This window comes from Phyllobates terribilis, unplaced genomic scaffold, assembly GCF_046119375.1.
Source record: "Phyllobates terribilis strain yellow unplaced genomic scaffold, ASM4611937v1 Scaffold_5__5_contigs__length_657084704, whole genome shotgun sequence".
NCBI lineage: Eukaryota > Metazoa > Chordata > Amphibia > Anura > Dendrobatidae > Phyllobates > Phyllobates terribilis.
This window is the reverse complement of record NW_027362765.1, coordinates 116,038,769-116,110,857: the sequence shown is the minus strand read 5'-3', so window position 1 is coordinate 116,110,857 and position 72,089 is coordinate 116,038,769. Positions and strand designations below refer to the sequence as shown.

Here is a 72,089-nt window from a genome sequence, read left to right as displayed (position 1 = left end):
TGGGCACACAGGGACTCTCCAAATGCAACATGATATCCGCTAACAAATTGTCGGCTCAAATTGTTAGCGGACACCATGTTGCGTTTGGAAAGCCCCTGTGTGCCCAAACATTGGAGCTCCCCCACAAGTGACCCCATTTTGGAAACTAGACCCCCCAAGGCACCTATCTAGATGCATAGAGAGCACTTGGAACCCCTAGGTGCTTCACAAATTGATTCGTAAAAATGAAAAAGTGTTTTTTTTTTCACTTTTTCATTTTTACGAATCAATTTGTGAAGCACCTGGGGGTTCCAAGTGCTCACTATGCATCTATAAAGGTGCCTTGGGGGGTCTAGTTTCCAAAATGGGGTCACTTGTGGGGGAGCTCCAAAGTTTGGGCACACAGGGGCTCTCCAAACACAACATGGCGTCCGCTAATTATTCAAGCAAATTTTACAATCAAAAAGTCAAATGGCGCTCCTTCCCTTCCGAGCCCTGCCGTGCGCCCAAACAGTGTTTTTTCCCCAAATATTGGGTATCTGCGTGCCAAGGGAAAATTGCACAACAAATTTTGGGGTCCATTTTTTCTTGTTACCCCTGTGAAAATAAAAAAAATTGGGTCTAAAGTAACATTTTTGTGAAAAAAGTTAAATGTTCATTTTTTTCATCCACATTCAAAAAATTCCTGTGAAGCACCTGAAGGGTTAATAAAGTTCTTGAATGTGGTTTTGAGCACCTTGAGGGGTGCAGTTTTTAGAATGGTATCACTTTTGGGTATTTTCTGTCAAAAAGACCTCTCCAAGTGACTTCAAATGTGATGTGGTCCCTAAAAAAATGGTTTTGTAAATTTTGTTGGAAAAATGAGAAATCGCTGGTCAACTTTTAACCCTTATAGCTCCCTAACAAAAAAAAATTTTGGTTCCAAAATTGTGCTGATGTAAAGTAGACATGTGGGAAATGTTATTTATTAACTCTTTTGTGTGATATATCGCTCTGATTTCAGGGCTTAAAAATTAAAATTTTGAAAATTGCAAAATTTTCAAAATTTTTGCCAAATTTCCGTTTTTTTCACAAATAAACGCAAGTGATATCGAAGAAATTTTTCCACAATCATGAAGTACAATATGTCACGAAAAAACAATCTCAGAATCAGGGGGATCCGTTGAAGCGTTCCAGAGTAATTACCTCATAAAGTGACAGTGGTCAGAATTGTAAAAATTGGCCCGGTCATTAACGTGCAAACCACCCGCGGGGCTTAAGGGGTTAAGTTTGACATCTCTGCATTAGATAGTCAGAACTGCATGACTCTGGGTAATATTTGATTTATTATAATTCTTAAATATAAAGGGGATTCTCCAACTTTTTTAAAAAAAGAAGAAATCAGGTTAATATAGAATTAAACAAAAGGAAAGACTCAAACCAGCCCCCACAATTGTGTCTGTTCCGATGACCTCAGGAGTGTGAGAAAGACTGGTTGCTATGGATTCGCTCATTGACAACCTAATAGAAAAGATTTCTGCTGATAGCCTGTATACCTGGCAACCAAACTGTCAGCTCAAAGTTGGGTCAGTTCATTACTGTCAGCTGGGAAAGGGGCATAACTAGGGTCTGATGGGCACCGGGGCAAGATTTGGACCGCCCCCCCTCCCCTATCCTGAATAAATGATATATATATATTGTGGTAGATAACTCACTCAGCTGCACACGGAGGTAGACACAGGTACGCTGTCTCTTTAAATCTCTTTTTGGTTGATTAGAATGTGGCATAAACCATCATTGAGTCCATGAAAATAAACACAGCCCACTGGGCAAAAACGGGAAACAAGCAAAAACAAAGTGGTCTCACACAACACAGTCCTTGTGTTAGCAGGGGTCCGCCTGCTCAGAGTTTAGCAACTTCACATGGTTCAGGTCAGCACAACACAAACATGTCTGGAGTTTGCCTCCCCAGACTCACTAAACAGCTAATACCTCAGGAGGCCTTGTATTTAAACCCCAGACCACACCCTGAGGCGGAGATAAGGGTAAATGACCTCCCACCCGGTCTATGCTTGTTCTCATAAAAACACGCCCTTTTACAAATGGTGAATTAACCCCTCTCTGCAAATAACATGCTGGAGGAAACTTAACGGTTTTAATTCACTGAAGCTAATAGCCTCAGGGAAACATATCTCCCCTCCAGCAGTTTACCAATGACTTTGTCACAGAACGGGGTCCCTCAACCTGGCCCTGTTCTGGTATATATAGCACTCATTCTGCTATATGTCCCTTACCCTGAGCCTCATTCTGGTATATAGATCCTCCCTTCGGGTATATATGTCCCCTGTTCTGACGCTGTTCTTTAATGCATAGGAGAAAATTAACCATTATACTCACCAGGAGCGTACATAGAAGTCATGGGGCTTCATAGACGTATAATGCATCCCCCATAGTCCTCCATATAGTATAATGCATCCCATAGTCCTCCATATAATATACTGCACAGCTCATAGTCATCCATGTAGTATAATGCACAGCCCATAGTCATCCATAAAGTATAATGCACAGCCCATAGTCATCCATGTAGTATAATGCACAGCCCATAGTCATCCATGTAGTATAATGCACAGCCCATAGTCATCCATAAAGTATAATGTACAGCCCATAGTCATCCATAAAGTATCATGCACAGCCCATAGTCATCCATAAAGTATCATGCACAGTCCATGGTCATCAATAAAGTATAATGCACCCCCATAGTCATCCTATAAAGTATAATGCACCCCCATAGTCATCCTATAAAGTATAATGCACAGCCCATAGTCATCCATAAAGTATAATGCACAGCCCATAGTCATCCTATAAAGTATAATGCACCACCAAAGTCATCCTATGAAGTATAACGCACGCCCATAGTCATCCTATAAAGTATAACGCACGCCCATAATCATCCATAGTAGCATGGCCACTGATTTAAAAAAATAAATAAATACTCACTGTTCCTTCGCTCCTGCACTGCACGCCCTCTTGTGAAGCCTGCAGCTGATTTTGGCGTGTGACATCACTGCCATGCGCCCCGTCACGTGCATGCCGACGTCAGTTGCTGGCCTCTGATTGGCCGGCAGAGTGTATTGTGGAGCGCGGACCTGCGTGCTGCAATACTCTTAAACTGTATGGGCATCCAAGGACGCACATCCAGTTGAAGCTTTTGCTGGGGTCAGCAGCCCTCTCACACACCATGAAGCTTACCCGATGGGTCCGGTCGCAGTGGCGACTGCTGCGACCGCGGTCATTATGCCGCTGGACATCAGTTTTGCAGCAGTCGAATTATAGAACTTCCCCTCCTTAATGTGCCATATTAAAGGCGTCTTCAGGCTTAAGATACTAATGACTTATGCAGTCTTGGATTGGCCCACAGGAGAATCCTCCAGTAGGCCCCTATGCAGGAGTGGGCCACCTACCCCCAACATGTGCAGTAGTTGGCCCAATATATTTGATTCTCTATGTACAAACAAAAGCAGAATCTCATCATTCATCCAGCAAACTAACAAGTATATTATTATATTATTTGTGAATAAGGGTAATGTAATATTTGCATGTAGCTGAACAGTGGGCCCCCATAGTAAATGTTCCTGATGTGCCCTTGCCACCCCAGTCTGACTCCGGACCTATCCATGGGATGGGTCATCAATATGAGATTGGTGGGGGTCTGACACCCGACACCCCCACAATCAGCTGCTACCAGCTCTAGTTAATTAATATTATATTCCTCAGAAACAGACCAGATCTCCATTATTCTGACATTTTTTTAATGCTCGGTCATCCCAAAACTGAAATCCTGGACGAAATTCCAACTCGTCCAACATCCAATTCTCCAGATCGGCAGGTTTTAGGTTTGTGCTCCAGACCACCTGCAGTTATGGACTATTGGGAAGGACAAAATACATAAAATTATAACAACATAGTAAATTGAATGCAAGGGCCATCCATGGCTGCTGTCCACCCGGCATGACTTCATCCGCAGCAGAACGTATTGGGATGAATGTTTGGACGTGATTACAGAAGGCTCTGGGATAGGATCATGTAAGCAGGAGGTGATAACTAGTCAGGCATGAAACTCCAGTTCTTCAGCCAAGCTTCCATCACATGTCTCTCTGCCCATCCACGGTCGGCTATGAAGTTTAGGTTGGGCTTCCTAGCAACGGCCATGACCACAATGAGTGTCTCGGTGCCCATAGCAAACAATCACTAATATAATGCTCCCTCAGTGCAGCCATTCAGACCTTATGAGTGCAAATATTCACAATCAGAACTGCTCAGAGAAGTGCAATGTGCTGTATGAGCTGGGGTCTGTCCCCTACTTCTAAAGGGTATGTCCACACTTTCCAAATACCTGGCATTACTTATGACACTCAGAATTTAACTACTATAATACTACCTCCCTATTTACCAAACTATAACTACTATAATACTGCTACATACAAGAGTAAAAATACTGTAATACTTATCCTAAGTACAAGATTATAACGACTATAATATTGCTCCCTATGTACAGGAATATATCTACTATAATACTGCTCCCTATGTACAGGAATATAACTACTATAATACTGCTCCTAAGTACAAGATTATAACTATTATAATACTGCCCCTATGTACAAGAATATTACTATTATAATACTGCTTCCTATGTACAGGAATATGACTACTATAATACTGCTTCCTATGTACAGGAATATAACTACTATAATACTGCTCCCTATGTACAGGAATATAACTACTATAATACTGCTCCTAAGTACAAGAATAAAACTACTATAATACTGCTCCTATGTAATAGAATCTAAGTACAATAATACTGCCCCTGTGTATAAGAATATAACAAATATAATACTGCCTCTATATACTAGAATAAGACTGCTGTAATACTGTCCTTTGCATAAGTATATAACTACTACAATACCACCCCCTTTGGAGAAGATTATAGTTACTGTAATACTATACCTTATGGACAAAAATATAGCTATTATAAGACAGTTCCCTATGTACAAGAATATAACCACTATAATACTGCCCCTTCTGCCTCCTAAGTGTATGAATATAACTACTATAATACTGCCCCCTATGTACAAGAATATAACTACTATAATACTGCTCCTTATGTACAAGAATATAACTACTATAATATTGCCCCCCATGTAAAAGAATATAACTACTATAATACCGTCCTGTATGTACAGGAATATAACTACTATAATACTGCCCCTATGTACAAAAATATAACTACTATAATACTGCCCCCTATGTACAAGAATATAACTACTATAATACTGCACCCTATGTACAAGAATATAACTACTATAATACTGCCACTATGTACAAGAATATAACTACTATAATACTGCCCCCTATGTACAAGAATATAACTACTATAATACTGCCCCTATGTACAAGAATATAGCTACTATAATACTGCCCCCTATGTACAAGAATATAACTACTATAATACTGCCCCCTATGTACAGGAATATAACTACTATAGTACTGCCCCCTATGTACAAGAATCTAAGTCCTCCATACAGCATTATGAGCCCCATAAAATTCTCCATACAGAATAATGAACCCCATATAATGCTCCATACAGAATAATGGACTCTATATAATGCTCCATACAGAATAATGGACCCCATATAATGCTCCATACAGGATACTGGCCCCCATATAATGCTCCATAAAGAATACTGGCCCCCATATAATGCTCCATACAGAATACTGGCCCCCATATAATGCTCCATACAGAATACTGGCCCCCATATAATGCTCCATGCAGGCTGGGCCCCATATATTGCCCCATGCAGGCTGGGCCCCATGGCCCCTATGTATAATACTGCCCCCTATGTACAAGAATATAACTACTATAATACCGTCCTGTATGTACAAGAATATAACTACTATAATACTGTCCTGTATGTTAAAGAATATAACTACTATAATACTGTCCCTATGTACAAGAATATAACTACAATAATACTGACCCTATGTACAAGAATATAACTACTATAATACTGCTCCTATGTACAAGAATATAACTACTATAATACTGACCCTATGTACAAGAATATAACTACTATAATACTGCCCTATGTACAAGAATATAACTACTATAATACTGCTCCTAAGTACAAGAATATAACTACTATAATACTGCTCCCTATGTACAAGAATATATCTACTATAATACTGCCCCCTATGTACAAGAATATAACTACTATAATACTGCTCCCTATGTACAAGAATATAACTACTATAATACTGCTCCTGTGTACAAGAATATAACTACTATAATACTGTCTAATATGTACAAGAATATACCTACTATAATACTGCCCCCTATGTACAAGAATATAGCTACTATAATACTGCCGCCTATGTACAAGAATATAACTACTATAATAATGTCTAATATGTACAAGAATATATCTACTATAATACTGCCGCCTATGTACAAGAATATAACTACTATAATACTGTCTAATATGTACAAGAATATATCTACTATAATAATGCCCCCTATGTACAAGAATATAACTACTATAATACTGCTGCCTGTGTACAAGAATATAACTACTATAATACTGTCTAATATGTACAAGAATATACCTACTATAATACTGCCCCCTATGTACAAGAATATAGCTACTATAATACTGCCGCCTATGTACAAGAATATAACTACTATAATAATGTCTAATATGTACAAGAATATAACTACTATAATACTGCTCCTGTGTACAAGAATAAAACTACTATAATACTGCTCCCTATGTACAAGAATATAACTACTATAATACTGCCCCTATGTACAAGAATATAACTACTATAATACTGTCTAATATGTACAAGAATATATCTACTATAATAATGCCCCCTATGTACAAGAATATAACTACTATAATACTGCTGCCTGTGTACAAGAATATAACTACTATAATACTGTCTAATATGTACAAGAATATACCTACTATAATACTGCCCCCTATGTACAAGAATATAGCTACTATAATACTGCCGCCTTTGTACAAGAATATAACTACTATAATAATGTCTAATATGTACAAGAATATAACTACTATAATACTGCTCCTGTGTACAAGAATAAAACTACTATAATACTGCTCCCTATGTACAAGAATATAACTACTATAATACTGCCCCTATGTACAAGAATATAACTACTATAATACTGTCTAATATGTACAAGAATATACCTACTATAATACTGCCCCCTATGTACAAGAATATAGCTACTATAATACTGCCGCCTATGTACAAGAATATAACTACTATAATAATGTCTAATATGTACAAGAATATATCTACTATAATACTGCCGCCTATGTACAAGAATATAACTACTATAATACTGTCTAATATGTACAAGAATATATCTACTATAATAATGCCCCCTATGTACAAGAATATAACTACTATAATACTGCTGCCTGTGTACAAGAATATAACTACTATAATACTGCTCCTATGTACAAGAATATAACTACTATAATACTGCTCCTATGTACAAGAATATAACTACTATAATACTGCCCTATGTACAAGAATATGACTACTATAATACTGCTCTTATGTACAAGAATATAACTACTATAATACTGCTCCCTATGTACAAGAATATAACTACTATAATACTGCCCCTATGTACAAGAATATAAGTACTATAATACTGCCCCAATGTACAAGAATATAACTACTATAATACTGTTCCTGTGTACAAGAATATAACTACTATAATACTGCTCCCTATGTACAAGAATATATCTACTATAATACTGCCCCTATGTACAAGAATATAACTACTATAATACTGTCTAATATGTACAAGAATATACCTACTATAATACTGCCCCCTATGTACAAGAATATAACTACTATAATACTGCCGCCTATGTACAAGAATATAACTACTATAATACTGTCTAATATGTACAAGAATATATCTACTATAATACTGCCGCCTATGTACAAGAATATAACTACTATAATACTGTCTAATATGTACAAGAATATATCTACTATAATACTGCCCTCTATGTACAAGAATATAACTACTATAATACTGCTGCCTGTGTACAAGAATATAACTACTATAATACTGCCCTCTATGTACAAGAATATAACTACTATAATACTGCCCCCTATGTACAAGAATATAACTACTATAATACTGCCCCCTATGTACAAGAATATAACTACTATAATACTGCCCCTATGTACAAGAATATAACTACTATAATACTGCCCCCTATATACAAGAATATATCTACTATAATACTGCCCCCTATGTACAAAAATATAACTACTATAATACTGCTGCCTGTGTACAAGAATATAACTACTATAATACTGCTCTTATGTACAAGAATATAACTACTATAATACTGCCCTCTATGTACAAGAATATAACTACTATAATACTGCCCCCTATGTACAAGAATATAACTACTATAATACTGTCCCCTATGTGCAAGAATATAACTACTATAATACTGCCTCCTATGTACAAGAATATAACTACTATAATACTGACCCCTATGTACAAGACTATAACCACTATAATACTGACCCCTATGTAAAAGAATATAACTACTATAATACTGACCCCTATGTACAAGAATATAACTACTATAATACTGCTATGTACAAGAATATAACTACTATAATACTGCCCCCTATATACAAGAATATAACTACTATAATACTGCTCCTATGTACAAGAATATAACTACTATAATACTGCTCCTATGTACAAGAATATAACTACTATAACACTGCCCCCTATATACAAGAACATAACTACTATAATACTGCCCCCTATAAATAAGATTTCAACTATAAAACATTGAATGTAATTTTAGTAACAGTAGCCTGAACTCAGTTTGTAGTACGTCAGCTCCTCAGACTAGTCTCCTCCTTCACAGTTTTACAGAGTTGTGTTAATCTCATACAAAACCCCATATGCAAACGTTCCTCTATGTAAATGAGAGTTACAATGGTGCATCTGTTTCTCTTTTGCAGCCTCTGTCTCCTGTGTGGTCTTTACAGCAGGTGAGGGACAGCTGCTTGTTTCTGCAGCACGTCTCGCCATCCCACTGATCTCTGGGATCTGCTCATGCAGCCGGTATTTTGCATATCTATGCAAATAGGTAAGAGCTCTTCAGATTAGGTGGGGTCACATACCAGGAGGGAAATATAGAGTAGAATGTATAGAATATGTTGCACTCTGATTTTAGGAAGTCATTTCAGCATCAAAAGATCATTGTAATGTCATAGTTTTAGTTTCTGTCAGCTACAGTTCCCCCATAGCATTGCCAATCCAGCGCGTCCATAACAGAGCCAACCACAGGGCATACTAACAGACCTAGCAGCAGTGCCTCAGATAAGTGCCAGTCACAGGACCTCCAAAATAGTGACAACTGTGGTTTCCCCATAAAACCAACTTGTTCACAGATCAGACCCCCTTTTTAAAGCCCCTTGTCTTCCTGCGTCTATGCATCTGTGGGATGGGTCTTGCCGTCACCATCAGGGAAGGATATTTGTGTGGTACCTGGGAGATTTTCCAGTGTCCTCGAGGTCTCCCCCTTTTCTGAGAGCCTCATGGGCATTCTGGGAGAGTTGGAAAATCTGCCATAGTCACCCCATAACAGTGTCACCCTAGTGTTTACATGACAGGGCCAACCACAGTTCATATCTAACAGACCTAGTGCCTCCATGTAGTGGCAGCCACAGGAGCCCCATAACAGTTCCAGTCCAATGTCTCCATAACATGTCTAAGAAACCCAGGCGCAAACCACCAGAACATGGTACCTTTATAGACGGCTCAGCCACAGTGTCTTCATAACAATGACAGACGCAGATCCCCATAGTTGTGCCTTCCATAGTACCCCTATATTATTCTTAGCCATATTGTCTTTATACCTTACCACCATAACAGTGCCAGAAGACAAAAATTGATAAAGGCTTTAATTTTCTTATAAGAGGGATGAGATATACTGTGCCATGGAAAGTTACAGCTTTTCCATCTATGACCTGACATAATGCTGCTTTCATAGTTCACGGTCCGGGAAACCCCTTAAACACGTGGGACAGGGAAGCAGAATTTTTAGTAACTACCATAATCTGAACCTTCCACTTCTGTCTCAAAGACTTCTCTCATGCTGCGACAGTTTTCTGGAATGCACTACCTTGGACAATACGACTAATACCTTGACCCACATTTTTAAGTGTGCTTTAAAAACACTTCTCTTTAGACAGCATATCATCTCACTTCACTAATCTAACTCTTCCCTTTCTAATTTTTCCTCAGAATCTGGTCTCTCCTAATCATCTGCCTCCACATCCTCCATCATCTCCTTATAGACTGTAGTTTGTGAGCAGGACCCTCACTCCTCCAGTAACTGGTGATCTATTTGTGATGTATTTATTCTCTGTACATGTCCCCACTTAATTATAAAGTGCTGTAGAGTATGTTGGCGCTATAGAATTAAAATTATTATTACCATTACCTACCATTTTACCTCTCACCTTTGCATGCATGCATCTGAAAAAGATGACTCCGTTCATCCTAAGCCTCCTGGTTCATGGACAGAATAGCGGATCCATGGTGCATTAGTAGAAGGGGTAGTAACGCTTTATAATAATGCATATTTATATACCATTTAGGGTGGGTGAAAAGCTGGGTGATGAGCCCTACAAGCCATTGATGGCTGCTATCAGTAGTCGCCGCTGCGGTTCTGACTTTTTGCAGCTTCCTCCTGCTTTTGGCTGAGGTGCTGCTGGGGGCTGATTATAACTTGTGACAACATGACCTCAGGGCTGCACCTATAATGGGCCTGCACCCCAGAGATAAGAGCGCCGGACGGGGGCAGATAAATGCCTCATCACCCTGCATGGCGCTCAGCTTCTCACTCAGCAACTTTCACTTCGACTCCTCACTTCTACTCCAATTGTGTCACCCACAGATGAACCCTTCAATATGGCGCCTGAAAGACCATCATGACGTGAAACAGAGGGGCTCCTGTGTTATTCCTCACTCACCCGGTTGGGTTGGGAACATGTGAAGGGTTAAATTAAACTTATGGGTGGCAGACGATCACATGATCAATCATGGGTGACAGTATTGGAAGACTCTGTTATCTGTGACTGACAGCTCTCCTGCCAAATATGTGTGATCTGCTAAGGAGTGCAGACCAGGGGGGACTACAATTACCAGCGAGTACTATCCGCTGGAGTCATGATGTGTAGAGGAGAATGGAGAGATGCAGAGTAACCCCCGGCAGCACAGAGTATTTCAGGAAAGGACCATGTTGATCTTGGCGGAGGTCACATAATGCGAATTGACAACATTTTGAAACCTAACTTACTGGTATATTTTATATTTTATGTCCGCACTACTGAATGATCCTATTTCAGAAAAGTGCCAAACAGAAGAATAAAAAATGAGAAAGATCTTCTCATATCAATAATTGCGTTCCATAATAAATAGATGCACAGAACGCAGTGTAACATTTCTCGGCCTTCCTGCAGAACATTCTGTTATAGACCTCCCCGGATTATTCCCGGCCAGTCCGCACCGTTCCTCTCCAGATTTACAGTATCTCTCAGGCTTAAACCTAGAAATGAATTGATTACCTATTAAGAAGAGTATGTGTTCCATGGCCGGGTGCTTGTGTTATATTATCAATAAGTGACAACGGAGAGGTGCCCTTAACCCCGGAGCTGCTGGACAACTGGGGATATTGGCCTCCACAACTACGTCCCTTGCCTCCACTACTTCCTCTTGACATTATGTGCTCCCTGTATGCCTTGGGTCCAAATAATGAGTGTAACAAGCAACCTTGGGCCTGAATTGCAAAACTTGGAGCAAAGGAATAACAGTATACCTCCCAACCGTCCCGGATCCTTTGGCATATTCCCATTCCCAGATTTATGCCGTGGCCCCACTATCAGTATTTGGTCAGTATTTTTTCTCAGGAGTGGGAGCCAAAAGCAGGTGAGGCACAATCAGAGAAAAGGTATAATAGAAACAAGTCACCAATTCTGCATTTATCACCCACTACTGGTTTTGGCTCCCACTCCTGAGAAAAAATACTGACCGAATACTGACCAAATACTGATAGTGGGGCCGTGGCCTTAGGGGGTATATCCCAGTTTCAACTATATCAGCAACCTTTGGAAACAGATAGAGCTGAACACAGCAGTGGAGCAGGGAGCTGTCAGCTCTCTGCTCCACCATCCAGCCAGTGCAGCCTTACATAGCATAAATGAGAGTAGGTTTGCTCCGCTGACCATGGGAACTGGGCTCAGAATTTGCCTTTTTAAGCCCATTCTGAGTGGGGTGGCACTTTGGAAGCATCCTACTGTGTGAATGGCACTTTTGGAGCATCATAATGAGGGTATAATGAAGCGCACCCTCGGCCGTGGGGTACTCGGTAGCCGGGCCGGTCGATGCTGGGGGATGTCACAGTGGCGGTGACCCGGTCCGTGACCCAGGGCGGACAATAAAAGGGGTAATTTGAAAGGGAAATATAGTTTTTCTATAAATGTTCGTGATGCCTCCTGTGGTATGCGGCTATATGGAGCCGTCGCTGCGGTGCAGATTCTCTGGAGCTGTTGGTAATGCAGCAGAGTTGGTTCAGCTCTCCACAGGTAGAGCTTAGCTCCAGGGCGGTGCTGTAATGATTAATTCTAGGACACAGTGGAGCGCAGTTTTCAAGGTTTACTCACAGTTGTTGCACTCCAGGCTACCAGGATCAGGTAACCTCCCACGCCATCCTGTGTTTACCGAGGCAGGAGTTCAGCAAACTCCCAGGTGTTTCAGGAGTACATAACGGGACCCCATTCTGTGTGCCTTCCTCGGTCGTTTTTGTTAGAACCTTGCTCTTAGGTTTTTTTTTCCTTTGCTGGTCACATGACCTTGTTGGCCTATTTAATCCTGCTCCGCCCTTCTGGCTTTGCTGGACTTCATTGTATAACTACTTTCTAGCTAGCCTGTGCTCTGTATCTTACTCTGTTAGTTTGCTTGGTCTACGGACCTCTATGTTCTATATGTTTTGTTTGTTCGTCTGTCTGCTACTATTTCTGTTAGGGGGTGTCCCATATTCCTCCCAGTCCTTAGTACTTGTAGGGATTCCTCCCCCACATCTATAGGTCTCCGTACAGACTAGCTTAGGACTTTAGCAGGTCTGATCGCAGGATCAGGTTCCCTGTTACATCGTAGGGATTCAGCTGAGTTCTATCGTAGGGACAGATCTCCTCTCTTTCCTTAGCTCTGGTAGCAGAACATAACAGTTTTCCTGCTCTGGCTCTCACCCTCCTGCCCTGCGCCTCGCAACCAGTGTCCCAAGCCAGTAACCTCAGATCTTGGCGGGCAACGTGCAGTTCCCTGAATCCTATATGGCTACCTTTTCGGCGATATAGTTGCGTCTGTGAGCAACTGCACCCTGAAAGTACAGAAGCCTCCAGTTTCTAGCTCCTGCTCCCACTACTTCTCCTCTCAGACTGATCTGTCCTTTCAAGATGGGTCCCCTTTTTATACACCTACTGAAGTGCTCCCCTAAACTACTTCCTCCACCCACACCCACTACATGGTTCCACCCTCCAGCTAGGGACCTGGGACTGTGCAATCTCGCCCTTCCCTCTGAAGGGGAGTGTAATGGATGCAAATGGGTGGGTCCCGGGCAGTACTCCATCCTTACCTGAGAGTGGTAAAAGACAATGCGAATTAGGACATGTAAAAAAAAAAAAAAAAAAAAATTTCTTTGCAACTGCCTACTGCATATCACTTCCCTTTATGGGAAACACTTTCTCTTTTCACCAATATAAGTACACTTTTAATATCACTGGAACTCTTTTATCAAATATCATATAAAGCATCATACAAAGCATCTCGGCATATAAAACTTTTCACATAAAACATTTTCAAGTGGACTCTCTTGTACTAGCCGCGGTGCAACTTGCGACCAGGTGTCCATTTTTCAATAAGGTGCAAACTTGCAAACAAGTAACAGATGAACATGAGGGACCTGTTCGTAAACCCTCAACGAAGGCCCTGGGGTGGCTGCAGGGCGTAGCTGATCCAGCTGCTGGACCTCGTCTTCGGCCACCTCTAATGGGTTTTTGTTCTGAGGTCAGTTGTTGTAGTTTCTTATAAAACCAGTAGGGGGCACTTTAAGAAGTGCAATTATTTACAAAGTTGACCGCTCCCAGTCCTCGGCCGGATAGTTCACAAAAGTTGGCTGCTCCCAGTCCTCAGCCGGATTCTTTTCACAGAAAAAAGAGAGGGGTCGCTCACTGGTCTATTCGGGTGCTCTGAAGAAAAGAGTAATCTCAATTGCAAAAAGAACTTCGGCACTCCATACATGAAAATATAAGAAATATTGTATCTAGACTAATGTCACTTTGAAAAATGAAGGTTTTTTGCGCATAATTTGGCCAATTTATGTGTGCCCATCAACCACGACAAGGTCACCTTCGTATGATGAGAAACTACGCTACGCTACCACTGGATATGCCACTCTTGGGCTGTAAGCCTGTATGGACAATATGTCTATGCTTGGGCTTTTAACCTACAATGTATGGGCTGGTAGAGCTAGTTAAAACCACCTGTGACTGAATGGGAGGGACACATGGTCAGAAAAAAGGCTGTCAAACTTCTAATAGTGTGAACACGTACCTGCTGCAATGCTCCAGGAGCGGGATCCCAAAAATGATTAATAGAAAAAAGAGAGGGGTCGCTCACTGGTCTATTCGGGTGCTCTGAAGAAAAGAGTAATCTCAATTGCAATAGACATTAGTCTAGATACAATATTTCTTATATTTTCATGTATGGAGCGCCGAAGTTCTTTTTGCAATTGAGATTACTCTTTTCTTCAGAGCACCCGAATAGACCAGTGAGCGACCCCTCTCTTTTTTTCTATTAATCATTTTTGGGATCCCGCTCCTGGAGCATTGCAGCAGGTACGTGTTCACACTATTAGAAGTTTGACAGCCTTTTTTCTGACCATGTGTCCCTCCCATTCAGTCACAGGTGGTTTTAACTAGCTCTACCAGCCCATACATTGTAGGTTAAAAGCCCAAGCATAGACATATTGTCCATACAGGCTTACAGCCCAAGAGTGGCATATCCAGTGGTAGCGTAGCGTAGTTTCCCATCATACGAAGGTGACCTTGTCGTGGTTGATGGGCACACATAAATTGGCCAAATTATGCGCAAAAAACCTTCATTTTTCAAAGTGACATTAGTCTAGATACAATATTTCTTATATTTTCACGTATGGAGTGCCGAAGTTCTTTTTGCAATTGGGATTCTTTTCACAGACCCTTTTCGGGTAACTTTCAGCACAAACAAACACGCAACAGTCAGGCAACAGTCCCCGTCCGGGGTGAACTTTTTCTTCCTGTACCCTAACGGGCAACTATATACAGTGCACTCACATTTTCCTTTAGTAGCGGCCTCCTCCCTGTGCACGCTCTTCCTCCTCGTCATACTCTTCAGACCCGTCCGGGTCCTCTGGGTAGTAGTGCTCATGGTAATATTCTTCCTCCACCCTCTGGACATTGAAGGCATACCACCCTTTTAGGCCTCGATGCCGGGTATATGTTACCCGATCTCCCGGGAACAACTCCCGCTTCGGACGTCCCTTTGGCAGATGACCCTCCACGTCCCTCCTGTCAACATAGAGGTCTGTGGCTGTGGTAGAGTCCCAGATAAACCCCCACCCTTTCTCTTGGTGGAACTTTACCACGGTCCCAGCAGTTTTAGGACTGCATGCAGCTTGGGGGTTTCGGCAGGTTCGTGTCTTCTCCTCCGTGCTCCGGGCCTGCAGCTGCTCCCTCTTCTGGCGCCGCGCCCGTTCTTCTTAAGCTGCCTAATTTCCCGCTCACAGAACTCCTGCCTGCGGCCGCCCGCGTCTCCTGCGCAAATCCCATCAGATCCTCCCCGGTCTGGTCCCACTCGATCTGGACCTCTTCCTCCGGGAGCTGGGGGATGGCGACTGGCTGTGGCACGGGCAGGAGCGGAGCAAGCGGAGCCTCGGCCTCTGCGGACAGGTTCTTCCACTGACTGGGGTGAACCCATCCCTCTAGCACAGGGACGGGCTCTCCATCGGGTCCGGCGAGCTGGCTGTACAGGTCGGTCCCAAGGGGTGGTGGCTTCGGGACCTGGGGCGCACGCGGTTCGGAGGCTCCTGGGGAGGTCAGGCCTTGCGACCGGGCCTGGAGCGGGCCGCTTCCGACCACACCGGGGTCAGGGGGCACGGCCCGGCGACGGGGCTCACAGCTTGGGGCCTGCGTGCCGGCGGCGGGAGCGGGGGAGGCGCAGCGACGCCCGGAACGTCTGGCTCCGCGACAGGGTCCAGAGGTTGGTTGGTGGCATCAGGGCTTGTGGCAGGGGTGTCCCCCTTACCTACTTCCAGGGCTGCGCTGCTCTCAGCTTCCGGCCTCCGCTCCTCGTCCTCAGGGGCAGGCTCGCTGGCCGGTGCTGGCGGCGTCCTGTGCTGCTGGGCCGCGACCCACCGGGCCATCTCCTCTCTCCACTCTGTTATAGCTTCTCGCTGCGCCTGGACCATCCTCCGGTCCAAATCCTCCAACGCCGTTCGGAGGAACTCTGGGTCTTCTCCAGGGAGCTGTGCCATCAGCTCCCTGAGGCTGTAAGGGGCCGCGATGGCTTGCAGCAAGCCACCCGTCAGGGTGCTGGAGTCGGTGCTGCTCGCCATCTCCGGGTGTGGTCTGCCGAGACTGATCCAAACCACACCCTGCCCCCGGTTTTCTTCTCTTTCCGCCCCTGTTGGGGGTGGTTCCGGAGCAATCTGCTGACAGTCACTCTCAGGGGCAGCCCCCCCACGTTGATGGACATCTCTACAGCCGCACTCATGGCTGTTGGGGGTGGGCTCCGTCTTTGGCGCCATTCTGGGACCTGGCCCACGATGGGAGGTGACTTCTTGTTGTCTTTTGGCGCGCACATTATGGCGTCCGTTCTGCTGGGGCGGGCGCCATATTCAATACAGTGAAACAGTCTCTTTTCAGGCACGCAGTACCCGTTGATGGCGGGCACGAAATCCTGCCGACTACGCCAAAAGTTGACGCGCCCCCTGGGCCGCGCGTGTGAGGGAATACCCGGAACCGGACCCGTTGCGGATGCTGGGGGTTGTAGTCCTCGTGTGGCGGGGACCCGGTCCCGTGGCTCAGGGTGGTCAACTCAAATGGCAGTCTATTTATGTGGTTTTGATGATATTAAATGTCCGACTACGCCACCCGTGGATTGCGGTCAGGATGAACCGCCGCTGCAGGGCAGACCGCTGAGGCTGGTGTTGTGGGTGCAGCAGAGTGTAGTACAACTCCCCAAGGGAGGAGTGTAGCCTCAGGGCAGTGTATGCGGAGGATGGGGGTGATGGTGCAGGGGAGCGACAGTAAGGACACAGAGTCAGTGATGCAGTCCAGGGCCTTTACTCACAGTTCTTATTATCCAGACCATTTCTGCAGGTAACGGCTGCCCACGTCGTACTGTGATCACCAGGTGAGGGGCTCGGCCGACTCCCAGGTATCTCCAGAGTGTTTCACAGGGCCCCCTTTGTGTGTCCTTTCTCTGGCCTGTCATACCCCGCCAGTGACCTCGCTTCTGTCCGGCTGCCTCGGGCCTTCTCTTGGTAAACTTGGCGTCAGTTTCCCTGACCCTATATGGTGCCTTCCTAGCGCGTGTAGCGAGGGGCTGCGCCACGTGAAATGTCACAGCCTCCGGTTTCTAGCTGAGGGTTGTTCCCCGCCTCCACTAGTTTCGGGGACCGGTCTCCCCCTTTGGCCTGACCCTTCTACGCAGGTAGATTCGGGCGTGCGGTGGCTACTCGCCGGTCCACACCCCTGGGGTCCCTTCGTTCCTTGTTCCTGGAGCCTCCTCCGCTCCTCTTCCTTCCTTCTCCTTCCTTCTGCTTCCTTCAGGCTCCGGCCTCTCTCTTAGGCCTGCCTGTGGAGCAGAGCTCATGCAGAGCCTCTGCTCCCACCTCCTGCTCCCTCTTCTTCTCTCACTGAACTGACTTCTCTCTGATCTAAGATGGTGCCCACCTTTTATACCTCCCTCTAGGTGCACCCAGGAACTGCTCTCTCCCTCCTATGCACTACAGGGTTCCCCCTTCCTCGGTGTTCCCTCCCCCCACTCCAGCCAGGGACAGGGACTGTCGCGCTCTGCTTGGAGCATATCGGTCGCCCTGTCCCCCGGAAATGTGGTGTAATGCATGCAGGTGTCGGGGTCCCGATCCACACTCCATACTTACCTGGAAGTGAGATATCGCACATCTGGTTGAGATGCAATACCTCTGTAGTGACCGAGCCCTCGGGGTGCTACAGAGGCATCATACTATGTGAGGGGCACTGTGGCGGCATCATACCGACCGTATGAGGGCCATTGTGAGGGTATCATACAGTGTAAGTGGTACTGTGGTGGCATTATAATATATGAGGGGCACTTTTCGAGCATCTTACTGTGATGGTATAATTACATATTACATAGTTTATAAGGCCGAAAAAAGACAAGCGTCCATCCAGTTCAGCCTATTTCTTGTGCACTGCAGCTATTCGCAGCATTGATCCAGGGGAAGGCAAAAAAAACAAAAAGCATGCGGTATAGGCCAATTTACATCATTGAGGAAAAATTCACTTCCCGACACCAATCTGGCAGTCAGATTAAATCCCTGGATTAATTAACTAAGCATAAGATGTAATTTTATTGTTCTCAAGAAAGGCGTCCAGGCCTCTCTTGAACTCATTAAGTGAGTTGGACATCACCACTTCCTCTCCCAGAGAGTTCCAGAGTCTCACGGCTCTGACCGTAAAGAATCCCCTTCTATGCTGGTGCAGGAACCTCCTTTCCTCCAGACGCATAGTGTGCCCCCTCGTCTTTGTCACCATCCTTGGTATAAACAGGTCATGGGAGAGATCTCTGTACTGCCCCCTGATGTATTTATACATGTTTATGAGGTCTCCCCTAAGCCTTCTCTTTTCCAACGTAAATAGGCCTAATTTTGACAACCTCTCTGGGTATTCTAGTCCCTCCATTCCCTTTATTACCTTAGTCGCCCTCCTTTGTACCCTCTCTAGCTCCAATATGTCTTTCCTGAGCACCGGAGCCCAGAACTGTGCACAATATTCTAAGTGCGGCCTTACCAGCGCTTTATACAGAGGAAGAACAATGTTCTCATCATATGCCCCTATTCCTCTTCTGATGCATGCCATGACTCTATTTGCCTTCGCAGCTGCTGCCTGACACTGGGCACTCCAATTTAATTTGCTATTAACCAAGACGCCCAGGTCCTTCTCCATGTCAGATTTCCCCAACGGTTTCCCATTTAATATGTATGGGTGACTGCTGTTTTTCTTTCCCATGTGCATGACCTTACATTTATCGGCATTGAACCCCATTTGCCATTTTTTGGCCCAACTCCCCAATTTATCTAAATCCTCCTATAGCTGTGCCCTATCCTCATCTGTATTAACTACTTTACAAAGTTTAGTATCATCTGCAAATATTGCTATTTTACTATGCAACCCTTCCACTAGATCATTAATAAATATATTAAATAATATAGGGCCCAAGACAGACCCTTGAGGCCCCCCGCTAGTAACCCTGACACACCCTGAGCTTACTCCATTGATAACCACCCTCTGCTTTCTATCACTCAGCCAGCTATTTACCCACTTGCACACATTATCCCCCAGACCAAGCATTCTCATTTTATATACCAACCTTTTGTGTGGCACGGTATCAAACGCTTTGGAGAAGTCAAGGTATACAACATCCACTGACTCTCCCCGGTCCAGCTGTGAGCTCACCTCCTCGTAGAAGGCGATCAGGTTTGTTTGGCAGGAGCGATCCCTCATGAATCCATGTTGATATGGAGTTAGACAGTTATGATCATTAAGATATTCTACAATAGCATCTCTAAGAAATCCTTCAAACAATTTACCCACAAAAGACGTTAAGCTGACTGGTCTATAGTTCCCAGGGTCACTTTTAGACCCCTTTTTGAATATTGGTACCACATTTGCTTGGCGCCAGTCTAGTGGGGCAGTCCCTGTCCATAAAGAGTGCTTGAATATAAGATACAGCGGTCTGTCTATCACATTACTTAAGTCTTTTAGTACCCGGGGGTGTATGCCATCTGGGCCTGGTGACTTGTCTATTTTAATATTATTTAGGCGTTTCTGAACTTCCTCCTGGGTCAGGTGGGTGATATTTAGCGGAGGGTTTACTTTATCACTCTGCATTTCCTCCGATAAATTGTTTTCTTTTGTGAAAACAGTGGAGAAGAAGCTATTGAGTAGGTTTGCTTTACCCTCATCGCCCTCTATGATTTAATAATGAATGAGGGTCACTGAGGGGGCATGATCATGTGTGGGGGCACTATGTGGGCATCATACTGTGTGAGTGTGCATCTGTGGGGCATTATACTGCATGGAGGAGCATTGTGGGGGTGTTCTACTTCACTGGGTGGCATTGCACTATAAAGGAGCCATGAAAGGGGTATCGTTGTGGGTGCGAACACTAAAAGGCTTCACTAGGGGTACTATTTCTATGTGAGCACACAAAAAGGAGAGAAAATTATTTTTTATTATTATTATAGAAGGAGAGGGCAAGATTGGAGGTATGACTTACAGAATGAAAAATTTGCTGTGTGTGCCAAAGTGCATGTCCCTGTGACCTGTCTTTCAAAGTGGGGAGATGTGGGGCTCCTCTGCTATTGGCCCCCTGGCCAGGGCCCTTTCTTCTGTACACATTCAACCCTCCATATCAAAATCCAGCTGAATCATCCCCACAATTAACCATTACAAAATCTGAATGGGGTAGGGTCATTGTCCTTGATAGGACCCACCCCCACTTCCATATCCCCTAAAACACTGGTAGATTAATATTTAAAGAACAATTCCACTTAGATTTGGTTTTCACATTGCACAATGAGCACAACTGTCAGTTTTTGTTTTACCCTGAGGGGTTGTCACTCCTTCGGTCGCTCGCCAAACCCCCTTTCACACTGATTTATGGGCCAAAGTAAAAATTAATTAACAGGAACCAATGAAAGGGGTGCACTTATTTTTGTTTATTTAATCCCTAATCACCTCATTGCCATATCTACAGATAGATAGTGATTGCAGCAACGTATATTCACGTGGACATTCCCTTAATCTTGTGGAGTCCTAATTGTGACTGTCTTCCCATACATTCCACCGAGCTGACAGCGTCACCCATGTGATTTATGTGCTGTGTAGGAGTCATTATCTCCGCTCCATTGATTCATGTTACTTTGATAAACTATGATGTTGACTGTCCACAGTATTAGAAGATATCACTTCTGTCCCACAAGGGGAAAATCCATGAGTGACTACATATAGTACTCTATTCAGTATATTTTAAAGTATGATGGTATATGGAACACATAAACCAACATTGGAACAGTTCCAGGCTGAACCGGTATGGACACTAATTTTCTACTTTCTACTAGGAATGTGTATGTGTGAAAGTACTTAACCAGTATGGATCCAGAGTTACATCCTGTGTTACACTCCAGAGCTGCACTCACTATTCTACTGTTATAGTCACTGCGTACATACATTACATTACTTATCCTGTACTGATCCTGAGTTACATCCTGTATTATACACCAGAGCTGCACTCACTATTCTGCTGGTGGAGTCACTATGTACATACATTACTTATCCTGTACTGATCCTGAGTTACATCCTGTACTATACTCCAGAGCTGCACTCACTATTCTGCTGGTGCAGTCACTGTGTACATACATTACATTACTTATCCTGTACTGATCCTGAGTTACATCCTGTATTATACTCCAGAGCCGCACTCACTATTCTGCTGGTGGAGTAACTGTGTACATACATTACATTACTTATCCTGTACTGATCCTGAGTTACATCCTGTATTATACCCCAGAGCTGCACTCACTATTCTGCTGGTGGAGTCACTGTGTACATACATTACATTACTTATCCTGTACTGATCCTGAGTTACATCCTGTATTATACTCCAGAGCTGCACTCTCTATTCTGCTGGTGGAGTCACTGTGTACATACATTACATTACTTATCCTGTACTCATCCTGAGTTACATCCTGTATTATACTCCAGAGCTGCACTCACTATTCTGCCGGTGGGGTCACTATGTACATACATTACATTACTTATCCTGTACTGATCCTGATAATGTGGTCCGCTTGGTTTCTGTGCGCTGCAATGATTATAATGTGGTCTGCCTGGTTTCTGCACGCTGCACTGATTATAGCGTGGTCTGCCTGGTTTCTGTGCGCTGCACTGATTATAACGTGGTCCGCCTGGTTTCTGCACGCTGCATTGATTATAACGTGGTCCGCCTGGTTTCTGCATGCTGCACTGATTATAGTGTGGTCCATCTGGTTTCTGCACGCTGCACTGATTATAGCGTGGTCTGCCTGGTTTCTGCGCGCTGCACTGATTATAGCGTGGTCTGCCTGGTTTCTGCGCGCTGCACTCATTATAATGTGGTCCGCCTGGTTTCTGTGCGCTGCACTGATTATAGCATGGTCCGCCTGATTTCTGTACGCTGCATTCATTATAATGTGGTCCGCCTGGTTTCTGTGCGCTGCACTGATTATAATGTGGTCCGCCTGGTTTCTGTGCGCTGCACTGATTATAACGTGGTCCACCTGGTTTCTGTGCGCTGCACTGATTATAACGTGGTCCACCTGGTTTCTGTGCGCTGCACAGATTATAGCGTGGTCCGCCTGGTTTCTGCACGCTGCACTGATTATAGCGTGGTTCGCCTGGCTTCTGCACGCTGCACTGATTATAACGTGGTCCGCCTGGTTTCTGTGCGCTGCACTGATTATAACGTGGTCCGCCTGGTTTCTGCACGCTGCACTGATTATAGCGTGGTCCGTCTACTTTCTGTGTGCTGCACTGATTATAGCGTGATCAGCCTGGTTTCTATGCGCTGCACTGATTATAACGTGGTCTGCCTGGTTTCTGCACGCTGCACTGATTATAGCGTGGTCCGTCTACTTTCTGCACGCTGCACTGATTATAGCGTGGTCCGTCTACTTTCTGCACGCTGCACTGATTATAGCGTGGTCCGTCTACTTTCTGCACGCTGCACTGATTATAGCGTGGTCCGTCTACTTTCTGCACGCTGCACTGATTATAGCGTGGTCCGTCTACTTTCTGTGCGCTGCACTGATTATAGCGTGGTCCGACTGGTTTCTGCACGCTGCACTGATTATAGCGTGGTCCGTCTACTTTCTGTGCGCTGCACTGATTATAGCGTGGTCCGACTGGTTTCTGCACGCTGCACTGATTATAGCGTGGTCCGCCTGGTTTCTGCATGCTGCACTCATTATAGCGTGGTCTGCCTGGTTTCTGCGCGCTGCACTGATTATAATGTGGACCGCCTGGCTTCTGTGTGCTGCACTGATTATAGTGTGGTCCGCCTGGTTTCTGTGTGCTGCACTGATTATAGTGTGGTCCGCCTGGCTTCTGTGTGCTGCACTGATTATAGCGTGGTCCGCCTGGTTTCTGTGTGCTGCACTGATTATAGTGTGGTCCGCCAGGCTTCTGTGTGCTGCACTGATTATAGCGTGGTCCGCCTGGTTTCTGCACGCTGCACTGATTATAGCGTGATCAGCTAGATTGTGTTTTTTTAAATAAGGAAAAAGTGCAGCAGACGGAAAACGGAAACAGGAGCTACAATGTACGTACAGGTACAGTACACCTGATGCACCATGCTACATTTAGTATCTTTTTTTCTTTCCATCTCTTCTGATCATCTATTAAAAATAGAATTACGTGGCCCGGACTCCCTAAGAATAACAGCCATCAGTCAGGTAGCGCTCACATAACCATATATATACATAGACCTGCGTGTTCCCATCCGTTCCCAATCCCACTCTACAGTGAATATTTGGGATCATGGCCCGTACATGAAATATCTATAAGCCCGGCTAATATGTGAGGCGGCTTACGCGGCTGACAGCTCCCTGACGACATAAGCTCCTGTTATTAGATTCTTATTGCAGATGTTTCTCTTTCTGGAAACTTAACGTATTAGTTGGTTTTACGGAGCAGCGCTCCTCATACATCACTGTTTATAAGCGCTTTGTTCCAGGCTCAGATTCCAGCAGCACATCTCCCTGTAACCCCCTAGCTCCGCAGCCTAATTGTGCGCCCATTCCAAAAATGGCCTGAAGTATAACACCCTGGAAAGCAGACGCATCTCAGGGAAGTATTAAGTTATGTGGATGTAAAGGTGGAGTAAACACTGCAAAAATAATTCCTCATTGCATTTGCGCCCATTTTTTTTTCTAGTTTTTCATAGTTTTAGGCTATTTTTTTGCTTTGCGCCAAATTCTTGCATTTAGTTGAGCCTATTTTCAAGTCTGTTTTCCTCTAGTTCATTTTTTTCTCTATTCACCATCGAGAGCGCGTTTTTTGTAATCCCGATGATTGCGACCAAATCATTATTTGCCAATTAAAAAAAAAAAAAAAGCTACATTTTTGCTCAAACATATTCCAAGCTTCCATGGAGTGAGGTCTCTTTAACCTCAGAATTTTTTGCTCCAATGTTGCGTACGACATTTTAATGGATCATGCGACTTTTTGCTCTAAATAAGATGAAAGAGAAAAATAAAGTGCATTTTTGATTTTACACAAAATGAATAAACACACATGTGCCTTTATGAAGAATTTGGCTGAAAAAAAAAACTGGCAACAAATAATATAACACATAAAAAGGACAATGGCTTTAAAAAACCCTCAAACGATGAATTGGACCTGGTGTGTATTATGTCCAAACTACACTACTCAACATTGAAACTGCAACACGGAGAAAGAAAAGTCTTAGAATTACAAAAATCACAAGATGGATAGACATGTTAATGATATACAAATGTTGAAAAAATGCTATCAATGAGGTTCTTAATGTTATTAATGTTAGGAATCTTCTGCTGTGATGTATGCAAATCATCAAGATCCACTGCTGACAGCTCCTTTACAATTGCCGACCAATGATGTCCCCGATGTGCTCGATGGGAGACAAGTCCGGAGACACTGCAGGCCATGGTAGCAAGTCTAGGCCTTGCAGGCTCCTCACAGTAGCACAAGCAACATGAGACCTGACTTTGGGGACACATTGGAGAAATAGCAGCACCACTGGCTCCACCACCAATTCAATGTAATGCCGAGATATTCATGTACCTGGAATAAAGACTCATGAGCTGCTGCTACTGACATTATACCACCAAACATAAGTAGGATGGTATGACGTTCCCTCGTAAAGGCTTCTTAATAGCGTTGCCCACGTGGTCTCCAAACCCATATCCAGCTATCACTGTGTTCAAGACAAAAGCAGAACTCATCGATGAATAGGATAGACCTCCATTCTAGCCTCCGGTCTCCATCTGGAGACCATGTGGGCAATCCCATGAAGAGGACTTCACGAGGAAAGGTCACACCAGTCTTACGCCTGGGAGACAATATTTGGTAGTCGAATCCTTTTATTCTTTTTTCCAAGTACACTAACATCTTGGTGGTACATTGAGTTGGTGGTGAAAGCAGTGGTGCGGCTATTTCTCTAAGGTGTCCCAGGATCGGTTTCTCAACACGACAACACCAGGCCTCAAGTTACTGTGAGTAACTTGTGTGTCCTAAAATTGCTACCATGGCCTGCAGCGTATCCGGACATCTCTTCCATTGAACACATCTGCGCCATTATTGGTCGGCAATTACCAGTACAAAGGAAGCTGCCAGCACTGGATCTTGCTGATCACTTTTCGTTATTGGGCCACAATCCCACGTTCAGTATTTCATCAGTATGTTACATCAGTATTTGTAAGCCAAAACCAGGTGAGGAACAATCAGAGGAGAAGTATAATAGAAACAAGTCACCAATTCTGGATTTATCTCCCACTCCTGGTTTTGGCTTACAAATACTGTTGTAAAAAAACTCACCAAATACTCAATGTGTGGACATGGTCTTGAAGTTGCAATATCTATCTTGAGTGCAGAAAGAAAATGAGATCTACTGCAGCACAATTGCCATACTGAGCCTCACAAATACAAAGTGAAAAATACAGCCATAACTGCCAAAAATAAGCATCAATTGACTATATAGACATGATGGTCACCACTCATATAATAGGCCGGTTCTCAAAGCCCCACAAAACCGTATAGAGACAGAACGATTGTTAGGACAATCATATTGTCTCCATGCATATTGTCAGCAGCACATTCCTGTTTACACGGGGCGATCTGCTGCCAATAATGATGATGACCTGTCACTTGCATAAATATGTATGTTTTTACCTGGTGTAAATGCTGCTTTTCTCCTGACTCTTCTGCTCGTGTGCCACTCCCTCCCAGAGATATGACCCCCTCTTCCATGTATATAGAAGTAGTCTTGTTAGGCAAGTGGGCGTGGTCATCAAGACTTCTTTATGGAAGTCTTCATAAGCACCATGTGCAATTGGCTAAAAAGTCTAGATTTACATACGGGGAAGAAGGAGCTATATCTAAGGAACGGAGAGGCATGGGAACAAAAAAATGAATTAAGAAATGCCAGATTAAGGAGAACATGTTATATAATAAGTTGCAATAAACAAAAAAAAAATAGGATTTTTTATATATTTTTGTAAGCAACAGGTTCTGTATTGGCCCACATGAAAAATCTGATCAGCTGATGAATTAGCATTTTGCTCATTTAACAGCAAACAGGACAAGGGATGAGAGTTCCTAGGCCACGTTCACACGTTCAGTATTTGACATCAGTATTTGTAAGCCAAAACCAGGAGTGGGTGATAAATGCAGAAGTGGTGACGTGTTTCTGTTATACTTTTCCTCTGATTGTTCCACTCCTGGTTTTGGCTTATAAATACTGAGGTAAATACTGACCACATACTGAACATGGCCTCCTTCTGATTATTAGCCCATGTATATGGACCTCGCACGGCTTCAGAACACAATTATCCTGCAGAATAATATTTTTAAAAGGACTCACCACTTTTAGTGCTGAAAGGCCGCAAAACATGGTAAAAAAAAAAAAAAGTATATATTTGATTTTGCGGCAAATTCATGAACTGTGCGCACAATTTTGAAGAATTTGGCACAAAAAACATCAGCAATTACCACAACACAACAAAAAGAAAATTATTAAGAATAGGAGCGTAAAAGTTTGGGGAAAGTCGAGTGAGCGCTGAACAGCATGTTACCGATATGGAAAAAGTCAGCAAGCTGCTGATCATGGATATATTATTACTAGCTATTGAGCCCGTTTTTATTGGTATATGGTCTCCCATGCTGGTATTTGTGCTGCCCTCATTCTGTTCCCCCATCCTGTTATGTGCTGCCCTTATCCCTATCCTGGTATGCATGGCACCCCTCATCCCCAATCCTGGTTTGCATGGCACCCCTCATCCCCAATCCTGGTATGCATGGCACTCCTCATCCCTATCCTGGTATGTATGGTACCCCTCATCCTGCTATGCATGGCACCCCATCCCTCATCCCGGTATGCATGGTACCCCGCATCCCTATCCTTGTATGTATGGTACCCCTCATCCGGGTATGCATGGCACCCCATCCCTCATCCTGGTATGCATGGTACCCCGCATCCCTATTCTGGTATGTATGGCCTCCTCATCCCTCAATCCTGGTATGCATGGCACTCTATCCCTCATCCTGGTATGCATGGTACCCCGCATCCCTATTCTGGTATGTATGGTACCCCTCATCCTGGTATACATGGCACCCCTCATCCCAATTCTGGTATGTATGGCCTCCTCATCCCTCAATCCTGGTATGCATGGCACTCCATCCCTCATCCTGGTATACATGGTACCCCTTATCCTGGTATGCATGGCACCCCATTCCTATTCGGGTTTGTATGGTACCCCTCATCCTGGTATACATGGCACCCCTCATCCAAATCCTGGTATGTATGGCCTCCTCATCCCCCAATCCTGATATGCATGGTACCCCGCATCCCTATCATGGTATGCATAGTACCCCTAATCCTGGAATGTATGGCACCCCATCCCTATTCTGGTATGTATGGTACCCCTCATCCTGGTATACATGGCACCCCTCATACACCAATCCTGGTATGTATGGCCTCCTCATCCCCCAATCCTGATATGCATGGCACCCAACCCCTCATCCCCAATCCTGGTATGTATGGCCCCCTCATCCCTATCCTGGTATGCATGGTACCCCTCATCCCCAATCCTGGTATGCATGGCAGTCCTCATCCCCCTATCCTGGTATGCATGGCTCCACATATTCCTATTTTGGTATGCATGATACCCCATCCATCATCCTGGTATACATGGTACCCCGCATTCCTATCCTGGTATGCATGGCACCCCTCACCCACCCAATCTTGGTATGCGTGGCACCCCTCATCCCCCCCAATCCTGGTATGCGTGGCCCCCATCATCCCCTCAATCCTGGTATGTGTGGCCCCCCCACATCCCTTTCACGTTGCACACATACAAAAATAAATAAACACTTATACTCACCTTTCTTCCCTGTGCTCCAGCGCTGCGGTATCCTGTTCTGCCGGGGGAGGAGTGCGGCACCGGAGTACACGTGTGCCCATACCGCGCTGTCCAGCGCCATTTCGCTGAAGACACACTGCAAATGTGTCTTCAGTAAAATGGCTCCGGATAGCGCTATGCGCATGCGCCAATTCCGACGCCAATGTGGCACCCCAGGGTTCTGGTTACCACAGTAATAGCAATATTACGTCTGTGAGCAGGTGGGAGGTCTCCTGGTCAGGAACCCTAAGCATGCCACACCTCCTGCCCAGTCCTGGGAGGGGAAGAACTTCCCCTATATAAACTGGGGCTGAGGTGGGGTTAAAAAGAAAAAAAAAGAGAAGAAGAGGAGTCCCAGACAGAGACACAGTCTGGTCTGGAGTGGAGCAGATGCAGGGAGAGCAAGATCAGGAGCTCTGTGGGAGCAGTGATAAAAGGGGTCCAGGACTGGAAGCTGTAGAGCTCGTCCTGTCTGAAGAGATCTCACCGGACACGGAGTCCGAGGCTGTGGGGACTGTTCCATACCCAGCAGCAGAAACCGTCCGGCAGGGGATTTCAGGTCCTCTGGCCAAGAAACCCGAAGGCACGGTCACACGCAAGGGACCAGCACCGCCGTCGTGGAGCGGAGGCTACCAGAAGGCCCCGAGTCACCGGCCATACGGGTGAGCACCACACGGTACACTCAGGGACGTGGGCTACTTTTACCCGCTTCTAGCAAGGTAGCCAGGAAGAGTACAATTAGTTGGGGAGGCCTACAACTCCGCCTGGCCGGGGGAGATCCTATCTGCTCACGGACTGACCAGGCCCCGATCGCTAGCCAGTACTCCCAGGAGGGTCTACCTTTGCCACCAGTAAGGACCCTGAACTACACCGCACCGTCTCTGAGTGGTGCCTGCGTGCAATTCTGCTATCCCCATCATCCACATTTGCTGCCCTGAGGCCATACCCCTCCCGTTGGGGGTTATACTACCCACGCTGCACAACTGTACCACCGGCCTCAGCGGTCTGCCCTGCAGCGGCGGCTTCATAACCGCATTCAACGGGTGGCGTAGTCGAACACTATAACATCTTCTGCTAAATTCCGCCACTTAGTTTGACACCCTGGGCACGGACCGGGTCACTGCCACGAGGACTACTAACCCCGACAGATCCGGCTCCGGGTATTCCCCGCGTGCGCAACGCTACACAACACAGGCCCAGGGGGCGCGTCACCTTCACTCCTGACCCGGTCTCCGGCGAGAAGAGAAGCACCGCTGCAACGCTCCTCCCGGTCAGGTAAGTATGGCGCAGGAGATAGCGGTATGCGTTCAGTGTCATACACTCCACTTACCTGTAACGGCTCCATGCGGTCTTCTGTCTGGAGCCAGACTGTGCAGGCATGTCGTGCTTGCGTAGTCTATAGAGGCTTCAGAGGGACGTTTGTACGATTATATTATAGATGTGTCTCTGTTTAGAACTTTGCAGTCATAATGGTAGCCTGCTGCAAATTGTCTATAAGTCATTAATAGGGATGAGCGAGCATGCTTGGATAAGGAGTTATCAGAACGTGCTCGGGTTCGGATAGAGGAGCCGGCGTGCTCGAGTCAAAGGCTCGGGTAGCCAAGGCCGCATGTATTATGGCTGATACTCCGCATTCTCCGCATGTTTAGCAGCAGTGTATCAGCCACGATACATGTGGCCCCGGCTACCCGAGCCTTTGACTCGAGCACGCAGGCTCCTCTATCCAAACCCGAGCAGGGTCGGATAACTCCATATCCAAGCATGCTCGCTCATCCCTAGTCATTAATACCGAAAAGGTGTCCAATCATCATAGACTTACCCCCATACACATGCAAGCTTGGCTAGCGTAAGGGAGCTTTCACACTGTGTTTTGCCATCTGTTCATTGGTTCCGTCAGGCTTACATCTGAACCCCCCACAAAACGGGATTCGGGCGCATGTGCCGACAGAGTGAACGTGCGCTCTGACGTGCATAATTTTTGGGCTTGTACACTCAGTTTACTACATCTGGGTGTCCTCCTCAAGTAGGAGTACAATCTCGGAAATGATGCACGACATTTTAACAAAACGCAATGTGATAGTGCCCCAAGAAGGCGATATCAGAGAGAAAAATAAGTTGCTACTGGATACTCCTAGCGCCGCTTATCTCTAGTGAGATCAAAAGATCAGGCATGTTGGACTTCACATGACCTCTCTCATCCAGGAAGTTTCCCATAGACACGGGGTATACAAATATTAGGATCCACCTATAGCAGCTTGTATGCCTATCTATAGCCTGTTCTTTAGATGCACAATACATATTGATTGGGTGTGAGGGTTGCACAGGTATCTGCATCAATCACTTCTGATGTGTCAGTGAGCGCCTTTGGACGGCACCAGATATCCACTACACCATCTTATTAAATATGTGCTCCACTGAAAGGCCCTAAAAAGCCCCCTGATCACTTTGGGGAACTGTATTGATGAGCTCCTGTATTGGACTATAGCTACACACTTGGTCATTACTTGCATTGCCAGCAGTGCGGCTGTGACAGTCTGGCCCACAGGGTGGTTATATTTGGCCCGCGACAGCAGGAACTCCACCCCTATGTGGGACCATTATTCCGCATGCAGGAGTATGTGGGGGCCCATTATGCTGCATGGAGGACTATGTGGGGCCCATTATTCTGCATGGAGGACTATGTGGGGCCCATTACTCTGCATGGAGGACTATGTGGGGCCCATTATAATGTATACTTGGTGGCCCACGACTTTGTCCAAGTTTTTCATTTTGGCCCTCTGTGTGTATAAGTTTGATATCCCTGGTCTAGAGGCTGGTTGTCACCATTAATAGAAAGAAAAGTGGATATGGTGTTCTGGTATATGTATGACCAGAGTATCATGTAAATGGGGGAAACCGCCATCGGGCAGGATGAATATCTGTTGGACTAATGGGCATATGGCCAATTATGTGTAAATCACAGATCCAACCACAGCAGGGACCTTACAGTTTCAAAGTGAGGGAGCGTTGGCAGAGGATCAGCAACGCCATCTACACCTGCTTCCTAAGTACACACCATGCACACTTCTAGCAGCAGCGCAGCGTAAAAAGAAAGTACTAGGGACAGGAAAAACTGAGAACAGCCCCACTATCAGCATTCGGTCAGTATTTTTTCTCAGGAGTGGGAGCCAAAACCAGGTGAGGCACAATCAGAGAAAAGGTATAATAGAAACAAGTCACCAATTCTGCATTTTATCACCCACTCCTGGTTTTGGCTCCCACCCCTGAGAAAAAATACTGACCAAATACTGATAGTGGAGCCGTGGCCTAAAGCAAAAGATGGCAGCAGAGAACAGACCCAATAGTAGCAGGGGGTCATCTTCTGTTAGATTGTACCCCAAAGCTCAGGGGCAGATATTATGGGGACAATAAGGAGGCACAAGAAGATAAATTATAATGGTGTTGGGTGCGGGTGTTCAAAGAGGCAGCGTTAACAAGCAAGGCAAAAAGAGGGCACAATTATTGCGCAGGGCAATGATGAATGTTTGGGTCTGCTCTGCAATATAATGATGTGTATGTCCTGAAAATATATAACATCACTACTTACATTCTTAAACCTGTAACGAGTAAGGACAGCCTAAATTCCAATAATAAAAAAAATAATAATAATTTAACATACAAGGACTTAATTTTTTTTTTTTCAAAACACATACATATACATACACACAAGTCACAAAAAACAAAAACAAAGATGGCACTGGAATGGCAGGAGATGTATCAGTGAATCATGGGCCTCTTATTTTATCCATTAAACTAACTTTTATTTAAGATCTAGGAAAACCCCTTTAACTTTCACATGGAACGGAAAGAAATATACCTACTCTAAGAGGTCTAAAAGCCCTTCTAAAAGTTTGCATTGGGCTCCCTATCCAACCCTGGTTGGTTAATCTCTTAATCTGATGATCACAATGTAAACACCAGACAGAGATAACACAAGATACACACGCAAAATTGTTAATACCCTTCTAGTAGATTAGGAAAAACTCACAATGGCCACTGAAATAACTTGAAACTGGTTCAGCAATTTTCATTTTAAAAAGGGAACCTGTCATGTCCTATCTACTATGTACACTGCCCCCATTGCGTTGTTAGTGGTGCAATGTGCATCACTAAAACGCTTTTTTAATTAAAATTGGCGCTAATATCATGTGTAAAAACCACTTTATATGTTTATAGCCTACCAGCTCGTTTAATCATAGGGGTGCGATTCATCGCACTTAGTCAGGGTTGGCGTCACCCGCGCCATTTGAATTCTGTTCCCGGTTTGCGCTGACATCACTGTCAGCGGTAGCCGCGCTTGTTGCTTAAGGAGCCGCGCATGCACTGTGACGTGGTGTGTAGTTCCCAGCTTCACGGTGTGCAGCCGGAGCCGCTCGTCACAGCGCATACACGGCTCCCAGAGCAACAAGCGCGGCTGGCCATGACAGGCATAGTGACATCAGCACAATCCGACACATTATATTAGCACTGATTTTAATGAAAAAAAACGTGTTAGTGATGCACATTGCATCACTAACAATGCAGTGGGGGCAGTTTAGGTACTACAAAGGACATGACAGGTTCCCTTTAAGTTTACTGAATATCAACTGATGAAAAAAAAATTTTTTTCTGTTGAAACACAACTAATGACACTGGCCTGAACAAAAATGATGGTTCCCTTAAAAATGTAGTTGCACAACCTTTTGGGGCAATCACTGCAAACAAACAATTTCTGTAAGTCTCGAGAAGTCTTCTGCTCCTGGCTACTGGTATTTAGTCCCCACTCCTTGTGAGTAAACTGCTCCTTCTGTCTCAGGTGCGAAGGCGCCTTCTCCAGACTGCAGGTTTCAACTCCTTCCACAGATGATCAATAGGACTTCTGAAGTGGCTTCCATGAGCACTAATCGAATAACCAATGCTTTGCTCTTCACCATTCTTGGAGGATTTTAGCTGCGTGTTTTAGGTCATTAAACTGTTGGAGGACCACTAACCTGCATCTCAAACCAAGCTTTGACACTGGGCAGCACATTTCGCTCCAGCATACCTTGAAAGTCTTTTATTGCACCCTACACAGATTCAATACACCCTGTGCCAGATGCCTCTTCAAAACATAACCAAGCCTCCTTCATGTTTCACAGTAGGTACAATGTTCTTTACTTTGTGTGCTTAATTTATTTATTTTTTTTTGTCTTTGAACATAGGCATTGTTGGCAAGTCACCTCAGCTCTGTTTTGTCTCATCTGTCTAAAAGGACACTCTTCCAGAAGCTTTGAAACTTGTCAATATGCATTTTGGCAAATTCCAGTCTCGCTTAGAATGTGCTTTCAACAGTTGTTTCCTCCTCGGGCATCTTCCATGAAGTTCACTTTGGCCAAGACTGCACCAGAGGGTGTGCTATGACACAGAGGTACCTTGACCATGGGAGTTCACCTCTAATCTCCTTGGCTGTTGTTCTGGACTCTTTGATTACCATTTTCATTATTTATCTCTTCAATTTGTCAATTTTCCTCTTGTGGCTATGTCCAGGGAGGTCTGCTACAGTCCCATAGACATTAATAATCAAAAGTTTATGTGCAACTGTATTAAGCAGGAACATCAGGCTGTTTGGAGATTTTCTTCTAGCCTTTACCTTTAACATTTTTATCTATAATTCTTTCTAATCTCCTGAAACAACTTTATTCTCAGCTATCTTTATTCCATATTCAGTGTGACACACAAACCATGATTTCAAACAGCACAGTGACTACTTTTCACCCTTCAACTATGCAGATTGATTACAAGTCTTTGGAGCCCTTTGTTTAACACGTCCCTTGGCCAAAATATTTTCAATCATTTTTATCCAGGCCAAACCCTCTCCCCCCCACAATTCAAAAACAGTGTTGGCTATTCATAAACTGTGTTGGATACTCATTGAATATAAAATTAAAAAGTTACTTTTGTCAGTTTCAAGATTTTAGTGACCATTGTGGATTTTTCTTACTTTAGAAGGATACAAAACAATTTTGTCCATGTATATAATAAAAGCAGACGACATTTAGATTCACGATTAATTGGGCTTCCCCATTAAGCCTGTTCAGAGCAACAGACAGCAAAAATATATATATATTATCTTTTAAGTGAGGAATGGAGATCAAAGTGATAGTACTGTAATTCCAATAAGCAAATTACTCACTCATTCTGAAGACACTGGGACTAATTATTAATGAGGTGTAAAAAGGTTAAAACTATGCAGTTTAAAAGCCTGCAACGATTACAATAAGGCTATGTGCTCATGTAGCAGATTTGATGCAGAGCGTTTTTGCCTCTCTGGCAGGAAAAACCCGCATGCAGATTTACATGTTTTTTCAAATACTTTTCCAAGCGATTTTGAGCATCACTTGGAAAAGTGCTTGACAAGTTGGTCACACAATATAAATCCATGCAACTGGCATGGATTTATAATGTGTGAACAACTGATGCTTTAAATGCAGCATCTATAGTATAAAAAAAAAAAAAAAAAAAAAAAAAAAAAACACAACCCTGTATATTTACCTCTCCGGTCTCCTCCAGTCTGCTCCCGGACCGCGTCCTCTCTCCTTGGTGTACCACGATGCAGCTGATGGTCAACGTGACCATCACCTGACCGCCGGCATCAGCGTGACCATCAGGTGACTAAATGACATCACCGCAGGTCCCGACAGTATATAGCGGGACGCCAAGGAGAGAGGATGAGGTCCGGGAGCTGCTAGAGAGGTGAGTATACAGGTCGTTTATTTTTAACTTTTTTATTTCACCGTGTGGTAGCCGGGATGAAGAGGAGTTGTCTCCTCTTCATCCCGGGTACCACACGCACCGTGATTACGCTGCAAATTCACGGCCATTGAATTTAATTGAAATGCAGCAAATCCACATACCTGCGGATTTGCTGCGTTTCAATGTTCCTCAATGGCCGCGAATCTGCAGCGTAATCGCGGTAGAAATGGTCATGCTGCGTTTCGCAACGCAATGCGAACTCGGCGCATCCTGTGCACAGCACATCCGAATTCATATTGCTTTGCATGGCAGACTGTTTTACAAGCGTTTTTGCAGCCGTAAAAACGCTACGTGGGCACTTAAACTAAAAGGTGCAGTCAGACGGCCATATAAAATGCGATCAAGATTGGATCACAGTGCTCGGACTGCCCAGCAGCTCTGCCGAGCTGAGTGACAGCTTCATAGAAATATATGAAGCTGTCGTATTCTGGTCGTGAGCCGCTGGCCAGTCTGAGCATTGCATTCCGATCGCGGTACGATTTAGACGGCCATCTGACTGCACCCTCAGACACCAATCGAAAGACCAGCACAAAATTTGCAACCTCAGGAACTAAAGTTGAAATCAGAAATACAGATTACGATCTTAAATGACGACACTGAAAACCTCTACTTCACTATTGACATTGGTTTTACCCAAGTAGTGTTTCCAGAAGAGATATTATATATACTTTTTTTTTCCAGACACATCTATTCAGTTTTCTTGCAATGTCAGCAGCCCTACATGAAAGATGGGAAAGGCTATCATGATCACCAAGTCTCAAGGAAATTTTTTTTTTTTTTTTTTGGTGGGGGTTTACACAGATTACTGGAGAAACAAGCCTTTGCCCAGGGCAGTTAATTGGGACCCAGTGGTTCTACCCATAACCAAAGTTACTAGATAGCAGTATTATAAGGTCAGGTTTACATAGTGACTCAGGAAGAATTAGAAAATTAACCACAGTCCACATTGTGATCCCCCACCCCGATTCACACTTTTAAAGGACTGTAGGTTTTGAGACATCAAAATAAGGGTAAGAGGGTGGTGGGATTTTTATGATCATGATTAGCTGACTGACTACCATTCCCATGCAATACATAAACAGGAAAGTACAAAACAAATCCAAAAATGGGAGGAGTTTAAACAAACGACAAATTTCAAAATTAAAATTAACTTTATTTTTTAATTTTTCTAAAAAAAAAAAAAAGTTTTTCAAGTCATAGTTGAGGACAATGATTTTACAGGAAGTATAAAACAAGTAATTTCAATTTAGTATCATTGAACACATTGTAGAACACCAACCCGACTTCAGACAATGCAGTATTGGGGCTGGGGCAGAGTGCCCAGAAAATCATGGCGGTAGTAACTGCATATTGGGTCTTTAAGATTGCTTGGGTGTCCAGAACATACACCACCCCACAGGGGGATATAATGAGGCTGTCAAAATTGGGTGGGCACAATGAGGTCCAATCTTGGCTATAACAAACTGATAGACATCTCAAGTGAGCTCATATCTGTCCAAGCTTTGTGACATGGGAGTGATCTCCATGCTCTTAGGTCTTCAATAGTTTGCAGTTAGGAAATGTATCTCAAGGTCTATGTCTAGATGAGTGAGATCATATAGAATTGTAGGTTCTACCTAAAACAAGCCCTCCTAGTACAAAGTCTGTGTGGACCAAAAAAAAAAAAAAAAGTTTGACTTACACATTTCTACTCTACTATAATACATTGGCACAGAGGTCTTCTTCATTGGCCCCATGAATGGCAGTCACCACTAAACCTAGGGCTGATGAAAACCATCAGATTTGCTTTAGATACAATCTAATCAAGTGGAAGAACCAAAAGATTCCCTAGGACTTATCCAATTGGACCCAGATTGCTTTGGTTTGGAGAACCCTCTCTAATGATGAGATTTCCATGCAACTGTTTACAAGACAACCTCAACATGACCATTATGAAGGAAAAACAAACATTTGGATAAAAGAACTCATGTTTCACTTAATTCAACCAGCACGGCCAAGATCATGGAAGTAATTGCTCAGTAACTACTAGGAAGATTGACAATGGGCCGCAGTTACTTGACTGCGTTCAGTACACAGCTGAACCCACAAATAAACAGTTTAACATTTTTACTAGAAAGTGACTAGTCAAGATCTGCTTAATGGAGTAGAATAGTTTTTGGAAAACATTCTGGTTAAAAAACAAAAAAAAACACAATAAAGACCAGTAAAATCCAATGGAACTGAACTTTCCTGAAGTGGCTGAATGGTCACCAAGACCACTTATTCTAGGATTTTGATACATGTGGCCCATTTTTGATAAATCAAGCTTTACACAATATAGGAGAACACATTTTTCTACACCATCCCACATACGGGTGCAAGGGGAAGATGAACAACAATTTTAATTCTAGAACATCCTCAGAAATGATCCTTACAAAAGAGTGAAATGTTAAAACAAAGTTTGCAGCAAGGAGACAGTTGCATAGTAGTTTTGGAATCGTGGGAAAAGACAATTGTTCACATAAATCCAGTCCTCAACAAAAAGGCTTGTGCTATCAGGGATTGAGGGCCCTAGAATAACGCAATAAAAATCGCTTAGAAGGAAGTTGTAGGTAGTCACCAAAACAGATGTCCAAGATGATAAGGAACTTCGCCCATAGGAAGAAATATATAGTTTGGAATTATTTCTACTTTGAGACCATACATTTTGGACTGCTTTCATACAGTTAAGACTTTTCTTCAATAAGTTATTGCCTCCTTACAATATTTTTCTCAAGTTACAGTTTAGAACGCTTCACTTTTTTCACTCTACCAAATATTGTAAGCTTTGACTTTTGAGGAGTCAAATCATGGTTCTAGAGAGCCTTCGTGTTGCTGCCCCCCCTATCCATCCCCCAAACCTGAAGGCATTGTTCTACATGCTTCATAGTGTTGTCATACATGAAGCCCAACCAATAGATGTGGATACCAGTAGTTGGTGTTCATAAAACATTTTCCCCTATGGATCAAATCAATGTGTTAAAGCAGCGTCAACTCAAGGGGACTTTCATGAAAAGGCCATCAAAAAAAAAAAAAAAAAAAAAAATTGTTGCTCGTTGTGACAAAATATCACAGTTACTTGTGGAATGAAAAGAAAATTAAAAGTCCAGTAATTAGTCAGTCACATTTAAGAAAAGGAAAAAAAAAATAGTCTCGTTCACTGCAGCAATCTGTTATTTGCAGAGTGCAGCCGTGCTCCACACATATAAAGACAGACTTTGTTGCATTTATAAGCAAATCCTAGTAAAATCACTTTTGGTGTTGCAATTCCTCAGTCTCATTTATACATAAAATACTGCCATTTCCCCCCCAATTGCAGCATGATGAGACCTCAGCAGTAACACAATGTACTTTTTTTTGTCTTTTTTCGCCTTTTGTTGCTTTTTTTTTTAAATATACCTATCTCAACTGAACTAACAGTTATTAACAATAAAATTTTACAGTGCCGCGACTACGGAGGTCCCCCGCTTTTACAACTCCCAAGCCGGGGCAGCAGCAGGAGCTCAAGTCCAATCTCCGTCATTTGCATATTGAAATAGTCAGCAAATATCTAGAAAAAAATGTTTTAAATAATTTAGCGCAAAAAAAAAATTTTTTTGATAATAAATTCGACAAGGTGGATAAATACTCCTGCCCCTTCAGTTACTAATTCACAGGTAAGGTGAACATTAAAAAGAAAAAGATGAATATATAATAAATATTGAAAAATAGTTCTTTCTATAAGGCATCGCTGAGAATTTTTAGTTTTTAGATAGACTATTAACAATGAAAAGTGTTTTTTTTTGCTTTTTAAAAGTGTACCCTCAGGAGAAGTCTTCACGCTCATTTCCACATTACTTTTTTTTTTTTTAAGTTTTATTTGTTACTTGCAGAAACTAGGCAAAAAGGGGATAACGTAAACTTGTCAGGTTGGGTCCCCCTCGTCCACATAGAACTCCCACTTCTCAGGATGCCAAAAAAAAGAGAAAAAAAAAAAATTTAAACATTGTCTGTAATACAACTGAAATATTAAGGGCACAGCGTAGGAGTCTTTTGCGTTCTGTACGGTAATACGTTTTTTTGTATTATAGCTGCATCCTCTCATGGTTAAACAAAAAAGAAAAAAAAAAAGACCATAGAAAGAACACGAGCGTTCTCACTGTATACGATCCGGCTGAAGCTGTGCAGGTTGGTATTGAATATACGCAGTGGGTGGTGCTCCTGTGGTGGTGCCAGTGATCGGCTGCTGGACAGCACTGGTATAGCCGTAGCCCATGTAGCCAGTGGCGGGTGACGGGGTGTAGGGATACTGTTCATAGGCAGCTGTGGTGTAATGGGTATAGGCTGGTGTAGCAGCATTGTAATCAATATACGGAGATGGTAAAGACTGAATTGGCGTTGGAATGACCACACTTGGCTGGAGGAGGGTTGATGGGTAGATATATTGTGGTGTCAGCCTGAAAAAAAAATTATAAGAACACAATGAAAAGCACATCATTTAAAAATGAATTAATCTCTTAAGCGACCATGAAATGCTATGTTAGAATATAACTACTATAATACTGCCCCTTATGTACAAGAATATAACTACTATAATACTGCTTCTATGTACAAGAATATAACTACTATAATACTGCCTCCTATGTACAAGAATATAACTACTATAATACTGCTCCTATGTACAAGAATATAACCACTATAATACTGACCATATGTACAAGAATATAACTACTATATTCTTGTACATAGGGGAAAACTACTGCAGATGGGGGGAGTGCATATGTCTATGTAGCAAAGGCGGAGGGGGGAGATGGCCATCTCAGGCAATGAAAGATAAGTTGTGAACACAAGCAGGCGGGAAATGCAATGCCAGTAAGATATTGTAACGGGAGTGTGAGCAAAAGGGATGGCACCGACACCAACCGGTCACTAGTATATGTTGCCAGTTCCTTAAAAGATTTTACAGTGCATTGTGAAGTTTAACACAAGAATTCTCAGCCCAGAAGAGCGGATGTAGAAAAGATAAAGCCTGTACAAGAATATAACTACTATAATACTGCTCCTATGTATAAGAATATAACTACTATAATACTGCCCGCTATGTACAAGAATATAACTACTATAATACTGGCCCTATGTACAAGAGTATAGCTACTATAATACTGCTCCTATGTATAAGAATATAACTACTATAATACTGCCTCCTATGTACAAAGGTATAACTACTATAATACTGTCCCTATGTACAAGAATATAACTACTGAACGATGGAAAGCTGAGATTGGTCCTATAGAAGAGGGACAATGGTTACGGATCTTGTAAATTATTCCCCAGTTCTCAGTGAGGAACAGACTCCACTTTATTTGGTACATGATTTGTATAGAACACCAGTGTTACGGTTTAAAATTGGAGCTAGAGCAGATGCGAGCTGTCCCAGATGTGGATCAGACGCTGCAACTTTACTCCATATGCCATCGAAGGAATAAAAGAATCCACACCATCTACAAAACAGATGAGGGAACACAGCCAATTTGCATGAATTTAAATCTCCTGGTCCAGATGAATTACATCCTACAGTACTGAAAGATCGCAGAACCACTAGCCAGAATCTTTGAGAAATCCTGGAGGAGAACAGGAGAAGTCCCAGAAGACTGGAGAAGGGCAAATGACCCCATTTTCAAAAAAAGGACAGCTGGAGCCAGGAAATTACAGGCCAGTGAGCCTTACTTCTATACCAGGAAAGATCTCTGAACAAATTAAACAGCATGCATGTAATTACTTGGATAAGAATACAGCAATTAAGCAGAGCCAGAATGGGCTTGTAGCAAACAAGTCATGCCAGCCTAATCGAGTTTCCTTCTATGATTGAATCACTGACTGGGTGGATCAGGGAAATGCAGTAGATATACTATATCTTGACTCAAGAAAAGCATCTTATACCATCCTTACTGAAAAAAAAAAAATTATGGGATTGACAAGGCTATGGTTAGGCAGATTCATAACTGGCTCAGTGATAAATGGAAGAGTTTCAAGTGGGGTACCACAAAGCTCTGTCCTGGCCCCAGTGATGTTCAACATTTATAGAAATGATCTAGAAGAGAACTGAAGGAAAACTAATCAAATTTTTAGACGATGCAAAACTAGGAGGGATAGTCAACACTATAGAAGACAAAGGATTCAGAAAGATCTAGATAAGCTTGAACAATGGGCAGCGACTAATAGCATAGTATTTAACGGAGAAATTCAAGATTCTACATCTGGGCGAGAACAAATTACATCTACAGAATGTGAGAAACAGAACTAAGCAACAGCACGTGTGAAAAAGACTTGAGTCTACTAACAGATCAGACTGCACATGAGTCAACAGTGAGATGCAGCACCAAAAAGGCAAACAAACAGTTCTGGGATGTATTAAGAGAAGCATGGAGTCTGGATCACATGAAGTAATTATCCTCGTCCTTGGTCAGACCCGATCTGGAATAATGTGTCTTGTTCTGGGAACCACATTTTAAAAAAAGGACACTGAAAAACTGGAGCAAGTTCAGAGAAGAGTTACTAGGATGGTGAGTGAACTGAAAAATATGCCCTATGAGGTACGGTTAAAAGATCTGGGAATGTTTAGCTTGCTAAAAAGAAGGCTAAGAGGAGACTTAATAGAGGTCTACAAATATTTGAAGGGATGGCACTGTGTAGAGGGATCATCCTTATTCTCATTTGCACATGGAAAGACGAGAAGCAATGGAATGAAACTGAAAGGGAGAAGATACAGATTAGATGTTAGAAAAAAACCATTGACAGTGAGGGTGATCAATGAGTGGAACAGGCTGCCACGAGAGGTGGCGAGTTCTCCTTCAATGGAAGTCTTCAAACAAAGGCTGGACAGACATCTGTCTCAGGTGGTTTAGTGAATCCTGCATTGAGCAGTGGGTATGGACATGATGACCCTGGAGGTCCCTTCTAACGCTAATATTCTATGATTCTATATGGTCCTGAACTGCAGAAAAGTAATAGGATTGATTAGTTAGGTGTTTAAGGCGGTTTTGGAAACAATTGGACTAGTCTGTATATTGGGTTATGTGGAGCAGGCCCGGCATCAGCACCCAGGCAAGTGCCGGGGCCCACTCACAGTCAGGCACCCCGGTGTTCTATGGGACCCGTGAGCGGTGCGGTGTCAGCGCTCGCTCCCCTCCGCTTGTTCAAGGCCCCAGCAGCCAGCACAATACTTACCTCTTCCTGTGGCGCCGCAGCAGCTCCAGTCTTACGCGGCTGCTGCACTGTGACATCTCAGGTGAGAGGGTGCGGTGACGTCTTTACACCGCACCCTCTCCTGAGCAGTCCCGTCGCAGAGAGGGAAGATGCCGGCGATGCTGAGGAGTCCAGAGCAGCGGCAGCAGTTGAGAAGTGAGGTGAGTATTTGAAATTTTTTTATATGTATGGAGGCATGGGGCATTATATGGGGGGAAAGGGGGTGTGTGAACAGCCTGCATGGAGCATTATATAAGGGGTGGAGTGACATCCTGCATGGGGACCAGTATCCTGCATGGAGGACTATGTGGGGCCCATATTACTGTATAGAGGACTATATTGTCTGGTCTGCACTGTGTGCTGCAAGGATTCACCGGTTTCTGAGCTATTGTAAAATTTACAATAGATATCACTCATGTAATGGAAGAAGTGAAATCTTCAGAGATATAGATATACATATTTTCCGATTTTTTTCTTCTTCTCTGCTGTATCTGTACATCATGAATTGTGGTATGTGTTAAAGGGGCCCACTGAGACTTTCACCCAGGGCCCAGAAAAACCTGGAGCCGGCCCTGATGTGGAGGATATGCAGAAAACTAAGCCTGGTAAAGCGACTATCGCACATGTTATATTTGCCACAAACAGTGCAACATTGGTTACATGTTAAGAGTAAGACAAAAAAGGGATACATAAAAGAGAATCACTTGAAGTCATTTTGTATAGCCAAATGGTAGAGTTTGACTGATAAAACCAAAAAAGGTGCATTTCCAATATTTGATCAATAACAGGACAGAGTAACCTGTTTCTTCTTTTGTTTGTGATTTTGATGTATGTTATTCCAATTTGTTGGAAAATTTCAATAAAAATACCACTATAATACTGCTCACTACATACAAGAATATAACTATTATAATACTGCCCCTATGTACAAGAATATAACTACTATAATACTGCTCACTATGTACAAGAATATAACTACTGAAATACTGCTCCTATGTACAGGAGTATAACTATTATAATACTGCTCCTATGTACAAGAATATAACTACTATAATACTGCTCCTATGTACAGGAGTATAACTATTATAATACTGCCCACTAAGTATTATAGTAGTTATATTCTGGTACATAGGAGGCAGTATTATAGTAGTTATATTCTTGTACAGTCTCCCATGTACAAGAATATAACTACACGCTGGCTCTGGAGCAGATAGTAATGGTGTATAAAGGTTTGTTCCTCAGGGCAGAGATGGTAGAAGAACAAGCTGGTTAATATGGAGATCTCCTCCCATCTCCCACAACTCAGGAGTTTCTTCTTCCCACTTTTTTGCACTACAAAAGGTCAAGGCACCAGCACTGAGATGTAGATCTGTCTATTTAAAGCCACCGTCCTAATTTAATAACCGGACTTTTCCCATGCGTTACAGAAGGAAGCATCTGCATTACCACATTAGGAAGAACGTGCTACTACCCGGGTAATGATACATTGAACATATTCCCAACCCCCGAGATTCTGATAATGCCGCTGATACAACACAGTGTCCACGATCAGACTGTGCCTCCACCTGACCCCATACTGGAGCATGGCAGCAGACAAGCGTCCCACCCGAGCACCCCATAAACAGACTGGCAATAAGAGGAGCAACTGTGCAAACCCCAAAAATATCTGGCAGCCAAATAGCGGTGATTTTCTCCACGATACAGTTGCACATATTTGCAATCTTTGTGTTTCAATTTCTAAACATTTTCTAGATCTCCGGTTGCCAATAGGGAAAAGTCACACAATTGAAGGTTTGTTACAATCGTTCACAATATCAATAAGTGCCTGTGCACACGTTGCAGATTTGCAGCTTTTTTTTCCTGCGCTGATTTGTCACAAAACCTGAAGGGTTTTCCGATGCCAGCAAAGTGAGTGAGGATCCTGAAGTCTCCTGCACACGTTGTGACTCACTGATTTGGTGTCAATTTTTTGCTGCAGATTTTACTTCGGCTAACCAGTGGGGAAAAATCTGCACCAAAAATTAATGTAAAAAAACATAGCAAAAATGCGCCCATTTTACACAGTTTTTCCTGCTAAGAAATGCAGAAACTTCTGCACCAAATACTTAAAGTGTGCACAGACCCTTATGTAACAAGCTTTCAGAACAGTAGAGATCCCCCTACCCCCATCTTCCAGCAGGCAGAGTAACAAACCCAAAGCTATGCCATATCAATCATGTAACTTGGACAGGTCCTGGATGAAAATGAAAATGTTACCAGCCATGGAAAGCAAACAGATGTTGAAGATGGCGAGGAATTGAAATAAATGTTTATTAAGATATTGCAGATCATATATACATATATGAGCAGTATAGCAGAGCCCCCGAGCATGCACGGCACAGCGCTTTTATGTGAACGCACCGCCAAGTCCTTTCCAGCTAAACCACTGCATTTCTGCCAACTTCCCTGTAACCCTTTGTGACCATGGGGCGTCTTGATCACCCCCATCCTCCCCCGCTCTTCTTTCTCTTATGGACTCCTGATGTCAGAGGAAGTCAGGGGTGGGGGCGACCTTTTGGTGTAAAGCCTCACACATTACAGGAGGCAGAGTAGATTGTTATCACATTCACAGCTGTGACACCAGCACCAAAAATCTCACAAGACCATCCTCAACCCTCCTGGAGAGAAGCTGGCACCCTCATTTACACATCACAGGGCAGAGCTCTGCCATGCAGGAAGCAGGCCACAATGCAGGGTGTGGAGGCCACAATGCAAGAAGGTTGAGGCCAAGAGCCACAACACCCATTATGTAACGGGACTACACTAATGCATGATACCACCCGAGAACCTACACAACCACTACAATACAGGATGCAGCCGAGCAGATGTATCTGAGCCTCATGTGCGATACTGACTGCTAAAGAGGTGTATCCAAGCCTCTCATGTGCGATACCATCATCTGTGCTTGTGTAGAAGAGCACGTCACATACCGGTGTATCCAAGCGTCTCACATGCAATGATGACTGCTGATCCGGTGTATCTAAGCTGCCCAAACGTGATACTGCCTGCTGAGCCTCCCGATGGCCAATAATCGCTGCTGAATCCCTCAATGAGCGATACAGTCTGCTGAGCAGTGTATCCAAGCCGCGATACCTCCCATAGACCCCATCCCTCCTCTCTTGGTCCTCTATGTGAGCCACCCTCCATGACAGTAAATCAGAGATTCCAGCCCTGGAGCTTCCATCCATCTTGGGGCAATAAACTGAGGATTTGTTCTGCGCACTTCTGGGTTAATCGGCAGGAAATATACGATCTGCTTATGGCAATAACTTCGCTCCGTGGATCGCACCATTGATCACATTTATTTTCCGCGCGGCCAGGTCTTAAGAGGTGTCACTTAACCCTCCATATACGACAGTGTTACACCACCATGAATACAGCCTACATATAGATTGTCACCCAGCTTTCCAAGATCCCTGAATGGCAAAGCTGATAACGCAGAAACCCAACATGCCCAATCCTTTTGTTTGCAGCAAGATAAGAGTCTACTTCGACAACATATGTACGCTCGGCCAGGCTGAGCGTGCATGTGTATGGAGAGATCACAGTCAGACAAGCGGCATTTGTCCTTTAGCCATACACACAGTATGGGCATCCTAGAGGCGTCTGACCTGGAGACAAACCACCAGTTAATAACCATTACAGGGTCTTGTACGAGAAGTTCCCACCGCGCAGCGGCAGCACACTTCTCACCGGCGACCTCCAGCACCGCCGTCTGCTCTGCATTGTGACATAAGTGTGTGCATTGTCCCCATTGTAAGGAGCGGGACGCACCAGGCCCTCTTACAAATAAAAAAAAATGTATTCACCCTAACAGCTGGGATTGGGCCCCGGTCGGCCTGGCGAGACAATTAACCCTATGGCAGCCAAATCTAGAAAGTAAATAAACGCTGGATGAGGCTGCGGCGTCCCATAAGGGGTTAAGCAGAGGCTTTGTTGTGGGTCCATTGTTTTCGGGGATCACTAGTGCCTTCTAGAACAGCTGCCGTGTCCAATTAGAGGACTTTTCTAGTGTGTGAATGGGGGAGGGGTGGGGAAAGCTTTTGAAAAAGCCCCCCCCAGACAATAGAGTTGGTCACAGACCCCGCAGAACATCTGTCTGCTATCAGGTCTAAGGACTCAACGCCCGAGTGTCCTGCAGGGAGAGAGGGACACCTACAAATAAAGGGATTACCTACTGTGGGAGCAGAGAGATACCTCTGCAGGCTGGATGCCATATTATTGGTGCCTGGCATTCCTACATGGCTAAAGGCAGCCAAAATGAAGCAAATAGGGGTCCTCAACTATCCAGACTCCACATGGTATACAAACTCACGTTGTGCAGAGATACAAACAGGGAGCAGTGCCAGTCTTTACTGCAGGCCTGGCATTCTATTCCTAAGATGCTTATGGCTTCTACATACAGGCTCTACAGATGAGGAGTAACAGCATACCGCAGAAACTTCACAGTGATACATTACAATTAAGAGATCTGGCTCCGGCTGGAAATTACTACAAATGCACAAAAAAAAAAAAAAAAAAAAAAAAAAAAAAAAAAAGGGGGAGGAATGTGCGGTCTTTAATAGATCACATCAAATATAATGCATCGTAAGAAAACTTACACGAAGAAACCTATGGAGCCTGGGTACTAGAAGGAGAACTTACCCAATAGGTCTCTGGATGAAGGCCGGGTGTAACTGCTGCACTCCGATGGTTAAACCTGCAGAAAGGGAGACACATTACGTATGGGAACGGCAGGGATGACCCTGTACTATCCCATTGTTTATATATCAGGACAGAAACCGATATAAAAAGTGACACTAAATCAAGAAACTCATCCTTCCATGTGTGGTTCTCTTAAATGCACCCTTTTGCTCTCTGGTATCAGCTACACTACACTGGAAGAAGGCAGACTAATGTTCAGGAAGAGTAGAAACCTCGGAGCCTCTCCGTGGAGTGCCCATGTAGTGCTCCCGCATGGTCATAACCTGGCATTTTAGGGTGCCGGACCCTTTACAACAACCAGATGCAGTTTCTTAGCTTTTGTCTCTAAATTTACATTTTTACAAATCTCGTAAATTTGAATATGGCGCCGGCTCCACCAGTTCACCCAGTAACCCGACTGACAAACTGGAATTACCTCTAGGAAGCATGTGCGAATGGATAAGAGGGGCCGGCTGCCATTACAGCCCCACTACAAAGCTTTACCCAGCCCCTGAATGACAAACCTGCAGCGATTATTCATGGGCAGGTTTTCCATTCAGCACCCTGGGCCCTGTATGTTCGGAGCGGGTGTGGGGGAGAGATAGGGTGCCCAGGACGTGTCTTACCAGTTTGGAGATTCCTTGGCTTGGCTCCGATATAAGCGAGATTCACATTTGCTTTCCGGCCATCTATAATGGGGTTGGGGTCTTTGCAGGCTCTGTCTGCGGCCGCCCTGTCCGCCATGGTGACCTGCAAATAAAAAACATCAATGTTCAGAGACCGATGACTTCAGCTCCGTACAAGGGAGCCCTTCTGCTCCTCCAATTGGGCATCTGTGTAATATGGTGCCAGGCAGAGGTACAGCGCGCCATGTGCACACAATAGAACGGTACTTCCTGTTTTTGGGCAACTCATTTTACAGCATATGCTGCAAAAAACAACTCCTACGTTCCCATTCACACTGTGCAACACCGATCTAATAACCTACTCTACCACATAACCGGATATTCTGACATTCGAAGACACCAGAAACACCCCCCCCCCCCCCAATATAAAAGTGTTTCTAGTCTATACACACCCTTGGCATTAAGTAAACAGGTTGTGTCCGAGAAGCCATCACAATACCATTTGAGAACAGGATGTGCCCCCAAGTTTGGCATACTCTGCCATTATCCCAGTGCCCAGAAAGTCCTTTTATCCCTCAGCCCAGAAAATAGAGTGATCTAACGGGCGCCGGTGCCAGTTTGGCATCTATTCAGATGGGGGCGTTACAAAGAAGCCTCATGTTTTCTGTTATTAGGAAAAGCATTATTATCCCGCAGAATACGAATTGTGATGGAAAGTGGAACTACAAGTGTCAGCATGCCCACTAAGCCTCAGCTTTCCTCCCAAAATCATACAAATAAAAGAAACAGTGTGAAAAAAAAAAAAAAAAAAAAAAGAGGGATGACAATCATGCCCACGGGGTACTACCAGCCATCAAGCTAAACATGGTTTGTGTGTGGGGGAGGGGGAAGGTATTTTCCTACGCGCAGCAGACTTCCTGTCATGTAATCCACTGGATTTACATTGTAGTCAAGTCTCTCCCGTCTGACATAGGTGATAGACTGCAGGGAGTGGGAAGTCCAGCAGTACGGAAGAATTCCACTAATCCAGTACCTGAAATTCTGACCTAGATCTGCAAGATAATGTAGGATCTCGACTGAAAGTGCAGATTACGGTCCATCTACTGGGCTGGTACAGTCCAGTAATCTGGCACCTGACAGGTCTGGTAAGTGCCGGTCTTATCAAAATCTGATCTCACAATAATCTGAAAAGGGTGGGGGCAAAAATTTTTGTCCCTCTTTTTTTTTTTTTTATTCCAACCATATAGATCACCTGCAACTGAAATTAATATAACCTTGACCACTAGGGGCACCATTGTTTTTCCATAGAACTAAGAAAAATGGCTGCCCCCAAATTGGAAACTTTCAAAAAAGTTATATTCAAAAGTGCCCCACGATTCATGTGAGACTCAAAATTTCGGCCATTTTTGATTCTACAACGCTTTTTTTTTTTGGGGGGGGGGGGGGAATAATGCAGAAACTACACGATGACAAGTGGTGGGAAAAAAAAAAAAAAAAAAAAAAAACACACACACACACACACACTTGTTCTTTTTTCGATAAAAGGAGCCATCAATTCAACATCCACATTAAATATGGTGACAAGCTCTCAATGGAAGCTCATCGGATCCACGCTCTCAATGTTCTAACCTGCATTTGACAGCAGATACCGGAGCATGGTTGGTCACCAATTTTCAGAATAAAAATTAAATGAGTCCGCATTTTTTCACTCACTGATATAGCACCATTAATTCCACAGCGCTTTACAGACAATCACAGTCCCCATTGGGGCTCACAATCTATATTCCCTATCAGTATGTCTTTGGAGTGTGGGAGGAAACCCACACAAACACAAGGAGAACCTACAAACTCCTTGCAGATTTTGTCCTTGGTGGGATTTGAGGCCAGGACCCCAATGCTGCAGTGCTAATCACTGAGCCACCGTGCTGCCTCAAAGCAACCTAAAAATACCTACAATAAAAACCTCTTGCTCACCAGGACCATAAACCATGCCGACTAGGCCTGAGGGGCAAACTGAAATTCTAGTTGCCCTGGAGTATCATTGGATTACCGCCACTTCTCAAAGGGTGCAATTATGATAATAACTGTCTTCTGCCTGGCAGCGCAAGCAGGAAAAAAAAAAAAAAGTTACAATTTAAGCATAAAACTAAGTCACTCAGGTGAGCAAATGGTATTATAGCAACACACAATGGAGGTCAACATTGCACAACGTAAAACGCCAGCAAAATCTTCACGTCTCCGCGGATGTTATCAGTAAACATGTTTTCTTATGAAACTACCTGTTGTGTCGACCAGCAACAAAACCGGTGTTTTTGCCAGTGACAAAAAATGAGCGACATCCAAGACGGCAGAGAATGACATAGGGGGTGGGTGGTGGGGGGACGCTACTGACCTTGGACTAAAACTGAAAGATCCAGAGTGGGCCCCCTGCTGAAAAACAAGGGCAGACAAAAGCCGGCTACTACTGTGTGTGCGGACAGTGCCATACACCAGACACTGGAAGCATTGTATAAAATCTGTCTAGTGCCATCACTGGACCACCTGCTGCACCTGAATCAGCTGTTCGGCCTCCAAGCTTCCACATAAAAATTTCTAGACAACAATGAGACATCAAAAAAAATAGGTAAAAAGGTGGCCGAGACAATGATACTTACAAAGCCGTACCCCCTGGACTTGCTCGTCTGTCTGTCCGTAATCACCACAGCTTCATCAATATCCCCAAAAACCTCAAAGTATTTCCTGAGGGACGAGTCAGTCGTGTGATACGGAAGCCCCCCAACGAAGATCTTGGTGAGCGTGGTGTCCTTTTGCACCGTGTGCATCTTGGGTCGCTTTTCAGGAACACAAATCCAACATCCAAAATTATCCCAGAGGAGGGGGTGGTGGGGGGAGGTGGAATATTCCCAAAGCTTCACCTTCACTGCATAGAAAATAGACGTAAAACAATCACGAGCCCAACATAAAAAAAATTCTATAGCATTTAAAGGGGCCGGCAGCAATGGCCAGTGAGGTAGCTCTATAGACTTTGTGCCAGACAGCAGGGATCAAGCAGCAGACAGGGAATTTGTAGGCAACGTCATGCACCAGCCGAGCAACCCTGCTCCCTCGCTGATCTGTCTGCTATGATACAAGCTCACACACTGCACAAGGTTTTGTACTCAGATGTAGCCCCGCCCACTAACAATCCCCCTCCCTTTTGGGAAAAAAAAGACCAGTTGCATCATGGGTGTTGTAGTTTTTTTTGCTTTCTTTTTATATATATATATATATATATATATATATATATATATATATATATATATATATATATATATATATATATAATTTAGCTATGACACCACTGAAGTGACAAGTTGACAAAGTATAATTAGAAGATTTTTTTTTTTCATTTAAAAATATTTCTGAGACGATCAAATGGGGTAAAAATCAAAGAGAAAACTTAAAAAATATATATAATAAATATGTAAATAAATAAATATATATATATATAGATAGATAGATTACATATATTAAAATGTAAAATATGTAACAAAAAAGGATGCACAATGTGACAAGCTGGTAAAATTTAATTCTAGTAATTGAATTTTATTTATTTTATTTAAGAACCATTATCTGACCAATGGCTGATCAAACATAGTCATATAAAATTAGATATTAAAAAATATATATATCCAAATAATACAATGAAATCTTTTTTTTTTAATCATCAGTCACTTACGTAATATATTAAATATTAAACACAGTATAGATTTAATGGAATACATTTTAACTGTACCAGTCGGTGACTTGTATTGTTTAAGATTATTGTACTTATTTTTTATTATATATAGTCCTTTCACATGTAAAGCGCCATGGAATAAATGGCGCTATGGCGCTATAATAATAAAGACTACTTAATGCATAAGGATAAAAAAATAATCTAATAATGAAAAAAAAGGAAATGAAAGCCTAATAAATAGTATCACATTCTTGAATAAATTGTTATCAGGTCTCCTTTGCTTTTGTGAATAAAAGGCCAAAATACAAAGACCATATACAATAGTGAACTTACCTGTGGGAAAACACCTAGTACAGCACTTTATATGCGCATAGCAAATACAATAGGTGAGAGGGGCTCCACAGTATAGGTCTCAGCTCACACCAGGTGGGGGGTATAGGATGTATGCGCTTTACATTACCATATATTTAAAGTCACAGCTATGACTGCAGGGCGCCATTTGGATATGTATGGGCCATTTACATCAGGATCCCACAGCCTCATTAGTATGGAAATTAAAAAAACATAGACTGGAGCCAATGCCAGGTACAGCCCTACAGCAGAATATAGCCCCCAATTGTGATTTCTCAAAAAATCACTTCTTTTTTTTATCTTGTGGCATTCGCTAGCGTTTTTTTTTTTTTTTAAATCTTTTGCATCAAATTCTTCGAAATGGCGCATAGATTTTGAGCAAAATTAAAAATGCTTTTTTTTCTTTTCTTTAATTAGTTTTTTGCAACTGACTAGCATCAAAAAGTTGCAAAACATTGAAAAAAAAAAAAAGTTGCGCGTTGGTATAAAAATGCATCACACTGAAAACTTTTCCCGAAAGTTTACTGTAAAAGGAGGAGATGCACTAAAAAAAATGCAATATTTCATAAAAGTCGCATCTTAGGAATCTGCCTAAAACATCTGAATTAACAAAGATGTGGAGGAAAAAATAAAAAAAAAAACAAAGATAAAGAAAGAAAAACTAATTTAATAAGTAGTGAAAAATGTATAGAGAAGAAGGGGCAAATATAAAAGGCTAAAAAAGGAGCAAATTACTCCAGAAAAGTGGAGAAACAGCAATGATGAATTCCTGGTAATAAATAATATTTAGTGTTTGCCTTTTTAATAAATAATATTTGTACATAATAGTCAGTCCTTTATAATAAATAATATGTATATATAATATTCAGTCTTATATAATATTCATGTGACTGCTGTATTGTCCATGGTCCCCCTTCCCCAGCTCCTACCTGTCCAGCAGACTCGCCACAGAACTTGTGAAAAGAGACTGAAAACTTGCAAGTTTCGAATACTACAAGAGTCTAGAAAGAAAAGGATTCTGGGAATTGTAGTTTTCTCTCCCTATCAGCAATGCAGAAAGGAAAGAGGAAGTAACTACATTTCCCAGAAGACAGTGGGGCACGCCATGTGACGCGTCTCTGTAATGGTGCAGAAAATGCTGATTTTTTTTTCCATAAAATAAATGTGTTTTCAAAGATTGGACATATATAGCAGCAAGTCCAAGCAGCACAGAGTATTTCAGAAGTTATGTGCTGATCTTCTGTGATATCATAGTCTAAGGGACTAGAAGACAGACTCCTCCCCAGCAGTAAAAAAAGGGGATTTTTTTTGGAGAGGAGTATGTTGATGTGATGGAAGGTCAAAGGATGAGTCATAGTGCAAGGAGTAAAGGCCTCCAAGCAGCACAGAGTATTTTACAAGAGGGGGTTTGTGGATTCTGAATCACATATTAAAAGTTACATAGTTGAATACATTTTGCTATACAGCAGCACAGAGTATTTTAGGAGAGTGGTTTGTGAATTCTGAATGACAGATTAAAAGTTACATAGTTGAATACATTTTGCTATACAGCAGCACAGAGTATTTTAGGAGAGTGGTTTGTGAATTCTGAATGACAGATTAAAAGTTACATAGTTGAATACATTTTGCTATACAGCAGCACAGAGTATTTCAGGAGAGTGGTTTGTGGATTCTGAATCACATATTAAAAGTTACATAGTTGAATACATTTTGCTATACAGCAGCACAGAGTATTTTAGGAGAGTGGTTTGTGAATTCTGAATGACAGATTAAAAGTTACATAGTTGAATACATTTTGCTATACAGCAGCACAGAGTATTTCAGGAGAGTGGTTTGTGAATTCTGAATGACAGATTAAAAGTTACATAGTTGAATCAATTTGGCTGCACAGCATCACAGAGTATTTCAGGAGAGGATTTTTGTTTATGATGTGAGAGGTCACAGATTAGGATAAACAGCTAGCAGAAGGAGCAGCAGCACAGAGTATTTCAGGATATAAATCTCCTGGTCTTGAGGTCTCAGAGTAACGCCTATTTAATGCAGCACAAAGTATTTCAGGAGAAGAGTGTGCTGATTTAAAGGTAGCATACAGACTGTGATCTACATAGTAGGGGTCCCCAGCTGCAGCAGCACAGAGCATTTCAGGAAATCTATACTAATCATCTCCCTTTGGATTTGTTAATGCCAATTCACCCTTTTTATTGCCACAACTACAAATCCCATAATGCCTTGAAACCCTATGTACAACCCCAGTGTGCTGGATGGAGAGAAGGGAGTAGCAGCAATTTGACTGGGAAATCTACTTTTGCTAAGCAAATATCAGAACCACAACCCGGGAGAAAAGCCGCTGAAAATGCTGAAAAAGGCACAGTAAACAGGACTGCCTGATACCAGGCTGATTTATGAGGCGGCGTGACCACTCCTTGTATCCAGGCCAACAGCAGAAGAATAAAAGCAGCAAGAGACCTGCCACATAAAACCCTACCATTGTGACACTGGAAGATTAGTGGCTACATGGTGTTAATATAGCTGTTATTTCCCATCAGGCCTCAGAATGAAGTGCAGAACACAAGCACAGTGTCCTCATGATGAGTAATGGACGAGCGCTGCAATACATCCCACTGTATATGTCGCCAACAGACACTGTAGAAAAAGGATACCAGGCAGTGTCTTTTTTTTCTAATGTACCTTTTTCTAAGATTCCATGTTCTACTACTCTATGCCGTCATATATTCTTGTACATAAGAGCAGTATTATTATAGTTATATTCTTGTACATAGGGACAGTATTATAGCAGCTATATTCTTATACATAGGAGCAGTATTATAGTAGTTATATTCTTGTACATAGAGGGCAGGATTATAGTAGTTATATTCTTGTACATAGGAGCAGTATTATAGTAGTTATATTCTTGTACATAGAGGCAGTATTATAGTAGTTATATTCTTCTACATAGGAGCAGTATTATAGTAGTTATATTCTTGTACATAGGGTAGTATTATAGCAGTTATATTCTTGTACATAGGAGCAGTATTATGATAGTTATATTCTTGTACATAGGAGCAGTATTATAGTAGTTATATTCTTGTACATAGGAGCAGTATTATAGTAGTTATATTCTTGTACATAGGAGGCAGTATTATAGTAGTTATATTCTTGTACATAGGAGCAGTATTATAGTAGTTATATTCTTGTACATAAGAGCAGTATTATAGTAGTTATATTCTTGTACATAGAGGCAGTATTATAGTAGTTATATTCTTGTTCATAGGAGCAGTATTATAGTAGTTATATTCTTGTACATAGGAGCAGTATTATAGCAGTTATATTCTTGTACATAGGAGCAGTATTATAGTAGTTATAGTCCTGTACATAGGGGGCAGTATTATAGTAGTTATATCATTGTACATAGGAGCAGTATTATAGTAGTTATATTCTTGTACATAAGAGCAGTATTATAGTAGTTATATTCTTGTACATAGAGGCAGTATTATAGTAGTTATATTCTTGTATATAGGGGGCAGTATTATAGTAGTTATATTCTTGTACATAGGGGTCATTATTATAGTAGTTATATTCTTGTACATAGGGGTCATTATTATAGTAGTTATATTCTTGTACATAGGGGCAGTATTATAGTAGTTATATTCTTGTACTTAGGGGCAGGATTATAGTAGTTATATTCTTGTACATAGGAGACAGTATTATAATAGTTATACTCTTATACATAGGAGCAGTATTATAGTAGTTATATTCTTGTACATAGAGACAGTATTATAATAGTTATATTCTCGTATATAGGGGGCAGTATTATAGAAGTTATATCCTTGAACATAGGGGGCATTATTACATTAGTTATAGTCTTGTATTTCCAAAGGGATGCAGCACTTTTGAAATTACTAAGATATTGGGGCATGATCACAGAACCATCAAAAGTTTTGTTGCAAATAGTCAACAGGTTTGCAAAAGACGTATTAACGAAAAAAAAAGCATATTGCCTGCCTAAGATTTGAGAAGAATCAAATGAGAAGCGACCAGGAAGCCATCACGCTGCAGTGCTGTCATACTTTAGAACTGCAACCTCCCTGGAGGCTCAGAAGTACCAGGTGTTAAGTGCTCAGAGGCATGGCTGAAGTGAGGAGGCTGAGCCCGACCACCGCTGAGCAAGGCATAGAAATGGAAACATATACTGGGCCAAGAATTATCTGAAGACAAATTCTTCAAAGGATTAATGGACTGATGAGATGAGGGTGACTCTTGATGGATCAGACGGCTGGGCCCGTGGCTGAATCAGTAACTGGCACAGACCTCTTCCTCCATTCAGATGCCAGTGAGGTGGAGGTGGGGTACTTCTAGGGGCTGGTATTATTAAAGACGAGCTAGTTGGACCTTTTCAGATTGAAGATGGACTCAAAATCTACTCCCAAACCTACTGCCAGTTTCTAGAAGAGACTTTCTAGCACAGGAAAAAGTATGCATCTTCCAAGAACACCAACCATGATTTTTATGCAGGACAATGCTGCATCGCAGCACCGAAGTCTCCACTGCTTGACTCCCAATAATGGCCTTAAAGGTGAAGGGATAATGACATGGCCGCCTCCTTACCTGACCTAAACCCTAATGAGAACTTGTGGGCTCTTCTTAAATGGAAGATTTATGGTGAAGGAAAACAGTCACCTCTCTGATCAGTGTCTGGGGCTGTGGTTGGTGCGGCCCAAAAAGTTGGCCATCAACAGATTAAGAAGCTGACAGACTCCATGGATGGAGTTTATGACTATTGCTAAAAAGAAGGACGGCTATATTGGTCACCGATAGTTTTTTTTAAAATGTATTTTGTACATTGAGTAGTTTGGTTATTATTCTCACTGTAACAGATGAAAATAAACAAGTCAGATGGACAATTTAAGGTTTTTATTTAGTTGCATAATAATTCTGCACACAGAGATATTCTCCTAAAAAAAGACAAAACCTCACTTTTACTTTCTTAAATATTCAGTTTTATTAACATTTTCCATTGACCGACAGCACTGTTGTTGTTCAATAATAAAATTAGTCATCAAAAAGACAAATCGCCTAATAATTGTGCACATTGTGTACTACTTATTAACTTGTATATAGTACACTATGATGCACTGCATATGGAGGCTGTGTATAAAGGGGCTGAGGAGCGATGTACTGCAGAAGAAGGCTGCATACAGTGGCGGAGGAGTGATATACTGCAGGTGGAGCTGTATGTACAGGGGCTGAAGAGCAATGTACTGCATATGGAAGTTGTGTATACAGGGGCTGAGGAGCAATGTACTGTATATAGAGGCTCTGTATATCTAGGCTGAGGAGTCATGTATTACAAATTGAGGCTATGTATACAGGGGCTGAGGAGCAATGTACTGCAGATGTAGACTGTATACAGGGGTTGAGGAGCGATGTACTGCATATAGAGACTGTGTATAGAGGGAGCTGAGGAGCAATGTAGTGTTTATAGAGGCTGTATATAGAGGAGCTGAGGAGCGATGTACTGCATATAATAGCTCTATATAGAGGGGCTGAGAAGAGATATTCTGCATATGGAGACTGTGTATAGAGGGAGCTGAGGAGCAATGTAGTGTTTATAGAGGCTGTATATAGAGGGGCTGAGGAGCGATGTACTGCATATAAAGGGTGTATATAGAGGAGTTGAGAAGGGATGTACTGCTTATAAAGGCTGTATATAGAGGGGCTGAAAAGCGATGTACTGCATATGGAGACTGTGTCAAGAGGGGCTGAGGAGCAATATACTGCAGAAGAAGAGTGTATACACGGGCTGAAGAGTGATACACTGCAGATGGAACTGTATGTACAGGGGCTGAAGAGCAATGTAATGCATTTGGAAACTGTATAAAGGGGCTGATGAGCAATGTACTGCATATGGAGGCTGTATAGAGGGGCTGAGGAGTGATATACTGCAGAAGAATACTGTATACAGTAGTAGAGGAGTGGTGTGCTGCAGAAGAAGGCTGTATCTTCAGGGGTTGAGGAGCAATGTACTGCATTTGGAAGCTGTGTGTAGAGGGGCTAAGGAGTAATGTACTGTCTATGGATACTGTGTGTAGAGAGGCTGAGGAACAATGTATTGCATATGAAGGATGTGTAAATAGACTTTAAATAGACAGGTTTAAGGAGCGATATACTGCAGAAGGAGCTGTGTATAGAAGTGTTGAGGATCAATGTACTGCATATGGAGGCTGCGTTTACAGAGGTTGAGGAATGATGTACTGCATATGGATGCTGGGTATAAAGGGTTTAAGGAGTGATGGGGCTGTATATAGAGGGGATATACTTCTGTATTGCAGAAGATGGCTGAATATAGATGGTCTGGGGAGCGATGTACTGCAGGAGGGGGCTGTATATAGAAGCTTGATGAGTGATGTACTGCAGGAAGGGGCAGTATATAGAGGAGTGATGTACTGCAGTGTGGGATTGCATTTAGGAGGGTTTGAGAGGAGTAAATCTGTAGTCATTGTCCATGACTGGCTGTGACACCAAGTGAGATTGATCACAGTACACATAGTACTACTCACATTATTGAGTGCTGCTGTAAATCGGTAACTAATTTGTCTGCATCTGGTTCTGTCACACTGATGGCAGGGCTCAAGTGATTGTATATTTAATGTAGCAAAGTGGTGCGCTCTGGACTGGAGCTATTGGGATGGGGGTATGGTGATTGATTTTGGGAAACTGTATATATTTGTACAACAGGGGTGAACTGTGTGGGATGTTATAATCTGGGGAGGAGGGTGATTAAAGGGTTATTACCAAAAAAAGCTATCCACTATTCATAGAATAAGGGATAACTTGCTGATCCTAAAATCGGCCCTCGGCAGCCCCATATTGAATAACACAGAGATGCACTTGAGAGACCTCAGCTCCATTCATTGTCTATGGGACTTCTGGAAAAAGCCAACCATTGTACTCTGCAATCCCATAGACCAGGCGTGGAGAGGAGGCTGCATATGTGCACCTACACACTATTGAGGATTGAGTTTTGTAGCCCCCTGTGGTTGGACCCTCAGCGACCAGCATGTTGTCCTCTGTCCTACAGATAGGGAATAATTTATTTTTTGGGGGAATAACCCTTTAATTATCATAATACTGGAGGTGTGTGACTATATTCTTAGGAGGGGAACAATTATTGCAGGGTGGTAGGTTACAGTTATTGGGGTTGATGATTATAATCCGAGGGAAGGGGTGACTGATTACAGCAGGGTGGGGGTATGTTATAACCTCGGTGGGGAGGATTATTATATACAATACTTTGGGCTTTTCCCCTGAGCAAAAATTGCCAGCCAGCAACCCCCCAACCGCCCTAGGTCAAGTAGTCATAAATTATTTGTCTCTTCTACATAGAGTCAATAAGCACCTGATAAGGTCACAAGTTCTAAAGATTATGAGGATGAAGTATCATTGTAATACTCTGCAGACTGGCTAGAGATAGACTGGATTTACTGGATTTCATGGACCTTTCTTGACCCTTTTTGCAAAAACACTCCATAAAATGCTGGCCAATGAGCAAAAGGGTTAAAAGGTTTATGCACTCTGCTATCACCCAACGCTGATCACTGGATAGGAGACTTTTGAGACAACTGGAATCGTTATCATGGTGATTAGGGTGATTTTTTTGTGATTATTTTGGTTGAGAATGGATGGCCTCCTGGTCAGTGAGATGTGTTGAGGTCATCTTCAGAAGTATTTTTATTATTCTGGCTATTCTGAAAAATACTTGAGCTCCACCTGGATCATCTGTCTACTGTATGGCTAACCCTTGAATCTTCAGTTATACTCTTATACAATTGGATAGTGTCATAGTAGTTATTTTCTTGTACATAGGGGGCAGTATTATAAAAGTTATATACCGTATATTCCGGCGTATAAGACGACCTGGTGTATAAGACGACCCCCCTACTTTCCTGTTAAAATATAGAGTTTAGGATATATTCACCGTATAAGACTACCCCTTTTCCAACGCATACCAAACACCGGTAAAAATTTAAAAAAAACAGATTTGAATTTAACATGGTCCTTTTTTAATTTAAATTCTTATGACATGCAGGTATATAGCAGGAAAACTGTCACTCATAAACATAAGGCATACAACAACAACATTACTATCATCCATTTTCATCAGCGGCATACACCGGTACCCGACAATTTACAACAGAAAGAATAGAGCTTCACACATAGATTAGATAGCTAGAAATATGTCAGTCACATATATATGAAGTACAGTGACAGTGTTGCTTACTGTACTTGTCATTTAGTGTAAAGGATTTATTAAAAAATATAATAGTGTTTTCGTGCACCGTCTCTTTAAAAAAGCCGGCCGGCAATTCAGCATCTGTACCCGACAATTTAGAATAGAAGGAATAGAGAATCATACATAGATTAGATAGATAGAAACATGTCAGTCACATATATATGAAGTACAGTGACAGTGTTGATTACTGTACTTGTCATTTAGTGTTAAAATAAAGGATTTATTTTAAAAAAAATTGGCGTGGGGTTCCCCTTAATTTTAGTCTCTAGCGGAGGTTAAGCAGACAGCTGGGGCAGATATTTGAAGCCTGGGAAGGGGGTAATACCCACGGAGCTTCCCAGACTACTAATATCAGCCCCCAGCTGAATACCTAGCCTTTACTAGCTATTAAAATGGGGGACCCCCCCAAAAAAATGACGTGGGGTCCCCCCTATTTTAATAGCTAGCAAAGGCTAGGCAGACAGCTGGGGGCTGATATTAATAGCCCAGGAAGGGTGCCATGAATATTGGCCCCCTCCCAGGCTAGAAACACCAGCTGTCAGCCGCCCCAGAAATGGCGCATCCATAGGATGCGCCAATTCTGGCACTTAGCCTCGCTCTTCCACGCTGCCCTGGTGCAGTGGCAGGGGGTAATAGGGCTGGGGTTCATGTCAGCGCCAGCTGCCATGAAGCCCAGGTTAGTAATGATGGGCGTCTATAAGACACCCCCATTACTAACCTACAAAGTGTTAAAAAGAAAAAACACACACTACACCAAGAAAAAAATAATTTATTTGAAATAAACCACACCATTTTATTTAATTCTTAGTTTACTAAAAAAAAAAATAGTTACCTTTCCACGTTCCTGCGCTGATCTCCCATGCACAGCTGTCACATCTGGAGATCGTGACAGCTGTGCATGGCTGCTGTAAGCTCACGCTGCCGGGAACACGTCCGCTCCCGGCAGCGGGAGCCACTGACTGAGGTCACCGGAGTGCATTCAGTCAGCGCAGCTCCGGAGACCTCCTTTACGGCACTGCTGTACCATGGGAATTTCTCACGATACAGCAGGGCCGTAAAGGAGCTGACCGGAGCAGCGCTGCCTGAACTCCGGTGAACCCTTACGGCCCCGTCATTCTAGTGGCGGCAGCGGTTCAGAGCGGTCACATTCTATGTGGCTGCTCTGAACTGGAGATCATCGTGGGACACTCGTGGACTACTACGGAGGGGTAAGGATAAGGTTGTGGTTTATTATTTTATATTTTATTACAGGAGATCGATGGCTTCGGGGAATTAGGTGTCTAGGTGAGTATAGGTGTAGTTTTTTATTTTTTACTTTATTTTAGGTGGCGATCGGCGGGGACAGGTAATGTATGAACTAATTTATTGTAGGTAACCACTGGCCACCAATGACATGTATTTAACATTTATTGGGGACACAGTAGGGCAATTTATATAGCAGGATCAGGCTGATGGGAACTACTGCTCCCATCGAGCTGATCCTGCTGGCAGGAGTGGACGGGGGACAGACATAGGCCGATGGGAGTAGTAGTGTCACATCGGCCTATGTCTGCCTGCACGCACACACCCGCACACATCGCACAGACACCGCGCACACCCGCAGACATCGCACAGACACCGCACACATCGCACAGACACCGCACACACCCCCAGACATCGCACAGACACCGCGCACACCCGCAGACATTGCGCAGACATCGCACAGACACATCGCACAGACACCGCGCACACCCGCACACACTCGCAGACATCTCACAGACACAGCACACACCCGCAGACATCGCACAGACACCCCACACACACTCGCAGACACACGCACAGACACCCGCACACACCAATCATGACGGGTCTGGGAGGTGAGGCTGACCTGTGAGACCGTGGGAAAGTTCATGTGAGTTCATGCAATGCAGGCAAGCATGAACTCACATGAACCCTCTGAGGGCACCGCGGCGACTTTAAATGAACAGCTGATCGGCATCACCTGATACCTCAGCTGTTCATTTGAAATAACCGGCGGGAAAGCGCAGCACAGAACGGGAAAGCCGGCGGTGAAGTCTTTTCACTGCCGGCTTCCCCGCCCGGGTCCTTCGCTCCCCGCTCCTTTGTGCTGCACTCCCCGCCCGTTCCTAACTTACGATCGGGATTGGAGGTGGCGAGGGGAGCGGAGGATCGGGGTGGGAGGCTGCGGGGAAGCAGTATGGGGCTGTGTGATTGTTTAAAAGCCGGCAGCTTTTTACCGCCCGCCGGCTTTTAAACAATCAGGAGAATTCTCCCACGCTGGGATGGCATTCTGATGACAGGCTGGATCTCAGCTGAGCTCTGCCATCCAGCTTGTCATCCTTCAGAGACACTGCAGAGCGCAGGCATTATGGGAACTTCCGATTCCGGTATTCGATATTGTAAAAGTATCGGAATTAAGTATCGGAATTCCGATACCGCGAATATCGGCCGATACCTGATATTACAGTATCGGAATGCTCAACACTACTTGTCACAGAAGCGATGCGAACTTCCCAGCTCCGGACACAGCGCAGCGCTTCTGTGACAAGTGAAAGCTGTCGGCACAGAAGCCCTGCGCTGTGTCCGGAGCTGGGAAGACACTGCGATGTGTCAGAAAAGTTCGCTAGGTTCTGTCTGTCTCCGCTGCTGGGAATACGCTGCGCTGTGTCCCAGGCCTGAGAAGACACAGCGCAGCGATGTGTCAGTTTCAGCACAGAAGCGCTGACTGTCTGGACCTACCGCCGCCGTATTTTAACTCCCTCCACCTTATATTAACTCCCACATGGCAGGGATACGGCCACGGCAGCTTATTAACACCCCCAGAGTATCCCCGCATGTCAATTTCAGACTAGACAGAAGATTTTTCAGTCTTCAAAAGTCGTCTTATACGCCGGAATATACGTTAGTATGTTTTGCAGCGCCTTTCTCACTCTGTAAACCCTATTTCTCCAGAATAGAAATTCTATATTTCTGATATCTATGTACAAAAATATAACTACTATAATACTGCCCTATGTACAAGAATATAACTAATATAATACTGCCCTTATGTACAAGAATATAACTATTATAATACTGCCCCTATGTAAAAGAATATAACTACTATAATACTGCCCTCTATGTACAAGAATATAATTACTATAATACTCCCCCTATGTAAAGACTGTAACTACTATAATACTGCCCTCTATGTACAACAACATAACTATTATAATACTGCCCCTATGTAAAAGAATATAACTACTATAATACTGCCCTCTATGTACAAGAATATAATTACTATAATATTCCCCCTATGTAAAGACTGTAACTACTATAATACTGCCTCCTATGTACAAGAATATAACTACTATAATACTGCCTCCTATGTACAAGAATATAACTACTATAATACTTCCCCTATGTACAAAAATATAACTACTATAATACTGCCCCTATGTACAAGAATATTACTACTATAATACTGTCCTCTATGTACAAGAATATAATTACTATAATACTGTCCTCTATGTACAAGAATATAACCTACTATAATATTGCTCCATGCACAAAAATATAACTACTATAATACTGCCCCTATGTACAAGAATATAACTACTATAATATTGCTCTATGCACAAGAATATAACTACTATAATACTGCACTATATGTAAAAGAATATAACTACTATAATACTGTCCTCTATGTACAAGAATATAACTACTATAATACTGTCCTCTGTGTACAAGAATATAACTACTATAATATCGCTCCATGCACAAGAATATAACTACTATAATACTGTCCTCTATGTACAAGAATATGACTACTATAATACTGTCCTGTATGTACAAGAATATAACTAATATAATACTGCCCCTATGTACAAGAATATAACTACTATAATATCGCTCCATGCACAAGAATATAGCTACTATAATATGGTCCTCCATGTACAAGAATATAACTACTATAATACTGCCTCTATGTACACGAATATAACTACTATAATACTGCCTCTATGTACTACAATATAACTACTATAATATCGCTCCATGCACAAGAACATAACTACTATAATACTGTCCTCTATGTACAAGAATATAACTATAATACTGTCCTGTATCTACAAGAATATAACTGCTATAATACTGCCCCTATGCACAAGAATATAACTACTATAATATTGCTCCATGCAGAAGAATATAACTACTATAATACTGCCCCTATGTACAAGAATATAACTACTATAATATCTCTCCATGCACAAGAATATAGCTACTATAATATGGTCCTCCATGTACAAGAATATAACTACTATAATACTGCCTCTATGCACAAGAATATAACTATTATAATATCGCTCCATGCACAAGAATATAACTACGATAATACTGTCCTGTATGTACAATAATATAACTACTATAATACTGCCCCTATGTACAAGAATATAACTACTATAATATTGCTCCATGCAGAAGAATATAACTACTATAATACTGCCCCTATGTACAAGAATATAACTACTATAATATCGCTCCATGCACAGGAATATAGCTACTATAATATGGTCCTCCATGTACAAGAATATAACTATTATAATACTGCCTCTATGTACAAGAATATAACTATTATAATATCGCTCCATGCAGAAGAATATAACTACGATAATACTGTCCTGTATGTAGAAGAATATAACTACTATAATACTGCCCTTATGTACAAGAATATAACTACTATAATATTGCTCCATGCAGAAGAATATAACTACTATAAAACTGCCTCTATGTACAAGAATATAACTACTATAATATCGCTCCATGCACAAGAATATAGCTACTATAATATGGTCCATGTACAAGAATATAACTACTATAATACTGCCTCTATGTACAAGAATATAACTATTATAATATCGCTCCATGCACAAGAATATAACTACTATAATACTGCCTCTATGTACAAGAATATAACTATTATAATATCGCTCCATACACAAGAATATAACTACGATAATACTGTCCTGTATGTACAAGAATATAACTACTATAATACTGCCCCTATGTACAAGAATATAACTACTATAATATCGCTCCATGCAGAAGAATATAACTACTGTAATACTGCCTCCTATGTACAAGAATATAACTACTATAATACTCCCCCTATGTAAAGACTGTAACTACTATAATACTGACCTCTATGTACAAGAATATAACTATTATAATACTGCCCCTATGTAAAAGAATATAACTACTATAATACTGCCCTCTATGTACAAGAATATAATTACTATAATACTCCCCCTATGTAAAGACTGTAACTACTATAATACTGCCTCCTATGTACAAGAATATAACTACTATAATACTGCCTCCTATGTACAAGAATATAACTACTATAATACTGCCCCTATGTACAAAAATATAACTACTATAATACTGCCCCTATGTACACGAATATAACTACTATAAAACTGTCCTCTATGTACAAGAATATAATTACTATAATACTGTCCTCTATGTACAAGAATATAACTACTATAATATTGCTCCATGCACAAAAATATAACTACTATAATACTGCCCCTATGTACAAGAGTAAAACTACTATAATATTGCTCTATGCACAAGAATATAACTACTATAATACTGCCCTATATGTAAAAGAATATAACTACTATAATACTGTCCTCTATGTACAAGAATATAACTACTATAATACTGTCCTCTATGTACAAGAATATAACTACTATAATACTGCCCCTATGTACAAGAATATAACTACTATAATATTGCTCCATGCAGAAGAATATAACTACTATAATACTGCCCCTATGTACAAGAATATAACTACTATAATATCTCTCCATGCACAAGAATATAGCTACTATAATATGGTCCTCCATGTACAAGAATATAACTACTATAATACTGCCTCTATGCACAAGAATATAACTATTATAATATCGCTCCATGCACAAGAATATAACTACGATAATACTGTCCTGTATGTACAATAATATAACTACTATAATACTGCCCCTATGTACAAGAATATAACTACTATAATATTGCTCCATGCAGAAGAATATAACTACTATAATACTGCCCCTATGTACAAGAATATAACTACTATAATATCGCTCCATGCACAGGAATATAGCTACTATAATATGGTCCTCCATGTACAAGAATATAACTACTATAATACTGCCTCTATGTACAAGAATATAACTATTATAATATTGCTCCATGCAGAAGAATATAACTACTATAATACTGCCCCTATGCACAAGAATATAACTACTATAATATCGCTCCATGCACAGGAATATAGCTACTATAATATTGCTCCATGCAGAAGAATATAACTACTATAAAACTGCCTCTATGTACAAGAATATAACTATTATAATATCGTTCCATGCACAAGAATATAACTACTATAATACTGCCTCTATGTACAAGAATATAACTATTATAATATCGCTCCATGCACAAGAATATAACTACTGTAATACTGCCTCCTATGTACAAGAATATAACTACTATAGTACTGCCCTCTATGTACAAGGATATAACTACCCTAATACTGCTCCTATGTACAAGAATATAACTACTATAATACTGCTCCCTATGCACAAGAATATAACTACTATAATACTGCCCCCTATGTACAAGGATATAACTACTATAATACTGCTCCTATGTACAAGAATATAACTACTATAATACTGCCCCCTATGCACAAGAATATAACTATTATAATATCGCTGCATGCACAAGAATATAACTATGATAATACTGCCCCTATGTACAAGAATACTTTTTTTTTAAGCTTTTTTCACTGTTTTCAGAACATTAACAATAAGAACATGGAAGAGTCCAGGAGCCATTTGGTGAGCTGCATATCCTGCTACATGTTCACAGACTTGCCAGTGGAAAAGCCAGACTTCACATGCCAGAAATGCAAGCTTGTGTCCCTGTTGGAGGAAAAGTTGCGAAATCTAGAAGAGAGGTTAACTACCTTGAAAATCATTAAGGAAGGTGAAGAGTTCTTAGACAGAGCAGAATTATCTCTTCATGATTCAGAAAGAGAAGAAATTCGAACTGCACCTGACAAAACAGAGGAATGGAAGCATGTGACCCACAGAAGCAGGAGGATCGAGAGGCAGTCAGCACCCATACTGCTCAGGAACCAGTACCAAGCTCTCACGCAGGAGAACCATGAAGAAATACAGCAAAATAAGACTTTGCCAGCAATGAATAACCTTGTAAGCCCTCAGAATCCTCCTGGATGGAGAAAGAAGAATGTTGTGAAGAAAAAACGGAGAGTGGTGGTCATGGGGGATTCCCTGTTAAGAGGAACAGAGGCCGCTATCTGCAGACCAGACATAACCTCAAGAGAAATGTGCTGTCTTCCAGGAGCAAAAATTAAAGATGTGTCTGACAGGATATCAAGACTCTTCAGACCTACAGATCACTACCCATTCCTGCTAATACATGTGGGGACAAATGACACCGCAAGAAAGGACCTGGAAACCATCTGCAGTGACTTTGAAGACTTAAGGCCCCGTCACACTAAGCGATATCGCTAGCGAGATCGCTGCTGTGTCACGGTTTTGGTGACTCACCAGCGACCTCACCAGCGATGTCGCTGTGTGTGACACTTTGCAACGATCAGGCCCCTGCTGTGAGGTCGCTGATCGTTGCAAAGTGTCCTGGACCATTTTTTGGTCGTTGGCCTCCCGCTGGCCAGCACACATCGCTGTGTGTGACCAGCGGGACCAACGATCTGGCTGGTAACCATGGTAAATATCGGGTTACTAGGGGCACGCGCGCACTTAGTAAGCCGCTGTTTACCATAGATACCACTCTGCTACGGTGAGCGGAGGCTCCAGCACACCGTAGCAGAGTGGTATCCATGGTAAACAGCGGGTTACTAGGGGCACACGCGCACTTAGTAACCCGATGTTTACCATAGTTACCAGCCTGCTCCTGCTTGCAGCAGGCTGGTAACGGGAGCAGGACATCGTGGAACGATTCTTTCCACGATATCGCTGCTCCCCTCATCGCTGGTGAGCCTGCCTGTTTGACAGCTCACCAGCGATGTATTAGCGATGCAGCAACGATCCCTGACAGGTCATATCGTTGTCGGGATCGCTGCTGCATCGCTTAGTGTGACGGGGCCTTTAGGCAAGAAAGTGAAAGAATTGGGAGCGCAGGTGGTCTTCTCATCCATCCTCCCAGTGGATGGCCATGGAACAATGAGGTGGAATAAGATTCTACAGGTGAACAACTGGCTACGTCGATGGTGCCGTCAACAAGGATTTGGATTTCTGGATCACGGAATGAATTACCTATACGATGGACTACTTGCTAGAGATGGGGTGCACCTTACGAAGACTGGAAAACATGTATTTGGAAGTCGCCTTGCTACACTCATCAGAAGAGCTTTAAACTAGAACAATGTGGGAAGGGAAGCAAAAGGCCAGAAAAAGCCATACAGCTGACAAATACTATTGAGATCTCTGCTACTGGAAGTGGAAAAGAAGAACAAAGACAAAAAAATCTAAATAATAAAAATATGGGAGGAAGAGAAACCAATCACAAACTAAAATGTTTTTATACAAATGCACAAAGCATGGGCAACAAACAAGGAGAATTAGAACTACTAATGCAGGAAAAGGAATATGATGTCATTGGAATCACTGAAACTTGGTGGGACGATACACATGATTGGAATAAAAGGCTAAAAGGATACAACTTATTTGCAAGAAACAGACTTGATAAACGAGGAGGAGGTGTTGCATTGTATGTTAGAAAAGCGTATATCTGCACAGAGATTGAAGCTTCAGAGACTGGGAGTTCTGTGGAAACTGTTTGGGTAAGAATACAAGGAGAGAACAACGGAAAGGACACCATTGTAGGCATTTACTACAGGCCACCTGGGCAAGCTGAAGATATGGATGAACTCTTTATGTATCAAATGACCAAGTTCTCCAAAAAATATGACGTAGTGGTCATGGGAGATTTCAACTATCCAGACATTTGTTGGGAATCTCTCTCAAGTAAAACTAACAGGTCAAGCAAATTCTTATCCTCTCTTGCTGTCAACTTTATCTTCCAAAAGGTAGGGGAGAAAACAAGGGGATCTGCTACTTTGGATCTAATTCTTATAAACAGGGAGGAAATGGTTGAGGAGGTAAAGGTGGCTGGGACCCTAGGAGGCAGCGATCATGCTATTATAGAATTTTGGATAACTAGAGGAGGAAGACATGTGAAGACTCAAACTTCAAGGTTAGATTTTAGAAAGGCAGATTTTAAGAGACTCAGAAAGAGAATAGGAGGGATCCAATGGCTGGATGTCCTTAAGGACAAAAATGTCCAGGAAGGATGGGAAATTTTTAAAAATGAGATTCTCAAAGCACAATTGTTAACAATCCCGAAAAGTAGGAAGAATGGGAAGCATTTAAGGAAACCAGGATGGATGAACACAGAACTTAAACACATGCTAAAAAGAAAGAAAGAAATGTTTATTAAATGGAAAGAGGGAGGCATATCTAAAGAAGATTATAATGCAGTCTGCAGATCCTGCAGGGCACGTATCAGGTTAGCTAAAGCTGACAATGAATTAAGGCTAGCAAGAGATGTCAAAAGCAATAAAAAAGGATTTTGGGGGTATGTCAAAAGTAAAAGAAAAGTCAAAGATGCTATAGGATTTTTACAGGATGAAAATGGAGAAATGGTAAGAGAGGATGTTGAGAAGGCCGAACTTTTTAATTCCTATTTTGCATCTGTTTTCTCTCAGAAAGAAAATGTAACATCAACTGATCTTCACTGTCCTTTTAAAGGAATAGAGGAATCCAAGTTATCAGTAAACAGAAAGATTGTGAGGGAATATTTAGCTAACATAAATGAGTTCAAGTCTCCAGGTCCAGATGAATTACACCCCAGAGTACTGAAGGAGATTGTAGAAGAAATTTTAGAACCACTCTCCATAATCTTTGAAAATTCTTGGAGAACAGGAGAAGTCCCAGAAGACTGGAGAAGAGCAAATGTTGTTCCTATCTTCAAAAAGGGGAAGAAGGTGGACCCAGGGAACTATAGGCCGGTGAGTCTGACTTCTATACCAGGAAAGATCTTTGAACAAATTATTAAACAACATGTATGTAAGTACATGGATAAGAATGAAGTGATTAACCAGAGTCAGCATGGGTTTGTAACTAACAAGTCATGTCAGACTAACTTAATTTCCTTCTATGACAGAATCACTGACTGGGTGGATCAGGGAAATGCTGTAGATATAGTATATCTTGACTTCAGCAAAGCATTTGACAAAGTATCTCACATCATCCTTATTGAAAAAATGACCAAGTATGCAATGGACCAGGCAACTGTTAGGTGGATTCATAACTGGCTTAGTGATCGGACTCAAAGGGTGGTTGTAAATGGCTTCACATCCAGCTGGATGAATGTCTCAAGTGGGGTACCACAGGGCTCCGTCCTGGGACCTGTATTGTTCAACATCTTTATCAATGATTTAGATGAAGGAATTGAGGGTAAACTGATTAAATTTGCTGATGACACAAAGCTAGGAGGGATAGCTAATACTAGAGAAGAGAGAGAGAGGATTCAAAAAGACCTAAATAAACTGGAGCAGTGGGCAGCAACCAACAGAATGGTTTTTAACAGGGAAAAATGCAAAGTACTACATCTGGGCAATAAAAATGAAAAAAGCATATACAGAATGGGAGGAACAGAGCTAAGCAACAGTACATGTGAAAAAGACTTAGGTATACTAATAGATCATAGACTGAACATGAGTCAACAGTGTGATGCAGCAGCAAAAAAGGCAAATACAATTCTGGGATGTATTAACAGAAGCATACAGTCTAGATCACGTGAAGTCATTATCGGTCTTTACTCCTCTTTGGTCAGACCTCATCTGGAATACTGTGTACAGTTTTGGGCACCACATTTTAAAAAGACATAGACAAACTGGAGCAAGTTCAGAGAAGAGCGACCAGAATGGTGACTGGTCTGCAAACCATGTCCTATGAGGAACGGTTGCAGGATTTGGGAATGTTTAGCTTGCAAAAAAGAAGACTGAGAGGAGACTTAATAGCTGTCTACAAATATGTCAAGGGCTGTCACATTGTAGAAGGATCATCTTTATTCTCATTTGCACAAGGAAAGACTAGAAGCAATGGGATGAAACTAAATGGGAGGAGACACAGATTAGATATTAGAAAAAACTTTTTGACAGTTAGGGTGATTAATGAGTGGAACAGGCTGCCACGAGAGGTGGTGAGTTCCCCTTCAATGGACGTCTTCAAACAGAGGCTGGACAGACATCTGTCTGAGATGATCTAGTGAATCCTGCTTTGAGCAGGGGGTTGGACCAGATGACCCAGGAGGTCCCTTCCAACTCTACCATTCTATGATTCTATGAATATAACTACTATAATATCGCTCCTATGTACAAGAATATAACTACTATAATACTGCCCCCTATGTACAAGGATATAACTACCCTAATACTGCTCCTATGTACAAGAATATAACTACTATAATACTGCCCCCTATGCACAAGAAAATAACTACTATAATACTGCCCCCTATGTACAAGGATATAACTACTATAATACTGCTCCTATGTACAAGAATATAACTACTATAATACTCCCCCCTATGCACAAGAATATAACTATTATAATATCGCTCCATGCACAAGAATATAACTACGATAA

At 42.5% G+C, this 72,089-nt stretch overlaps 1 protein-coding gene across 2 annotated transcripts; it reads right to left on the bottom strand.

The window, feature by feature from the left end:
* Positions 1-36,992: 36,992 nt before the first annotated feature.
* On the bottom strand, positions 36,993-53,019 carry RBM38 (RNA binding motif protein 38). Of its 2 annotated transcripts, XM_073682776.1 has the most exons (5): positions 52,994-53,019; positions 50,650-50,915; positions 47,996-48,119; positions 47,331-47,385; positions 36,993-39,859 (listed from the first exon to the last, which is right to left on the bottom strand). In XM_073682776.1, exons 2-5 carry the CDS (start codon positions 50,815-50,817, stop codon positions 39,559-39,561), a joined length of 648 nt encoding a protein of 215 aa, XP_073538877.1. In that variant the 5' UTR covers positions 50,818-50,915; positions 52,994-53,019; the 3' UTR covers positions 36,993-39,558. The 2 variants fall into 2 exon arrangements, with proteins under 2 accessions (XP_073538877.1, XP_073538878.1); XM_073682777.1 differs by lacking the exons at positions 50,650-50,915; positions 52,994-53,019 and adding an exon at positions 48,448-48,578.
* Between the last annotated feature and the right edge of the window lie 19,070 nt (positions 53,020-72,089).

What these genes read in the sequence shown, in the direction of transcription:
- RBM38 (XM_073682776.1), bottom strand. Translation starts at nt 50,817, where the DNA reads ATGCACACGGTGCAAAAGGACACCACGCTCACCAAGATCTTCGTTGGG. An exon ending in AGTCCAGGGGGTACGGCTTT is followed by an intron (nt 48,120 to 50,649) that starts GTAAGTATCATT and finishes TTTTATTTGCAG; the next exon opens with GTCACCATGGCGGACAGGGC. An exon ending in GCCAAGGAATCTCCAAACTG is followed by an intron (nt 47,386 to 47,995) that starts GTAAGACACGTC and finishes CCCTTTCTGCAG; the next exon opens with GTTTAACCATCGGAGTGCAG.